General features: G+C 46.9%; 1 protein-coding gene and 1 pseudogene across 2 annotated transcripts; both read left to right on the top strand.

Annotated features, from left to right (window-relative positions):
• Window positions 1-47,712: 47,712 nt before the first annotated feature.
• On the top strand, window positions 47,713-70,264 carry MALL (mal, T cell differentiation protein like). 2 transcript variants are annotated; one of them, XR_008558654.1, is made up of 5 exons: window positions 47,713-48,082; window positions 65,417-65,584; window positions 66,747-66,869; window positions 67,449-67,954; window positions 68,849-68,912. XR_008558654.1 is itself a non-coding variant. In XM_008160564.3 (4 exons), exons 1-4 carry the CDS (start codon window positions 47,975-47,977, stop codon window positions 68,909-68,911), a joined length of 462 nt encoding a protein of 153 aa, XP_008158786.1. In that variant the 5' UTR covers window positions 47,727-47,974; the 3' UTR covers window positions 68,912-70,264. The 2 variants fall into 2 exon arrangements, 1 of the variants encoding a protein (XP_008158786.1); XM_008160564.3 differs by lacking the exon at window positions 67,449-67,954 and having other exon boundaries at window positions 47,727-48,082; window positions 68,849-70,264.
• On the top strand, window positions 58,429-62,884 carry LOC103303582 (myb/SANT-like DNA-binding domain-containing protein 3; annotated as a pseudogene).
• Window positions 70,265-71,317: the final 1,053 nt, after the last annotated feature.

Below are 71,317 nucleotides of genomic sequence, written 5' to 3'. Positions count from 1 at the left end.
CTGAAGGGAGGGATTCTGTTAGAAAGGAGGTGGCAGTTCAGTGGCAGACCCCCCGCAGCCTCTGTGAAGCTCTGTCTGTCAGGTGGGTTTGTAGACTCCCTGCTTGTTCCCTGGTGGAGCCCCAGGTGCTCAGTGCTGGTTCAGAGGGCTTGACCTTTACATTTGACTGAATTTGCTGTTTTGCCTTTCAGAAAGTTAGGCCTTCTTGTTCTCCACCCCAGGGTCAAGAGAACATGCTTCCCACACATTTGTGGTCATGGCCATCACCAGTCTTCCTGCCGGTGTGATGGCAAAAAGTCATTGGGATTCAAGTAAATCTAGCTGTGAGCTCCCCAGCATTCATTCTTTATTGAGAGTGTTCAAACCAGGTTGCTTATTCTTCTTCATTTTAGGTAATCTTTCCAGCATCCCCATTCCTCTTAACACATTCAGGGCTTTATCTTCTAGGTCTGGGGTGGGAAAATGCAGGCAGGTAACAGTAAGAGAGAGATCATCTTCATGTGATTGTCAAGCACCCAGGCCTGACCTGCAAACCCAACATCTTTTTTTTTCTTTTCTTTTTTTTTATTAATCCTCACCTGAGGATATTTTTTTCCATTGATTTTTAGAGAGAGTGGAAGGGAGCGGGAGAGATACAGAGAGAGAAACATCAATGAGAGAGACACATTGAATGATTGCCTCCCACATCCAGACCAGGACCAGGAATTAAGCCTGCAACTGAGCTATGTGCCCTTGATGGAATGGAACCTGGGACCTTTCAGTCCATAGGCCATTGCTCTGTTCACTGAGCCAAATTGGCTAGAACCAGAAACGTGGCTCTTAATTGTCAGCCCCTCCCTGTATCCTCAGCTGGGCACACCACTTCTTCCTTCCTCAGTAACACTGGCAAGCCTAGTGCCTCCCGCCTCTGAAAACCAGCCTGTCCAGTCTTGTCCCTTTCCAGGCCAAGCCTCCCTTTCTCTGCTTTTCTTCTCAGCAAGACTTTTCCAAAGCATTTCCTCCATTCGCCTTTTCTGCTGTCTTACTCATTCTTGGAGTTCCCTGTACTTGGCAACATTTGTCCATAAGCCCATTTTAAAGAGGAATGATGATGGGAGTGGCTGCGTTGAGTTGTGGTGTTACCTGTGGAAGGGCTACTTTGAGGTTCCTCTGCTGGGAAGGCTCCTCTGAGCCCCTGTGAACACCCTTCCCCGCTTCTCTTTCTTTGGGTCTTGGTAAATCCCACCTTCCCACAGAAGCCTTCCTTCAGTCATGTAGGTTCCCTCTACTCCTGTCCCCTGAGCAACCTTTATGGGTCCGGGTCAGCTTATATTATCTTACTAGAGGCCCAGTGCATGAAATTCGTCACTGGGGGGTGGGGATTGTCCCTCAGCCCAGCCTGCACTCTCTGTAATCTGGAACCCCTCAGGGGATGTCTGACTGCTGGTTTAGTCCCAATTCCACAATCGGCAATAGGACATCCCTCTCACAATCCAAGACCGCTGGCTCCTAACCAGTCGCCTGCCTGCCTGCCTGATTGCCCCTAATCGCTTCTGCCTGCCAGCCTGATAGCCCTTTAACCTCTCCCCTGCCAGCCTGATTGACACCTAACTGCCCCCTGCCAGCCTAATCCCCTGCAGGCCTGGTCCCCTCCAACTGCCCTCCCCTGCAGGCCTGGTCCCTTCCCAGCTACCCTCCCCTGCCAACCATCTTGTGACAATGTTGGGGTGGCCATCTTGTGATGACCTGGGGGTGGCCTACTTGTGACATGAGGATGTGAGGGTCAATTTGCATATTATCTCTTTATTATATAGGATTTATTCTCTAGTCTACTTAACTTTTAAATAGTTTTTTCCACTCAACTGTAAATGCATGAGGGCAGGGCCACATTTCTCTGTTCCCATTTGGATTTCCAGGTCTTAGAGTAGCACTTGGCACAGAGTAGAACCCAAAGATGATTTCTCAAATAAATGCATTATTTTGTAATAAGTGTTCTTGATGACTAAAGTTTGGGAGAATAGTATAAAAATGATATTTTGTTAAGAAGTAAAAGTAATGAGTATATATTTTTCTAAATGTCTAAAACATGCTTACAGATTTCCTGCACTTTACAAAAATATATGAATAGATCATCTTCATCTCAGACCATGTTAGTGGCCTAAAATCTTTCTTAAAGCTCACTGGTAACCAGCTCTCCTGTGTTTCCTCTGTTGTTTTTGTGTGTAAATCACTGTTGGTGCCTCGGTGTTAGGAAGCTTGTTCCCAGGAAGCAGCCTGGCCTTTTGGGTGTCTGCTTTTTGACATAATATCATGGATTTTTTGGTTTTGACTTTTATTTCTTTCTTTGTAAGAAAATAAAGGAAAAGTGTCCTTTTCTACTTGACTCTTCTTTGATTCACAGGAGAATATTTGTTACCCAATACCAAACAAAAGATTTTTTCATTCTTTTTTTTTAATTTAAATTCTTTATTGTTGAAAGTATTACATATGTCTCTTTTTTCCCCCATTGACTTCTCCCTGGCTGCTCCTGCTCCCCCAACCCCACCCTAGCACATACCCACACCTCCCTACTGTCTGTGTCCATTGGTTATGCTTACATGCATGCATACAAGTCTTTGGTTGATCTCTTACCTCCCCCCACTTTCCCCTGCCTTCCCTCTGAGGTTTGATAGTCTTTTCAGTGCTTTTATGTCTCTGGATCTATTTTTGTTCATCAGTTTATATTGTTCATTATATTCCACAAATGAGTGAGATCATGTGATATTTATCTTTCTCCCACTGGCTTATTTTGCTTAGCATAATGCTCTCCAGGCACATCTATGCTCCAAACAAAGAATTTGAGTGAATCCTTAAAAATTAATTAATTTGTTGGTGATACAATACCTTAAGCAGTGCTTAGATGGAAAAGTATAGCTGTAATTGACAAGAAGAAAGATTTAAAATCAGTGATGTAAATTACCAACTCAAGAGGCTAGAAAAGGAAGAATGAGTTAAACTGGAAGAAAACACAATGGGGGAAATAATAAAGGTAAGAGTAGAAGTTAATGAAATAGATGAACAAATGAGAAACTTTAAAAATGAGAAGAGTGGTGAAACTGAGAGATGCCTAGTAAGACTGATGAGTCTCTACTAATAAAAGCTTAGGTGGTCCTTGCACCCTCTCACATGACATCACCACAGGATGGCCACCACAAGATGGCCACCACAAGATGGCCACATGCACAGCATATGCGGGGCCCTGAGGCCGCTCCACTCGGTGAGACCTGGGCATTCTGCAGCTTCACGCAGCGCAAAGGAGGCAGGTCCCAGAGGAGGAAATGGGTCACAGCAGGGGAGGGCAGTTAGAGGCAATCGGGCCGGGAGGGGAGGGCAGTTGTGGGTGATCGGGCTGGCAGAGGAGGGTAGTTGGAGGTGATCATACTGGCAGGGGAACAGTTAGGCATCAATCAGGCCAGCAGGGAGCAGTTAGGGGGTGATCAGGTTGGAAGGCAGGCAAGCGGTTAGGAGCCAGCAGTCCCGGATTGTGAAAGGCATGTCCCCCAAGGGGTCCCAGATTACAGAGGTGTAGGCTGGGCTGAGGGACTCCCTCCCAATGCACGAAATTCACGCACCAGGCCTCTAGTATATTTTGAAAAGGGAAAGAGAAAGAAAATAAATGATCAATATCTGACATGAGAGTGGAGACCTCACCACAGAACCCACGGACATTGAATGGACAATAAGGGGATATTATAACTGTCTTTATGCCATAAACTGGACAACATAGATAAGTTCCTTGAAAGCCATAAGTTACTGAAGATGACAAGAAAATCTAGAACATATAAATAACCTCTGTTAAAGAAATTGAAACTATAATTTAAAATCTTTCAACAAAGAAAACTCTGGGCCCAGATGCTTCACTGGTGAATTACTCCAAACAAGGTCATTGAAATAGATATAGAAAAAGTATTTGACAAATTTCAAAATTCATCCATAATTTTTTAAAATATTTTTTTTATTGCTTTCAGAGAGGAAGGGAGAGAGAGACAGAGATAGAAACGTCAATGATGAGAGAAAATCATTGATCGGCTGTCTCCTGCACACCCCTGACTGGGGATCAAGCCTGCAACCCAGGCATGTGCCCTTGACTGAAATCAAACCCAGTACCCTTCAGTCCATAGGCCAATGTTCTATCCACTGAGCCAAACCAACTAGGGCTAAACCCTTGCATTATTTTTAAAAATTTTCAAAAACTAGCAACAGAAGGGAATGTCCTCAAATTGGTAAAGGGCAACGAAAGAAAACTAAAGCTTGCATCATAATCCTTAATGGTGGAATATTGAACACTTGTCCCTTAAGATCATGAATAAGTCAAGGATGTGCAAGAAATAAAAAGATAACTCAGTTTTCTAAATGGACAAAAGCATATAAAAAAAAGAAAATATATTAAAAACCAAGAGGCATATTATGAAAAGATACTCAATATATAACATGTCATCAGGAAAATGCAAATTAAAACCACAGTGAGCCCTGGCTGGCGTCACTTCTGTCAGTAATCGATGCAACAGGAAATCAGTCAGGATATGAAAGAACCAAATACTTCCCTCAATAAACTGGATCTAACGAACATTTGCACAAACCTCCACCTCCAAATAGTAAAATACACATTCTCTTAAGTGCACATGCAACATTAAGCACGGTAGAGGCTTCTGAAGAATTAATAAATTCAAATCATAGGATGTGTGGTCTTTGATTCCATGGAATTGAATTAGAAATTAGTATCAGAAAGATAACTGGAAAAATTCTTAAATACTTGGAAATGAAATGAGATTTCTAAGTAACCAAAGGGTTAAAAGGAAATTTTAAGGGAAATTAAAACATATTTTGAACCAAACAAAACATGGAAATGTAGTGAAGAATGTGTGGCATGCTGGCTAAAGCTGTGCTTAGAGGGTAATTGATAGCACTGCATGTTTACATTAGAGAATTCCCAAATGGGTGGTCTGAATCTCTCCTGAGGATGTGACGCTTGAGTTGAGATCTGAGGGGTGACTAGGCCTTAAGAAGGTGCAGAGAAAGAGAACTGTGTACATGGCCAAAGGGACAGTGCAGGCAAAGGTCATGGTGGGAAAGGACTTGGGAAGGGGAGGCCAGTGTTGCTGAGTGGGGAGAATAAGGAGAAGTACTGATTAGGTTGAAATGGGAGACGGCAGGAAGTAGAACCTAGGACATTGTAGGCCATGGTGTAGGAGTTTTGTCTTTATGCTAAAAACAAGAGAATTACTGGGGGAAGTGACACAATTTTGACACATGTTTTGGGAAGATGTCAGGCTCCTCTCTGGAGATGGGTTAGAGAGGACAGAAGGGACATGAGCAGGCCATTTGGAGGCTATGGCACCATGTGGTGGTGAACGGGCAGCAAGTGTCACTTTAAGGAATACAAAACTGGAGGCAGCCTGCCAGGATCAACCCTGGCTTCATCAGCTGCTGAGTGTGGAATGCTGACCAAAGTACTTGACCTTGCTCTCCCTCTTATCTGTTCACACCTATTAGGGTCAGTGTGAGGGTTATTTAATGAGTTACCATAAACACATGGGACATAATAGGCATGTGATAGACGATGGTGATGACATAGATGAGGGAGGTGGAGGTAGTAATGAGAGAGGTAAAACCAACAAGACTTGGTGATGGATTGGATGTGGCTGTTGAGGGAGAACGGGTTCTGTCTGTGGTGCTGATATACAGTTTGGTCTCTGAAGGGGTTGGTGGGTTTTACTTTGCTTATCCTGGTAGACATCCAAATCATGACTCAACAGAAGTGTCCTTTCATCTGAACTGGGAGTAAAATAGTTGTATCTTGGCATGGATTTCTTGGGTTTATCCAATTTGGGGTTTGTGCAGCTTATTAAATCTGTAGCTTATTTTTTTTAAAATTTCTTTGTTGATTAAGGTATCACATATTTGTCCTCTTCCCCCCATTCCCATCCCACACCTCTCCCCATGAATGCCTTCACCCCCCTGTTGTCCTTGACCACTGGTTAGGCTCATATGTATGCACACATGTCCTTTGGTTGATTTCTCCCCTTTATCCCCACCCTCCCCTACCCACCCTCTGAGGTCCAACAGTCTGATCCATGCCTCCTTGTCTCTGGGTCTGTTCTTATTCATCAGTCTATGTTGTTCATCATTTCCCCTAGATGAGTGAGATCATGTCCTACTAGAAATACACTTATAAGAACCGAAAATGAGACAAGCAATAATGATTATGCTGAAAGGCAAATGAATCAGTCTGTAGTGAGTTTCTTTCTGGGCCAACAGTTCTTTTGAGACCCAATTTCAATGTCAAACAGTTCCTTATGTGTACATGTCAGCAATGATATTTCAGTTCTGGATGGTGGACAAATGGTGATAATGCAGGTCTGACCATCTCTTGTTTGGTCCTAGGCAACTTGCAGTGATGCACAGCTGTTGCCTGCTAGTATGGCAAGGCGTTTTCAGCGTCTTCCATCTCTGTACTGCTTCTCTTCTGTCTTCATGGCTGGAGTAGTCCTGTCAATTCCTCTCTGTTGCCGGAATCCTCGGAGTTGTTTCCTGAAATTATACAAACATATTCTCGACCAAAAGTTAATAGAAGAATATTTTCTAAAAATTTGACTTGGGATCCTTTTTCATTTTTTGCCCAAATAATTTTCCTCTGGCTTGTTTTGACACCATGTGTGTTTTTCATGGGTGTCTTGCTGTTAGCATTACAATTAATTTTCTAAAGTACAAATTTTCTAGATGTAATTTACTTAAAGGATATTTTTCCTTACATGGTATTCTTCTACAATCCCCCCATTTTTTATTTAAATATTAGGAGGCTTTAGAAAATTCTATAATGTAGTCTTGATAGCTTTTAAATTTTAATTTTTTGTACTATAATATGACTACTTTAGGTTCATTACATGTTACAAAATTTTATCATAAGATGAACTACCAATAAAAATTTTAGTTAACACTTTAGGAACTGCTTTTTGTCCAGTACAATTAATTTTTTCTAGAATATTTGCTTATTTCAATTAGCCAATTTAAATTAACCTGAAAACTTGACTACTATTTTACTGTCAAATTTATTACTCTAACAACAATCTTATTTTACCCTGTAAATATTAGTGGAAAGGATTGTTTGCCTTCTTGAGTAGGCCCTGAGCATTCCTGGTGGTAGGCTGGATTTAGATATCAAAAACCTACTTCCCCACACCATGGGTACAAGACAACTCAAACAAGTCTTGTTGCAGTGAGAGGGCATCTGCTGTCGGCCAAGTCTCTGTCTGTTACCCGGGACCTATTTGAGCTGAGCATGGGAAGTTAAGCAGCCATGGGGGCAGGAGACTTCCCTCAGAAGGGGTGAGGGTCAGGCCCCTGCAAAGTTGGGGGGGGGTGAGGGTCTGTGCCCCACCTCTGTTGACCCACAAGTTCTCTCCTGATGGCCCCTCTGCAACTGTGCCTGTCTTAGGTTGTTTCTTTCCTGAGGAATCTTACCCATCTCTGGCTAACCAGCCATCCTCCGGGTCCAAGCAGGGTGATGTGAGGTTCAGTTCTGTCTCCTTGGTACCCTATGCCCCCATGGTCTCCATGCCCAGCACCTGCCTTGGGATCATCTCTGGCGGGGCCCCAGCACTGATCACATATCTTAGGGGACCTGGGTTTCTTTTCCAGGGAGGGCCCAGCTTGCCCCACTGGGTGAGAGACAGATCCATGGTACCAGTCATCATGAGGCTTCAACCTCGACATGAACAGAAAGCTCAGGCAACAGCTGTGGGCAATTGGATTGTGAGAAGAGGGTCCCTCTTGGCTAAAAGGGCATCAGGGACCAATATAAAATGCTCAGGTGCCTTCCCAGGAGGCCCTCTACACAATGGAAGGGGTTAAATCCTTTCATGTCCTTTTTAAATTACTGCCAGACATTCAAAGAATTAGTTTGTAAGTTTGCTTGGGATAATTGTATATTATGCTGTTGTAATTCTAAAATATCAAGAGATGTGTTACCTTTGTCTCCAAACACCAAACAGATGATTTTTTATTGATCCCCAAGGGTGCGAGGTACTATTATAAGTAATGGGGGTAACACAAATCTGGGGAAAATTTTAATGACATTGTAGAATAATATCATGTAAGGATATTCTTTGCTCTAGGCCATGGCAATTCCATTTCAAACTGTCTGCCAGTTTCTTTTTGTATAGACAAGGTCTTAGTTACATTTTCTGCACCTCTCCCAGGGGGAAGTAGTGATAGCAGTGACACCCTTTCTTTGGTGTCCACACAAGCCAGAAACCTCTCTAATTTTACACACAAAGGGGCAGTGTTTTGATTTGGTGTCATATAAAAGGGAAGCTGGGTGGAGACCCCTATGTAATTATACTTTCTTGCCCCACCCATGGTCCTCCTGGATAACCAAGGTGTTTGGTATTATTGGTGACTATATTAGGTGGGGGATCAGCCCACGTAAGGGGTCTTACCCATGAAGGGTCAGGAGCATGAGTCCAAAATACTTCTCCATTTGCCCCAGGTAATCTTACTGTACATCTGATGATTGCTAGCATGGCTAGAAAGGCGTTCCCAGGCATTCTTGGGTTTCTGGTTACCTCACAATTTCTTCCCTGAGGTTTGACATTCTGATTGATGTTTCTCTGTCTCTGGATCTATTTATTTTTCCCCCCATCAGTTTATGTTGTTCATTATATTCCACAAATGAGTGAGATCATGTGATATTTATCTTTTTCTACCTGGCTTATTTCACTAAGCATAATGTTCTCCATCTTCATCCATGTTATTGCAAATGGTAAGAGCTCCTTCTTTTTTACCATAGCGTAGTATTTCATTGTGTAGATTTAACACAGTTTTTTAATCCACTCATCTGCTGATGGGCACTTAGGCTGTTTCCAAATCTTAGCTATGGTGAATTGTGCTGCTATGAACATAGGAGTGCATATATCCTTTCTGATTGATGTTTCTAGTTTCTTGGGATATATTCCTAGAAGTGGGATCACTGGGTCAAATGGGAGTTCCATTTTTAGTTTTTTGAGGAAACTCCATACTGTTCTCCACAGTGGCTGCACCAGTCTGCATTCCCACCAGCAGTGCACGAGGGTTCCTTTTTCTCCACATCCTCTCCAGCACTTGTCATTTGTTGACTTGTTGATAATAGCCATTCTGACAGGTATGAGATGGTACCGCATTGTTGTTTTGATTTGCATCTCTCTGATGATTAGTGACTTTGAGCAGGTTCCCATATGTCTCTTGGCCTTCCTTCTGTTTTCTTTCGAAAAGTGTCTATTTAGATCAGTTGCCCATTTTTTTTATTGGGTTGTTTATCTTCTTTTTGTTAAGCTGCATGAGTTCCCTGTAAATGTTGGAGATTAAACCCTTATCATTGATATCATTGGCAAATATGTTCTCCCATGCAGTGGGCTTTCTTGTTGTTTTATTGATGGTTTTCTTTGCTGTACAAAAGCTTTTTATTTTGATGTAGTCCCATTTGTTTATTTTCTTTTTAGCTTCCAGTGCCCTACGAGCAGTATCAGTGAAGAAGTTCTTTCGGTATATGTCAGAGATTTTTCTGCCTATAGATTCCTCTAGTATTTTTATGGTTTCCCATCTTATGTTTAAGTCCTTGATCCATTTTGAGTTTATTTTTGTGTATGGTGTAAGTTGGTGGTCTAGTTTCATTTTTTTGGCATGTATCTGTCCAATTTTCCCAACACCATTTATTGAATAGACTATCTTGACTGCATTGTATGTTCATGCCTCCTTTGTCAAATATTAATTGAGCATAGCGATTTGGATCGATTTCTGGGTTCTCTATTCTATTCCATTGATATACATGTCTGTTCTTGTGCCATTACCAGGTTGTTTTGAGAACAGTGGCTTTATATAGTTTGATATCTGGTATTGAGATCCCTCCTACTTTGTTCTTCTTTCTCAGGATTGCTATAGCTATTTGGGGCCTTTTTTAATTCCAGATGAATTTTTGAAAAGTTTGTTCTAGGTCTGTGAAATATGCCGTTGGTATTTTAATGGGAAGTGCATTGAATTTATAGATTGCTTTGGGTAGTATGGACATTTTAATGATGTTGATTCTACCAATCCATGAACATGGTCTGTTCTTCCATCTGTTTATGTCTTCCTCTATCTCTCTTTTTCAGTGTTGTGTAGTTTTCCGTGTATAGGTCTTTTACCTCCTTAGTTAAGTTTATTCCTAGGTATCTTAATTTTTTTGGTGTGATGGTAAATGGAATTGCTTTTATAGTCTCTCTTTCTGTAAGTTCATTATTGGTGTATAGAAATGCCATAAATTTATTAGCATTAATTTTCTATCCTGCTACTCTGCCGAATTCATTTATTAAGTCAAATAATTTTTTGATGGAGTCTTTAGGGTTTTCTATGTACAGTATCATGTCATCTGCAAATAAGGACAGTTTTACTTCTTCTTTTCCAATTTGGATGCCTTTTATTTCTTCTTCTTGTCTGATTGCAATGGCTAGTATTTCCAGCACTATGTCAAACAGGAGTGGTGAGAGTGGGCATCCCTGTCTTGTTCCTGTTCTTAGGGGAAATAGTTTTAGTTTTTGCCCATTGAGTATGATGTTGGCTGTGGGTTTGTCATATATGGCTTTTATTATGTTGAGGTATGATCCTTCTATTTCCACCTTGCTGAGAGTTTTTATCAAGAAAGGGTATGAGATTTTGTCAAATGCTTTTTCTGCATCAATTGATATGACTATGTGATTTTTATCTCTCAATTTGTTTATGTGATGTATCATGTTTATTGATTTGCGAATATTGTACCATCCTTGCATCCCCAGGATAAATCCTACTTGGTCATGGTGTATGATCTTTCTGATGTACTGCTGGATCCGATTTGCTAGAATTTTGTTGAGGATTTTTGCATCTATGTTCATGAGGGATATTGGCCTGTAATTATCTTACATTGTGTTATCTTTATCTGGTTTTGGTATTAGGGTGATGCTGGCTTCACAGAAGGAGCTTGGAAGTGTTCCTTCCTCTTGAATTTTCTGGAATAGTCTGAGGAGGATAGGTTTTAATTCTTCCTTGAATGTTTGGTAAAACTCCCCTGTGAAGCCGTCTGGCCCTGGGCTTTTGTTTACTGGAAGCTTTTTGATGACTGCTTCAATTTATTCCATAGTTATTAGCCTATTGAGATTTTTAGTATCTTCCTGAGTAAGTTTTGGAAGGTTGTATTTTTTTAGGAATGTGTCCATTTCCTCCAGGTTGTCTAGTTTGTTAGAATAGAGTTGTTCATAGTATTTTTTAATAATCTTTTGTATTTCTGTGCGGTCTGTTGTTATTTCTCTTCTTACTTTTCTGATTTTGTTTATTTAGGTCCTCTCTCTTTGCTTTTTGGTGAGCCGCTTGGCTAGAGGTTCATCAATCTTGTTTATCCTTTCAAAGAACCAGCTCTTGGTTTTATTGATCTTTTGTATTGTTTTTTTTTTTTTTGGTCTCTGTGTCATTCATTTCTGCTCTGATCTTTATTATTTCCTTCCTTCTGCTCACTGTGGGCTTTTCTTATTGCTCTCTGTCTAATTCTTTGAGTTGTTGAATTAGATGATTTATTACCATTTTTTCTTGTTTTTTTGAGGTAGGCCTGTAGAGCTATAAATTTTCCTCTCAGGACTGCTTTCATTGTGTCCCATAGTATTTGCATTGTTGTATTTTTATTGTCATTAGTCTCCAGGATGTTTTTAATTTCTTCTTTGATCTCATTATTAACCCAATCATTGTTTAATAGCATGCTATTCAGCTTCCAAGTTTTTGAATTTTTGGAATGTTTTTATTGTAGTTTATTTCTAATAATATGCCATTGTGGTCTGAGAAAATGCTTGATATGATTTCAATCTTTTTGAATTTAGGGAGACTTTGTTTGTGACCCAATATGTGGATATTTTTGAAAATGTCCCATGTGCACTTGAGAAAAATGTATATTCCGTGGCTTTGGGGTGAAATGCTCTGAAGATGCCAATTAGGTCCATCTGATCTAGTGAGTCATTTAGAATTGCTGTTTCTTTGCTGATTTTTTGTCTAGATGATTTATCCAGTGCTGTCAGTGGTGTATTAAAGTCTCCTACTATGACTGTATTGTTGTCAATCTCTCCCTTCATTCCTTCTAGGAGTTTTTTTATGTATTTGGGTGCTCCTGCATTGGGTGCATATATGTTTATCAGGGTTATATCCTCTTGTTGTATCGATCCCTTTATTATTATGAAGTGGCCTTCCTTATCTTTTGTTATGGCCTTTACTTTGAGGTCTATTTTGTCAGAAATAAGTACTGCTACCCCAGCTTTTTTTTTCATTTCCATTTGCCCGAATGATGTTTTTCCATCCCTTCACTTTCAATCTGTATGAGTCCTTTTTTCTGAGGTGGCTCTCTTGTAGACAGCATATATATGGGTTGTGTTTTTTTACCCATTCAGCCACTCGATGTCTTTTGATTGGAGCATTTAGTCCATTTACGTTTAAAGTTATTATTGAAAGGTACTTGTTTGTAGCCCTTTTTATTTTTTGAGACTGTGTTCCTTCTTACCTTTTTATCTCTTCTTTTCACACCAGTCCCTTTAGCATTTCTTGCATTGCTGGCTTAGTAGTGATAAACTCCCTTAGCATTTTTTTTGTCTGTGAAGTTCCTTATTTTCCCTTCAATTTTGAATGATAACCTTGCTGGATAGAGTATTCTTGGATTCAGTCCCTTGGTTTGCATCACTTTGTAGACTTCCTTTCATTATTTTCTGGCCTGATGTGTTTCTGTTGAAAAATCATTTGATAATCTAATGGGAGTTCCCTTGTATGTAACTTTCTGATTATCTCTTGCAGCCTTTAAGATTCTCTCTTTGTCCTGAATATTTGCCATCGTAATTATGATGTGTCTTGGTGTGGGTCTTTTTGGGTTCATCCTGTTTGGGACTCTCTGACCTTGTGTGACTTTTTTCTTTGCCACATCAGGGAAGTTTTCTGACATTATTTCTTCAAATAGTTCTTCTAACCCTTGTTCTTCTTCCTGTTGTTCTGGCACCCCTATTATTCGTATGTTGTTTCGTTTCATGTTGTCCCATAGCTCCCTTAGGCTCTCCTCCTGTCTTTTAATTTTTTTCTCCAATTGCAATTCAGTTTGGCTGTGTTTTGCTTCCCTGTCTTCTAGTTCACTAATTCGGTCCTCCGCTTCTCCTAGTCTACTGTTGAAACTTTCCATGGTGTTTTTTATTGCAGCTATATCACTCTTCATTTCTTCTTGATTCTTACATAAGTTGTTGATTTTTTCATCCATCTCTTCTTGACTCTTGCATTAGGTGTTAATTTTTTCTTCCATCCAATTTATGAACTCTATGACACTTATTCTGAATTCTTTTTCTGACATATTGCATGCCTCTGTTTCACTTAGCTGTTTTTCTGGTGTTTCCTCCTTTTCTTTCCTTTGGGGGTATCTTTGTTTACCCATTTTTGGTCTCACCGACTGATCTAGATGTCTAGATGTGCAGGGGCTACTCCTTGGGCAGCAGTAGCTTCTCTGGCTGCAATTGCTCCTTGGGCAGTTACAGTAGCAGCTGCTTCTCAGTTGGCAGCGGTTCCTCTGGTGGGTGCTGTTCGCAGCAGTCGTGCCTCCTCTGGCTGGTGGGGGAGGCTGCTCGTATAGCTGATGTTCTGTGGATGGGGGTGGGCTGATTATGAGGTTGCTGTGGAGCTGGCTGCTCCCACAGCTGCTGCTCCTTGGACAGGGGCAGGCCACGTAAAGCTGCTGTTGTTAGGCCTGTGGTGGGTTGCTCGCGGGTCTGCTGCTCCTTGGACAGGAGCAGGCTGCTCACGTGTCTTCTGTTCACATGGTTGCAGTGCCCTGGGCTAAAGCGTTGGGCCGGTCAGAGAGGAACCTGCTTCCAAACTCACAGGAGCCTGCACCCTGGGCAGCTGGAGCCTCGTTGACCGTGGGATCACAGCCTAGGTAGTGTGTCCCTGGCAGGGGTGGCTGTAGAGTCCCAGGTGTTATCTGAGAGCACTCTGGTTGGAGTTGAGGTTGGGAACCCAGTTACAGCAGCTCTCCTTTTCAAAAAGCCTAGGCCCCTTAGTACAAGCTGGCCTTCCGGTACTGTTTGCAATGGTAGCAGAAGCTGCCTAGTTAGGCGAGCCTGATTAGCCTGCCCCCGAAGGTCCTGTGGGATCTAACTGTGCATCACTCACTCACTTACACATACATACCCCACCTGACCACATGCTCCTCTTTTACTCCCTCACTCATGCTGTTTCCCTCACTGCTGCATTCTTCCTGCCTCTTTAGTTGGGTCTGGGGTGTTGTTGACCCTTTCGTAGATGGAGTTTCCTCTCCAGGTGTCTGGTTATGTGGCTTGCTCTCAAGCCCCTTGGCCTGACTGGATAAAATTCACCTCAACAAGACACAACACCGAGGGAACTAAGCACAAATGTTCTCATGACACCAATAACCCCGATATAAGTGACCACCTGAGAAAAGAGAGATAGGGCAGAGAAAAGAGAGCACAAATGCTATGGAAGAGAGAGAAAAAGATAGTGGATAAAAGACAAAGGAATAAGAGGATTGGGGCAGAATCTGTAGAGGCTGAGCTTAAATAGTGAAAATAAGATTAAGAATTAGATGAATATGAGGAGGACCTCAATTTAGTATTGAGGAAGTAGAAAGGGAATAAGTGGATGAGACGAAAGAGAATGAGAAGAAATAATAATAAATTTACCAAAAAAATTGATTTCAAAAATGGTATAAAAATTAAAAATAGCAAATAAAAAATAGTGATGAAAAATAATGTGAACAGAAATAAAAAATAATAATAAGCAACAAACCAAAACAGGAAAATAAAAGGAAGAAATAAAGAAGAAAGAAAGGAAGAAAGAAAAAGAAAAGAAAGAAAAAAGGGATAATAACAATAAAAGTGAAAAAAAAGTGGAGTGTCTTCCTTTGGCTGGCTTATGATTCCATTTGTCTGTACTGTTCTGTTTGTCAGTTTCATGTTGCTGGGGCTAAAGATTACTCTTTAGGCCCATCCTATGTCCTCAGGGAGTATTCAGATTCCTTGTATTACTCAAGGTGTGGTCTGGGTGTGGCTATATTGTTTGCCTGGAGACTGGAGGGAGGGGCTATCTCTTAGGAGAAAATGGTGACTGGGGTTAGATGACTCAGCACTAGACCTGCCACCACCTCCCCTGGACTGCTGCCTACTCTCCCCAGATTCCACAAGCCCACACTTTCTCCTGCACCTCAACCACGGGTAAGTGTCTGTATTCGAAAGGTCCCACGAACCAGGTTCAGTGGGGAAAGGCACAGGCCCCAGTGCGAGGAGGGACCGCATCCTCAGGAGCTCCTCTCTTGCCAGCACTGCGTGGTCTGGGAAGCCTTTCAGAGCTGCCTCTTAGCTCAGATCCAAAATCCAGACTCCAAGGTCCAAAATCCCCTACCTCCTGCAGTCCCGTGGTCCCTCTTTTTTTTTTTTTTTCCTCACAGACTGATGCTTTGCCTGTCCTCAGGGACACGGCCCGGCACCCTGTAGATTCCCCCTGCACCTCTGGCCACAGAGTCTCTGCCGATTCTCCTGCCTAGAACCTTGATTTTACCTTTTTTCAGGGGCTTCTGCCCTTCCCGGATGCAAACTATCTCACCAGCTGCATCTCCTCGCCAAATTCGGGCTGAATTCCACTCGTTTCAGCTGCTCCCTCTACCCGCTCTGGGACAAGGCTAAGGACACATCCATCTATTCCACCACCATCTTTCCTCTCTAAACCTGTAGCTTATGTCTTTTGCCAGATTTTGGCATTTTTCAGCCATTGTTTTCTCTATTACGTTCTGGCTCTGAACTCTCCTCTCCTCTGGGACCTTGGAATAAATAAAATGCAGTCTCACCTTAAACACCAGGTAATATTCAGAAGGAGTTTGTACTCCAAGAGTCCAGATTGAGAATATATATTATTTTAGGGAGAGGTTAAATAAATTCATGTATATTAGGATTGAAGAAAAGGGAACTTTCGTATGTGAGAAACCACTGAGCTGCCTGTGAGATACTGCTAACTGCCTACCAGTAGGGGCTGGGAGGGCAGTGGGTTGAATTTGACCTAAGCCAACATGTTTGGGGTAATTTCTAATTACTTTTAGAGCTTATTTTTAGAAGTGCTATACTAAAATACATTTGTTGAAATTAAAAATTGATACCTGTTCCTTTGAAAGATGTCACTTTTATCATAACTTTACAGAATTTAAACTCATCTTTACAGTTTTGGCCCCTTTTGTGTTTCATTGTTTTATATATATTGTGGTGCTAAGTTCTGCAGTGGCATTTTAAAAGAGATAAGTTGCAGGAAGAATATAATGTACTAGAGGCCTGGTGCAAGAAATTTGTGCACTAGGGGAGGGTGTCCCCTCAGCCCAGCCTGCACCCTCTCGCAGTCCAGGAGCCCTTGGGTGATGTCTGACTGCTGTGGAGCTCCCGCCACCACCTCTGCACTCACCAGCTGTGAGGCTGGCTTCTGGCTGAGTGGTGCTCCCTCTGTGGGAGCACACTGACCACCAGGGGGCAGCTCCTGCATTGAGCTTCTGCCCCATGATGGTCAATGCACTTCATAGTAACCAGTCGTTCCACATTTTGGTCAATTTGCATATTAGCCTTTTATTATGTAGGATGGGCCTTGAGATCTTGAAGAAGATGGAAGGGTGTATCTGAGCTGTTGCCTTGTCTGTCTGAGGGGCAGGTGATGGACTACGCATGAAATGCTCTGACAGGTCATGTGTCTTAAAAGGTCATTTGTACCCAAAATTTCACTAACTTTTCTGATAAACCTAGCTCAGTTCAGATGTATCTCACTTAATGTAATTTATTACTAGTGCAAAGATCTGAGTCTGGGTTCATTTTATTAGTTCCTTTTCTGTTTTATAAATAAGTCCTGTAAAATTTGCTTTTGTTAATCATTTTCAAAGTGTTGTATGTACTTGATATTAAATGAAAAGGAATCACAGGATTGCACAAAGAAAGAAGTGAAAGGCCCTTCTCTCCCTGCCCCAGACAGCATAGTCCCTGTTAACTGTTTGGGGCATGATAGTTTACTGGTGTTTCAGAGAGTTTCCTACGTGTCTCAAATGGGAAAATCTCATTGCTGGTTCTGAGCATCACTCATGCAGTCAGAGCCACATAGCAGCCTGGAAAGCCCAAAACATGGACCTTTCTCCCCAAGTGAGTCATCTGCTGAGTGAATGCAATGAAAGGTGAACTTCTCTTACCTGTCAAGTGATAGGCAATTAATTTCTAAGGAGAGAACGTAAAGTGTATTTCTGAAGTGACATGGTTATGTTTAGAAAATATGGGGTCAGATTTGAATCTTTAGATTATTTAATGTGCTTTGAAGATGTAGATTAAAATTATTCATGTTACTGACTCAGCAAAGTTATAATTCCTATGAATCATCTCATTCAACACATTTCGGGGCTCAAGTGTAAGAAATCCTCTTTGATGAAAACAGAAAAATGACATTTAGGAGGTGGTTTTCAAAAGTGAAAGCTGTGCTTTCTTCAGATAAAATCAAGGTTGACGCCTAGGAGCCTGGGATATCACACCCAGGGTCTGCTAATACAGGAATGCAGGGACTGGAGTGAGACCGGGTGGTTTCAAACCCGAGTCATTACCACATGGCAGCAATGAAGACGAAGATGTCAGTGCTCTTTTGATAAGATTCGTTGTCTGTGGGTTATTTCACTTTATTTTTTCTTCCTTCACATTTTCTTTGCTTTAGTACTTACTTCCCTGCCACACTAGTTCCCATGTGTCCCTGCACCCTAAGAACCTTCATTAACTTCCTCTTCTGGCATCAGAAGACCTTAAAGAGAGGTTCAGTGAGAGGGCACTGGTGTGGCAGAGGCGCCCACATGCTGTGTGCTATGTGTGCACACGTGTCTGGAGTACAACTCCTGAAAGGCCTTGTGATGCTCTAAGCTCCCTCCTGCTGGTATTTTGGCACAACACTTCATAGTCCTGTTGGGGCGTGTCTGTGTATGTGAAGTGTTTGGAGTAGAGTTTTCTAATGTTTTCTCAGATATAGAAGTGAACTGGAAGGATAAGTATGTTGAATGAAATTAAGCATCTGTTAGGTACAAGGCAGTTTTCCTAGGGATTGTGGGAACTTACATGATGCTAGGGAAGAAAGCTATGCACTTATAATAACAATATCTCTATTTGTGGAGCTCCAACCATGGGCATTATCTCGTGGAATCCTAGAGCACCCTACGGGGTGGGTACTGTTAGAACTGTCTCAATGGCAGATGTAGCAGTTATGGGCCTCCTTTGCTGTGGAAGCACAGAGGAGGGAGAAATTAACTGCAGGCTCAGGAAGGTTTTGTGAAAGGGGAAGGGGAACTAGACCTTGAAGGATGGGTGGATTTTATTGGTAGGAAAGAGGGATGTGGTTGTCCCAGGAGAGGGAGTAGAATGAGCAAAGGGAAATTCACAAGGCTCACATACCAATGTGTGTATGAAGTCTTTAATTTTAGCTCTGTTCACAAGGAGCTATGGCTAGTATAAAGAACTTATAAATGCAAATGACGTCCATCACACCTCTGGGCGCGTAGGTGTAGTACTTGTTCTACTTAGCCTCTCTAAGGAAAGGGTAAGTGAACATAAAGTTATTTCCCCTTAACACAAAGTTTACATTTCAAATCATTGGTTCAGATGAGTCCAGTTCATCTGCTCTTTGTTTCCTTTAAGAGACCTTACTCTGATGCAAGGTCATGAAGTGTTTACAGGTGAGTGGAGCTGAAAACTCCCCTCAGTTTTAACTTTTATTGGTGACTTTAGATTCCTTATTGCTTCAGGTTACTGGCACCTTGCTGTGCTTGCTTGATGGTGATTGTTTCACTAGGTCCAATCCTTCATCTCCCGATCTTGGAATACTATTTGACCTTAGAATGTCTTATATTCCCAATGTATGCCAGTTGAAAGATAAAGCTTTCTAATGTATCAGTTAAAAGAGAAGGTTTCAAAAAAAAAAAAGGCTTGTATTTACAAGTAAAATAATTGATATTTTTAGTATAATAGAATTTTAATCCTTGAGGAATAGGAATGGCAGTGGTTTCACTTTTACATATAGTGTGGCTTACTCAGTAGCATTTAAAATCAAATTATAGAAGATACTCAAGGTCACTAATCAAAGGGGAAATGCAAATAAGAACCACACAATATCACCTCCCATTGCCAGAATGGCTGTTATCAAAAAGACTAGAAGGGACAAGTGTTGTGAGGCAGTGGAGAAAAGGGAACCCTTGTGCACTGTTGGTAGGATTGTAAATTGGTGCAGCCACTATGGAAAACAGTATGGAAGATCCTCAAAAATTAAAAATAGAAATATGATATGACTGAGCAATTTCACTGATGGTTATATGAAGAAATCCAAAACACTAATTCAAAAGGATACACGTACCTCTGTTTATTGCAAGATCAGTTTCAATAGCACAGATGTGGAAGCAACCTAAGTGTCCACTGATAGAAAATTGGATGAAGAAGATGTGGTGCATATATTCAGTAGAGTATTATTCAGTCATAAGGAAGAATGAAGTCTTGACATTTGCAACAACATAGATGGTCTTCAGGGCATGATGCTAAGTGAGCTAAGTTGGACAGAGAAAGACAAATACCATATTATCTCACTTATATGTGGAATTAAAAACAAAACAACCTCATAGATACAGAGGACAGATTAGTGGCTGCCACAGGTGATGGATGGCAAAAATGTATAAAAGTGTTGAAAATATAAAAAGGAAAAACAACATGGTCATTACTGAGCAACACCAGAAAACCTTCCTATTGGCTAGTGATTGATGACAACAAGCAAGCAAAACAACAACAAAAACACCTTTTTTAAAAAAAAAGAAAAACAAGCTCAAATCAGGATCAGCTACATGTATTCTGAAACTAAACAAAGACAGACCTTAGGTTCTAAAGGTTTTGGGCCAGATAATGGACAATTTATACCCAGGGGTTTCCCTTTGTCCTAGAGGCAGAGGGCACTTACCCTTATGAATGTGGGTTCTAATTAAAGAGACCTGGCCAAGCGGTGATTTTTTAAAGGGAACACCAGAAACTTGGATTAGCTTGACATCATGTGAAGTATTGAGCCAGTGGGTGTGGGTCTGTGATAGTAGTTATATGTATCCATAGTCTAATAGCTGGAAAAGTGTGGTACATATTGTGGGCCTCATGGCAACCCAGAGAGCCCACAGTTCTTACATGGATGGTTGTACACCGTCCTTTCATTTCTCTAAGGCAAATTCATCCGTCTGTGTAGTGTGGGCAAGACAGGAGGAGAGCAGGTCCCCTGAGTGGGTCCCAGTGGCCTCTGTCAGTTGACAGTTGGACAAAGTTCTGAGCAGGAAAGACCCTTGAAAAGTTGAACTTGCTCCTTTCTCTGTTTCTCTGTCAGGGACACAGGCTTCCTGAGCTCAGGTGCTGTGGGTGGGATTTGAGCTCATCCCATCACCTGTGTCACTCAGGAGACTCAAGCACCAGCTGCCACCTCATCAGTCAGGTGCAGGGATTTTCAGGAGCAATTTAACTGGGTGGAGTTTGTGCATCATTGTGAGCTCTGCAAGTACACAGGGACTCTGTTTATGTCTTGTGAGGAGTGCTTTAGTCTACAGTGAGCACAAACACTGTTCCTTTAAGAGGACCTGGTCTGTGCTTATAAATTGGGCTGCTTCAGACTGTCTCATCTAGGTTTTTATTTCCTACTCAGCCCGTGAAAGAGGAGAATTAAGCTGTGGCTGTTTCTGAAACATTTTGATTCCGATGGGATTCCTAATCCCGCAAAGTAAGTTGGTGATATATTCCTTCCAAGTGGGTAACTTTATAGAAATTCAGTCTTTAGGATCTAGATACCTCAGGTTTTCAAAATGTATGTTCTGTTGGCATTTCAATAACTTGTGGGGAGAGGGCTTTGGTTGTTGATTTTCTGTTCCTTTAAGGAGTATATGAAAGCAGCATGTACAGTCTCATGCTAGGGAGGGAAGTGACACATAGAAAAGGGATTTTGAGAGATGTTTGCACCACTGTCTACTGAGAATGTTCTTCAGTGATGTCCTGTGGGATTAGCATTTGTCACGGTGCTGAACCAGCCCAGTTCCCTCCAATGAGAGGGAAAGGTGAGTCCTGGTCCCGGGTCCTCTGTGACCCTGCCCTTCCTCTATAGGTGGGACAGGGACATAGGCGTGGCAGCCACTGTAAGCACATTTAAAACCTAAGACTGAAAGGCACACTAGTACCAAGTATTTACAATATGTACCTAACAGAAAGTTACTATCTTTGATATAAAAAGAGCCCTTAAAATTGAAAAGACAATCTAAATTCTAAAATGGGCACACACAGAGAAATCATACTTTAAAATGGGAACACACACAGACATCTAAGTCTAGGATATAAACTTGAAATTCACAGAGAGATACAGTTGGGCTGTCAGGAAGAGGGTGATGAAGATCCCTGGCTTACAAAAAATTCAGGACTGTAGTCCCCCTGTGTCTGTGTAACTCAATCTCCAAGTCGCAGAATCCCCCAATTTTAAAATGGGGGATTATCATATGTTCTAACCCCAAAGGTTTAACTCAGGTCATGCCCCCCTCCCTCCAACATCTGTGCTGACACCAACAGTTGACAGGACCTCCAACTACATAAACCAACCCACGCATGCGCACAATCACAGCTCTGGGTGGACCAAATTGGAATCACAGTATACATACTACCCTGCTACCAGCTCTTTTCTTACAATAATGCACATTGGAAAAGTTCTGACTGCACTAGTCCTCTAATGTCATGGGCAGAAGGGTGGGGCACTTGGTATGTCCATCTCCCCTGCCCCCAATACATATCCAGGCCAAGGCTTCTTAGGATTTGGTGGTTTTAATAATAATGTTCAGGGGTTTTGTTGTTCTTAGTAGGAGGGAAAGATGTATATTGAATCTTTCGTAAAGCGAAGTCACAGCTTCTTTTTAAAAAATGAGTCTTAGAGAGAGGAAGGGAGAGAAAAACATTGATGTGAGAGAGAAACAATAATGGTTTCCTCCCGCACGCATCTGACCAGGAATAAACCTGCAACCTAGATATGTGCCCTGATCAGGAAAAAAAACACACAGGCTAGCTGTATGCCGAGACTGGGAAGGGAACCCACAGCCCAGCTGTATGCCCTGGCTGGAAATGGAACCCACAGCCCAGCTGTATGCCCTGACTGGGAAGGGAACCCACAGCCCAGCTGTATGCCCTGACTGGGAAGGGAACCCACAGCCCAGCTGTATGCCCTGAGTGGGAAGGGAACCCACAGCCCAGCTGTATGCCCTGAGTGGGAAGGGAACCCACAGCCCAGCTGTATGCCCTGTGCTGAAAAGGGATTGACTCAGGACGCCCACCACAGGTCTTGGTCACAGCATACCCTTCTTTTGTAGGACTTACAAGCTCCTCCTGAGCGGTGGCACCCCTTAGGAAAAAGGTGTGGAAGTGGGCCCTTCGGCATCCAGAAGAGGTACAGCTCTCACGGGGCACCTTCCTTTCCTGCCTTAGAGATCAAGCAAATGGGAGGCATCTGAGAAGATAGCTACGCTCTAACACAAATAGGAAATTCACGTTTTAAAAATGTATTGTCCCATGCTAACATCTTGGTCACTTCATCTGAGTGCTTCTTTCCTTGCTAGCACACCTGAGACTCTACTGTGGGAAATGAGGAAGTGTGAGGAGCCTGCAATTGCTCCTTCTCATTGAACACTCGGCTAAACTCATAAACAGGCTAAGCCAGAGAGTGTCTATCCCTCGTCCAAGGGTGTAGACATGTGCAGTTGTGTTGTATATGCCAGATTGCCCTCCAGCAATATCGAGCACCTTCTACCATGTTCCCTGGCCAGGCACTGTGCTAGGCAATGAGCACGGAGAGTCAGACACGGCTGGTCCTTGCCTCGTGCAGCTCAGAGCCTGACAGCATTGGAACTCCCCCTTCGCTCCTTAGGCCTCCCCCACTGCTGCCGCCGTGGCTGTGCCAGTCCCTCTTCTTGGGACAGAGAGGAGTTTGGGGTCTGGCATGCAGGTGGTTGGACCTAAGGTCAGAAATGCTTTTTTGAAAATTCTTTAGGGTACTTATTTATTTTTAAATATGTTTTTTAATGTGTTTTTATTGATTTGAGAGAGAGAGGAAGGGAGAGAGAAACATTGATGAGAGAGAAACACCAATGGACTGCTGCCTGCACGCCTCCTGCTGGGGATGTAGCCTGAAACTCCATCATGAGCCCTCTTGGTGCAAGGGTGCATGCTCTATCCACTAAGCCAAAAAAAAAAAAAAACAAAAAAAAAAAAACAACCACACAATATTTTTTTCATTGATTTCAGAGAAAGGAGGGAAGAGGAGGGAGAGAGAGAGAGAGATCAGTGATGAGAGAGAAACATCACCCTGCACACCCCCTACTGGGGATCAAACCCACAACCCAGCCATGTGCCCTGACTGGGAATGGAACCGTGACCTCCTGGTTCATGGGTTGGCCCTCAAACCCTGAGCCACACTGGCCAGGCTAGATATGCTTTTTAAACTCTCCCCACCTCTCTCTCTCTCTCTTTTTTTTTTTTTTTGTAATCTGGCAACAATGATGCAGCTGCCAGGGACAGCATTGGTGCTGAAAAGACTTTGTTGTGCTATAGCAAAATACCTTGTTTCTTAATTAAAATGAAAATACTTGGTTGTGTAAGCTCACTGTCTGAGCACTTAAAGTTGTGACATTTATTAACTTTTTTAAGCACATGGCAGTGTTTTCCCTCAGATGATGATGAGGAGGAGGCAGCCGCAGCTTCTAGTAACACTGAGGTTAGCATTACAAATGAAAGTTAATTTTCTAAAGTAAAAATTTTCTAGATGTAATTTATTTACAGGATATTTTTCCTTACATGATATTCTTCTACCATCCCCCCTTTTTTGGTTTAAATATTAGGAGGCTTTTGGAACTTTTATGCTGTAATCTTGATAGCTTTTAAATTTTACTTTTTTGCACTAAAATGTGACTGCTTTAGGTTCATTATATGTTATGCAATTTTACCATGAGATGAACTACCAATAAAAATTTTAGTTAACACTTTAGGAATAGCTTTTTTGTTCAGTACAATTGATTTTTCTAGAATATTCGCTTATTTTGATTGGCCAATTTAAATTAGTCTGAAAACTTGACTACTATTTTACTGTCAAATTTAATACTCTAACAACCATCTTATTTTACCCTATAAATATTAGTGGAGAGGATTGTTTGCCTTTTTGAGTAGGCCCCGAGCATTCCTGGTGCTAGGCTGGATTTAGATATCAAAGACCCCAGTTCCCCACATCATGGGTGCAAGACATCTCCATCAAGTCTTGTTGCAGTGACAGGGCATCTGCTGTCGGCCAAGTCTCTGTTACCTGGGTCCCGATTTGAGCTGGGCATGGGAAGCTAAGCAGCCATGGGGGCAGGAGACCTCCCTCAGCAGGGGTGAGGGTTCAGGCCTCTGCAAACTTCGGGGGGGGGGGGTGAAGGTCTGTGCCCCACCTCTGTTGATCCCCAAGTTCTCTCCTGATGGCCCCTCTGCCACTGTGCCTGTCTTAGGTTGTTACTTCCCTGAGGAATCTTACTCGTCTCTGGCTAACCAGCCATCCTCCAGGGCCAAGCAGGGTGATGTGAGGTTCAGTTCTGTCTCCTTGGTCGCGTATGCCCCCATGGCCTCCACGCCCAGCACCTGCCTTGGGATCCCCTCGCCTGCTGGCAGGGTCCCAGCACTGATCACATATCTTATGGAACCCAGGTTTCTTCTCCAAGGAGGCCCAGCTCACCCCACTGGGTGAGAGACAGATCCATGGTACCAGCCATCATGAGGCTTCAACCTTGGCATGAACAGAAGCTCAGGCAGCAGCTGTGGACAATTGGATTGTGAGGAGAGGATCCCTCTTGGCCAAAGGGGCAAGCTTTACGCTAAGATTACCTGGGGCAAATGGGGAAGTATTTTGGACTTATGTACCTGACTCTTCATGGGTAAGAGCCCTTACGAGGGCTGATCCCCCTCCTAATGTAGTCACCAATAATACCAAATACCTGGGTCATCCAGGAGGACCATGGGTGGAGCAAGGAAGTACAATTACACAGGGGACTCCACCCAGCTACCCTTTTGTATGACACCAAATCAAACCATTGCTCCTTTGTATGTAAAATAAAAGAGAGGTTTTTGGCTTGTGTGGATACCAAAGAAAAGGACTACCACTACTTGCTCCTGGGAGAGGTGTAGAAAATGTAGCTAAGACCTTGTCTATACAAAAAGAAACTGGCAGACAGTTTGAAATGGAATTGCCATGGCCTAGAGCAAAGAATATCCTTACATGATATTGCTCTACAATGCCATTATACTTTTTCCCAGATTTGTGTTACCCCCATTACCTATAATAGTACCTCGCACCCTTGGGGATCAATAAAAAATCATCTTCTTGGTGCTTGGAGACAAAGGTAACACATCTCTAGATATTTTAGAATTACAACAGCATAATATACAATTATCCCAAACAAACTTACAAACTAATTCTTTGAATGTCTGGCAGCAATTTAAAAAGGACATGAAAGGGTTTAATCCCTTCCACTGTGTAGAGGGCCCCCTGGGAAGGCACCTGAGAATTCTAAACACTGAGGTTTTTGAACAGAGGGTTAAGAGACACATGACACTGGTGCGTGCGGCTCCTGCCTATCTGGGAGCTCCGGTCACTCTGCTCCCTGCTTCCCCTGCTTGGTCACCTTTTGTCGGTTATTTTTTCTCATTAACTCATCTACCAAAGATCGGTAGGGAAATGAATAGTAATAAAGTTCAGATTAGCTTACTCTTCTACTTACTAGTTCGCACAAAGGATAGATTTGGTCAGAAATAGTGTAGAGAACATCTAAGTGGGCTTACCGATCCATGAGCCTATCTTCAGAGAACTTTTTTTTCTTTTTTAATTCTTATTGAGGATAGTTTTCTCATTGATTTTTAGAAAGCGTGGAATGGAGGGAAGGAAGGAGGGGGAGAGAGAGACAAAGAGAAACATTGATTTGAGAGAGACACATTGATTGGTTGCCTCCCATACATGCCCCAACCAGGGCCTGGATTGAACCTGCAATCCAGGTATGTGCCCATGACCTTGGGTGAGTAGGCCGACACTGAGCACACGGGCCAGGGCAGATAACTTTTATATACAGTATATTCATATGTATAGTCCATTTCAGACAGAAAGGGAGATGGAAAGAGAGATGGAAACATAAATGATGAGAGAGAATCGCTGATCAGCTGCCTTCTGCATGCCCCCTACTGGGGATCAAACCTGCTATCCAGGCATGTGCCCTTGACCAGAATCGAATCCGGGACCCTTCATTCTATGGCCGATGCTCTTCCCACTAAGCCAAACTGGCTAGGGCCAGATAACTTTTTAATGTTAAGTTTGTTGAGGTATAATTTAGTCTACTCATTTTAATGTACAATTCTTTGAGTTTTGACAAATGTTTACAGTCATGTAACTATCAGCACAGTCAAGATAGAGAATGTGTCCATCACCCTGAACAGCACCTCTGCCTCTTTGTCTTTGTCATCAATGCCCCAGCCCAGCCTCAGCCCCAGGCTATCACTCCTGTTTTCTTTCCCAACTGTTTTGCCTTTTCCATAATGTCTTCTAATCAGATCATGCAGTGTGTGGCCTTGTGAGTCAAGCCTTCACTCAGCCTAATGCTTCCAAGATTCATCCATGCCCATACACGCATTAGAAGTTTGTTCTTTTTCATTCTGAACAGTACAGGCACACCCTGGGGATACTGTGGGCTCGGTTTTTCTGTGTAGAAAATAATGTGTATACCTTAATTTAAAGTAGGCACCTGGCTGGTGTGGCTCAGTTGGTTGGGTGTCATCCCAGGCACCAAAAGGTTGCTGGTTCAATTCCCATTCAGAGCACTTGCCTGGGCTTCAGGCTTGATCCTCGGCAGGAGGCGTGGAGGAGGCAGCCAATCAATGTTCTGTTCTCACACCAATGTTTCTCTCTCCCTTTCCCTTCCTTGCTCTCTAAAATTCAATAAAAATATTAATTTAAAAATGCTTACCATTATATGAGCCTATTGGAAAAGTGGCCAATATACTTTCTCAGTGCAGGGTTTCCACAAATCTTCAATTTGCTAAAAATTCAGTATCTGCGATGCGCAATGAAGTGAGGTGGGCCTGTATTCCATGGGCTGGATGTACCATAGAGTGTTTACCCATACATTAGTTGATGGACATCTGGGTTATTTCTAAGTTTGGGCAATTATGGATAAAACTGTGCTGAATATTTGCGGATGAGTTTTTTTAATGTGGACATATATTTGTATTTCTCATGGGTATAGGCAACTGGGAGTGGGATTGTTGGGGCATTGGGGCATCTGGTGTTTGTTTTTACGAAGTTACCAAACTGTTTTCCAAAATGACTGCATCATTTTACACTCTCACCAGTAGTATATGAGTGTTCCAGTTATTCTTGACAACACTTGGTATTCTCCGGGGTTTTGGTTTTTGATTTGCATTTTCTGCAGGGAGCCTTTACCCTAGGAGAATCCAGGTCTATCCATTTCTAACTCAGGAACCTCTTGGACAAGTGATAGAACTGTCTCTCTTGGGGTCTCAATGTCTATATCTTTAAAACGGGCACAGCAGAAATATAACCCCATCAGCTGTAATGAAATTTACTGAGAAAAAACACTTAAGACACTTAGCTACTATTTATAGTGCATGGCACACATTAACGCACCGAAAGTGTAAGCTCTAAGAATTGACTGCTGTTATAATTATATCCTATATAATAAAGAGATACTATGCTAATTAGACCGAACAGCAGAACAACCATCCAGACGACCTTCCGGACAAAGCTGAGGCTGCAAGGGCCGGCCGAGGCTGTGAGGAGCTGTGAGGGCCGGCAGGGGCTGTGAGGGCCAAGCCCCTTGCACAAATGTAATGCCAGCTAGCTGGTGCAGCGTGTCATAGCATTCATCTAAGTGAAGATGTGTGAGGTAGCTGGTAAGACCAGGGGGCATTTGAAATGGGGTTTGAAGGATTGGAGATGTGCCCTGTGAAGACGTCAGGAAAGGGCCTTTCCACAGAGGTGCACGGTGGACAGGTGGAGGGGGCACACAGCACGGGGACATGACTGGGACACCCCCTGACTGTCCCAGCAGGACCTGCTCGCTGTTGCAGATTGTCCAGAGTAGAGTGCCCTGGCTGGCGTGGCTCAGTTGGTTGAGCATGATCCTGTGTTCCAAAATGGCACCAGTTCAAATTCGGTCAGGGCACATGCCCGGGTTGCAGACTCCATCCCCAGTAAGGGGAGGGCTTGCAGATCCATTGATGTTTCTCTCTCTCTCTTCCTCTCCCTTCCTCTCTTTCTAAAATCAATAAAAACATATTTTTTTAAAAAAATTACAATTAGAAAAAGAAGAAGCAGGGTAATAATGAATGAGAACTTGGCCTACCTGTCTGAGTGGTTGCTTTTCTCATTCAGGACCATGCTCTGAGTTGAACTTGACCTTGTTCTTAATCTCCAATACTGAAATGTGTCTTATAATTATAGTATTAACAGTTAAATCTTTCAATTGTCCTTAATAATGTGTTCATGGGTATTATTCATTCTCTTGGCTTTTTCCACGTTGGATATTTATAGAGCCTGTACATTCCCTTTTTTGGCCAATCTTTCCTTGAAAAAATTGTTCTTTTTCAAAATTAGAAAAAAAAAAAAAGCACAGTATCAGTCTTTGTACCAGAAAAGCCAAGGTCCTGTTTGGCTTCATTCCTCCTTCTCCTTCCTCTCACTATCCTCTGATGCGCCTCCCGGAGCCCAGAGCTCTCCTGAGCGTCTTTCAGCACAGCTCTCAATAGCGTTTCTTTGGCCCGGGGACTGGTTTGCAGATACTTCTAACTAGAGATCCAAGTGGCTGGGTGTGCAGAGGTCAGGTAGGCAGGCCTTCTTCCAAAGCAGGGACGTTTCTGTGTGCTGGGCTGGTAAAGCAGGCTCCTGAGTCCTTGCCCGCAGACCTCAGGAATCCAAGCACCTGCTTGAATACTGCACACAGTAGGCACCTAAAAATGGTTGTTAAAGAATTTCGAGGTAGAGATCTCGTGCTGGTGTAGAAGTGTCATCCAGGAGCTGTGCTCTGCCTCCTGCTGTCCTTCACGCTGCCCCTCCCCCCCACACACACACCTCCCACCTTGTCTTGTCCTGGTGTCCACACTTCTCTCCTCCTAGACCCCACACAGAGACTTGAAATTGCCACTCCACTTTGCATGGTCCAGAAACACACACTCCTGATAGTATTGAATGTGGGTCAGGGCACGCAGCTGGTGCAGGCTGGCTCTCACAGAAACCAGGCCTGGGGCACAGTGGACCCAGAGGACCTGGGGTGGCTGCCCGGCTGCGGGCTGTGCTGTGAGGGCTGTGCTGTGGCTCCGGGTGGAAGGCTGGGCAGCAGCATGAGTGCTTTTGGACATCAGTGCTCTGAGCCCATGTGACTTGGAGGTGGAGACTAAGGCAGGACTGATCAACTGTCTCAATCCCCTCTCCCCTGACCCACCACCTCCAGTGACTAGAGAAGAAAGCAAATAAGGATCATGTAAATCAGGCCTCCTTCTCCTGTCCTTCTTAGGTGCCTCCACCTCTGTCCCCACCTCCCTTGCTTATAAATTTCATCTTGCTTTAGCCAGACTTCACTCTTAATGGAGAAAGGACAGGCAACAGTGGTGTCAGGTCCATGGGTGGGCAGCTCAGTTGAGTCTGCATTAGTGCCCATTTTCACCTGGCATTCCTGCTAATTGTCTTCCCACTGCCCTCTCTCCAATCTGCAGGAATACTCTGAGTACCTTGAATGTGTGAGTAACTTGGATGTGTGAGTACCCTGAGTGTGTGAGTACCATGGGTGTGTGAGTACCTTTTATATGTGAATATGCTTGGATGTGTGAATACGCTTGGATGTGTGAATACCTTGGATGTGAGTACCTTGGATGTGTGAGTACCATGGGTGTGTGAGTACCTTTTATATGTGAATATGCTTGGATGTGTGAATACGCTTGGATGTGTGAATACCTTGGATGTGAGTACCTTGGATGTGTGAATACCTTGGGTGTCAGGAGACTTGTGAAGATGCAGTGAATCAGTGTAGACTCGCCTCCTTTACCAAATATACAGAAGCAGAATTCTGCCCATGGGTCTTGATTTGTGGAGGCAGTGTGGTCCTTGTGACCCTGTCAGCATGAGATGAAGGAGGGAGCAAATGGAATCTTCAGTTTCATCAAGACTTGCCTCTAATTTTGGAGCTGTTCCAAAAGGATTAAAGTTGATAGAATTTGTCCAGCAGCCCCCGATGAGGGAAAGCCCAGAATTTAGACTCACTCTGCCAGTGCCTGAGTTCAGAAGCAGAAACTCTGATCTGTACAAGGAGGCACATGGGTGTGTCTATATTTGCTGTAAATTTATTTTCCTTTACCTTTTTATGCATGTCACCTTTTTCTTTTTTGCTTCCATTGTATTGTTGCTAAAAATAAGTGAGGCAGTAGTGTTGCTTCCCTGGGCCTATTATCGTGCTCGTGTACTTCTGCCACCAGGTTTGTGAGCCTATTTGTACTTCTTCAGCTCAGCCATCCTTTCTGACACACTCAGAGATTCCTAGTCATCTTGGGTTTGGGAAAAGCAGACTTCCCTAAAGAAAACAAGAGCAAGCAGCATTGCTTCATGTGGTGGGGAGGTAGCAGAGGAAAGGAGTGCCCGCACTGTGGGAGGAGTGAAGGCCTCTAATGCAGGCTGGAGGGTGGGTCTGTGAGAGAAGGAAGGGGTACAATGGAAGGAAGGAAGGTTCCACCCCTTTCCCTAGCAACAGCAATGGCTGTTCTTTAGCCCAAGACATGAGTTCGGGCTTGCAGCTAAAACACCGCCCACATGGTCCTGGACCAGAGGTCAGGATGCAGAACAGCTCCTGGGAATCAGCATGGACACTGAGAATGTTTGTGGAGGCATCAGGGCCACTTAAACAGCCCCCTGCAGCCAGTTGTTGAAATCTGGGTCAGATACACACACGATCAGAATTTTAGCAGGGTTGGAAAAGAGATGATGTCTAACTTTGTTTGCCAAATGCTATATATGAATGAAGTTTGGTGAGAGAACCTGTCTTGCATTTTTGGATGTTTCTAGAAATGCAGGGGTTATACAGTGGTCAAGAATAATTATTAGCATGCCATTAAACTGATTACTAATGAGATCCGTTGCTTCTGCACCATCATACGGGTTGTTTTCTATCTGTTCTCTGTCAACAGGCTAGAAGCCTATTATCTGTCATTCATTTTTTCTTCTAAAATTCTCATTCTAGAAATTAAAGTGCAGGATTAATTTACAAAAGTTAGAGTGCCTTCCCGCATGGATCTGTAGAAGGCCCACCTCCAAGTCACCCAATGCTGCAGGCTAATAGCATCACCTGAGCTATGCTCCTGTGTTACCAGCTGCCCCTCAAGAAGAGAGACTGGGAACTGGCCCTTGGGCTTCCCTCTGCTGTGCCCCGTGGTGAGCAGAACCAGTCAGTGAACTTGAATGGGAGGTGGTCTCCTGTTTGCTCCGGGGGAGGGGGAAGCTATCTTGGTGCCCAGCCTGGACCGCCCCTCCCACATGTTTTCTCTGTTCCCTGCTAAGTTACAGAGGGTGAAACACCCAACTGCTTGCTGGTAGGTAACTTGGTGAAAATTGAGGCGGGACCTTGACACTTAACTAATGAACAAAAGGAAATGTCACCAGCCTGAGTCTAGAGTTGCTGAGTGCTGTTGAGGTTAAGTCAGATTCCTTACAGAATTTGTGACGTGTGAGCCTCTTACTGTTAACTTAGCAAAGTTCAGCTTGTTGTTGGCACGTTGATGATGATAATGGCTCCTGGTCTGGTTAGTGAAGGGCTCTGGCCTCTAAGAGTCCTTTTCAAACTCTCAGGCCCCAGGCGCAGCCGCCAGGGGGAAGGAGCACAGCCCCTAAGGCGGTTCTTCCCAGGGGAACTGTGAGCATCTGGGGCGAGGCTCCTGCCAGGCGGCTCCTGCAGGGGGGAGGGAAGAGGGACTCTCTGTGTCTCGGTGGGGAACTTCTTTGTTTCGTGGAGACTCTTCGTCTTGGTGCCACATGTCATGTTCACCCCAGGGCCTCCCCACTGAGGAAGGTCGATGCACCCACGGAAACCATGAACTCGGGTGCCAGAGGAAGGATACCAGCCAACAGGCACTACGTGAGGCCCAGGAGCGAGCAGCTAGAGCCTGGGCACCCCCTCGGGTACAGTGTGCAGAGCTGGCACCGGAGGCTTCAATCCCGACTTCTGTGGGGCTACCTGAACTCGGGGTTCTTATTTCTGTAAAAGAGCATTGGTGAAGCCTCGTGGGCAGCTAGAATATTTACTTGCAAAGCTGAACAGCATTTATGTCCCGTGACCATTGTCATCATCCAGCAGACAGAACTGGAGACAGGTGTGGTACTCGGCAGTTTTCCACGTCTCCACTGGCTCGCCTGAAAAGCTCGCTAGTGTTTCATTGTTCGGGTGTGTGTTTGTGCAGTTTGAATGTGTGTGTTCGCGCTCACTGATTCTGATCTTAAATTGGTTTAATGTGTAAGAAGCACGGGCTTCTGGGGCGTCCCTCCCCGCCTGGCCGGTCTGGCTCCGTGGTTAGAAGCAGGCGCCCTCAGACCGTTCTTACGGTGGCGGTTCTGACAGGGTTCTAAACCCCGGGCACCAGCTTAATGACAGTAAACTTGCAGGCGTGTGGCAAAGACTTGTGAACCCTCAGATTAATATAGCATTTGTTTCCTTTTCAGACTTCGTGGGCTGGGAAAGAAAGTACATTAAAAAGATCGGAGAAGGTAACCTGCTTTTCCACATGCACTTAACACATTGCGGACCAGTAGTTTTATTGCTAGCTTGACCCAGTGGCCAGATAAGTTTCTACTGAATGAGTACAAAACGTTTTACATAAATGTTAAAGGCACGCCTTAAAATTAAATACCCATTGCATTTTGAAGTTATTTATTACATGCTCTTACAAGCTAATATCTAAAGTATGATACTGTTGCAGAAGACCAAGAAGACCAAGGACGCTTCTGAGGAAGTTGGAGGGACACTGTTTAATAACGCCAGCGGACTCAGGGAACAGCCTTCCAAATCTGAGTGAAGTAACATGCATGGGGCCCTCCCTTATATCTCCCTCCCTGTGATCTTTGTCCCACAAGCATGGATTATGCTTCTGGTCCTTTTCTCGGGCCTTGCAAGAAGGCCCCCAGGTGTTGGGGGTCTCCAGGCCATATCTGGTGGTCTGGCCTGGCGTCAGAGTTAGGAGCCCTCCCTCTGGGCAGTGTACTGTCCACAGTCCAATGGCCTCTGTAAGACCAGTGTCTGGGAAAGAGGTAGTGACTTAATTATAGGTTATCAGGAATGTACACTGAGCTTACTGGCCTGGATTCAGATCACTATCCCCAAATATCAGGGCTACATTGGAATTAGCCCTTTTTGCCTCCTCAATACTTTGTAAAACACTGTGTAATATGAAAACATGAGAATTCTCGTGATCCGTCCACATTAACATCCGCAGCGTCACTGCTCACACATTCTAACACAGGCTCCTTTTAGGCTAAAGTGGCCATAGTCATATTCCCCCTAGTCCTTTAAACGGTGTCATTACGGTTATAAAGACACGCCCCAGGAGTGTCTGGGTGCCAATTCCTAAAGTGAACCAACACTGGATCAGGAGTCATTTCAGGTCACTAAGTGTCATTTAGTTGAGGGGAGATTCTAAACCAAAGCTCTCAGTTAACTATCAAATTTCTCCAATTTTTTAAAAAGTCCTCTAGCTCTTGTCCTGGCTGGTGGTTCAGTTGGTAAAGCATTGTCCCATGCACCAAAAGGTTTCAGGTCCCATCCCTGGTCAGGGTGGATATGGAAGGGCAACTGATCAACGTTTCTCTCTCACATCGATGTTTCTCTCTCTCCCTTCCTCTCTCTCTAAAATCAATAAACATAGCCTCGGGTGAGGATTTTTAAAAATTCCTCTAGGTCTCAAAGTGTGTACAGTAGAACCTTAAATCTCAAACTTAATTCGTTCTGGAAGGCTATTTGAAAAGCAATTTGTACAGAAACCAAATCATTTTCCCCCCATTAGAAATAATGTAAATTGAATTAATCCATCCAGACCCCAAATTATTCAGTTTTAACCTTTGTTTAATGTACTATTTATCCTATAAATAAACACTTTAAAAACCAAAAGGACATGAAAATTTGACAAAAAGGAAATGAAATGTAAAGTCAGAAATGAAAATTTACATATACGCTAGAACTTACCTTTAAGTAAGTTGAGCTCTATTGCTGACTCATGTGGAAAAGAGTGATGAAGGGATGTCATTGTTTGCAAGGGGAGTCCTTTCCATAGAAACATCAGGTAGCTGTTGTTCTGGGGTCTTCTCTTTCGTCTCTTTGCTCCACTAGAACTTGCTTCAGACTCCCTGGGCTCCTGAATCACCAAAAACCTATCCAATGATGCTTGTTTTTTACTGTGTTTTACACTTGCCTGAAGTGAAACACTGCACTGTCATTGAACAAGATAATCACTCAATTTGCTGCTTCTTTGTCAGAGCAATATCCTATATAATGAAGAGATAATATGCAAACTGACCATCACTCCAACACAGAAGATGGCCACCCTCATGTGGACACAAGATGGTCGCCACAAGATGACCAGCAGGGGAGGGCAGTTGGGAGGGACCAGGCCTGAAAGGAGGGCAGTTGGGGGGACCAGGACTGCAGGGGAGGGCAGTTAGGGGTGATGAGGCTGGCAAGGAAGAGAAGTTAGGAGTGACCAGGCCTGCAGGGGAGGACAGTTAGGGGTTACAAGGCCTGCAGGGGAAGACAGTTAGGGGTGACCAGGCCAGCAAATGAGGGCAGTTAGGGGTGACCAGGCCTGTAGGGGAGGGCAGTTAGGGGTGACCAGGCCGGCAGGGGAGGGCAATTAGGGGCAATAGGGCTGGCAGGGGAGCAGTTAAACATCGATCAGACTGGCAAGGGAATGTTAGGGGGTGATCAGGCTGGCAGGCAGAAGGAGTTAGGGGCAATTAGGCAGGCAGGCAGGCAAGCGGTTGGAAACCAGCAGTCCTGGATTGTGAGAGGGATGTCCAACTGCCCATTTAGGCCCAATCCCACTGGGTTTGGGCCTAAACAGGCAGTCAGACATCCCTCAAGGGGTTCCAGATTGGAGAGGGTGCAGGCTCGGCTGAGGGACATACATCCCTGTGCACAATTTCATGCACCAGGCCTCTAGTTTCACAATAAACCTTTGCATTTCTCCCTATTTCCTAGCATTTGCAAGATTAGTGAAGTGGGAATATGCTCCCTGCCCTCCGTCTCTGAAGAGAGCTCCTCAGTGGCTGTCTCTTGCTGCTCCCTCTGAAGGTCCTGGAGTTCCTCAGTGGTCAGCTCAGTGGTAAGGTCCTCCAACAACTCCTTCCCATCATCATCATCCACCTCCAAGCCCATGGACTTGCTCAGAGACACAATGGCCTCCACAACAGACACCAGCTCATCCTCAAAGCCCTCAAAGTCTCTTAAAGCAACAAACTCCTGCCACAGTTTCTTCCAGGCTGATTGCATGCTCCTGGAAGACACTTCCCCCATGCTTTGTCTATGAGCCTCAAGCCAGTGAGTATATTAAAATGTTCCTTCCAACCCTAGCCAGTTTTACTCAGTGGATAGAGCATCAGCCTGGGGAATGTAGGGTCCTGGGTTCAATTCCTGGTCAGGGCACATGCACAGGTTTCAGGCTCAATCCCCAGTAGGGGGTATGCAGGAGGTGGCCGATCAATGATTCTCTCTCATCATTGATGGTTTTATCTCTCTCTCCCTCTCCTTTCCTCTCTGAAATCAAAATATATTTAAAATAAGTAAATAAAATGTTCCTTCCAGAACTCTCTGAGGGTTAAATTGTGTTCAGAGGTCACCTCAAAACACCTGTGAAATAGTATCTCTGTGTCAAGTTTCTTAAAGTTAGAAATGACCTGCTGGCCCACAGGAGTGCTGTTAGGTGGCCAGAACCTGACAGTGATAAAGCTGTACTCCTCCACCAACTCACTCTCCAAGCCCAGGCTGGGGGCAGGATCCTTGTCCATCCCAAGGGTTCTGAGTGGCAACTGTTCTTCCCAGAGGTATTTCTTCACACTTGGGCAAACACTTCATGAATCCACTCAATAAAAAATTGCCTGATCACCCAGGCTTTGCTATAATGAGCCTTCCACATCACATGTACCTTGTTTCTCATGACATTATCTTTCTTGAAAACCCCTGGGTTTCCAGAATGGTAGATGAGTAGAGGCTTCATTCTGAAGTCCCCACTCGCATTCCATGCAACAATAGCATCAGCCTGTCCTTCACTGGCTTGTGTCCTAGCAATGACTCCTCCTGGGTGACGTAGGTCCTCATTGGCATTTTCTTCCAGAAGAGGCCTGTCTCGTCACAAGTGAACACTTGTTGGGGAACAAATCCTTCAAACTCTATATGTTCTTGAAATTCTGTCATGAAATTACCAGCAGCTACTTTGTTAGGACTGGCAGCCTCCCCATGCCTCGCTACACTATGAATGCCACCTCTTTTCTTACATTTATCGAACCACCTCCTACTAGGCTTAAATGAATCTCTTTCAGCATTCATCCCAGGGTGTCTTTCAGGAGGTCAGTATGCAGCAACTTCGACTTTTCACATATCATTGCACCCAAAATGCTATCACCTGCTAACTGCTTTTTGTTTATCCAAATCAACAACAATTTTTCTACCTCTTTACTTGCCGGTGATGAGCATTTTCACACCCTTAGCAACATCAGCACTCTTGATGGCCTCTTCATGTTTTAAAATTGTGTTAATGGTAGATTTCTGCCATACTGGGTAGCCAGATCAGACATGCAAACACTTCTATTATACTTTGCAATCACTTGGTTTTTAAGCTTTATTGTTCTCACAACTTTCCTTTTCACTTTGCTGCTGTCACTAACTTACTGTATATGTTTAATAATAATAAGCAGCAATAAAAGCAAAAAACATGAAAATATTCACAGCACAATTTCCTGTGATGTTAGCTCTAGGTTTAGTAGTTAACTGACTCATAATCACACACTCTCTCCTTTGTCGCCTGACAGACTGATCATACAGGTGTCAGCATGAAAGGGTTGTTGGGTCCAGAGGCAAAGTTTTGTTTGGCAACCAAGACATTTTTCCAGGAACAGTTGGTTGAAAACTGAATTGTTCAAGATAGGAGATATTTGAGAACCGAGGTTTGATGTATCCTTCATATCAGGTAAGGAGAAGGAAAAAGAAAACTGGCCTGAGCCCTGTCATACATTGAAAATGGCACATCACTTACTCCCATTGCCATGGAAACATAGTCATCACAAACCAGCAGCACCGTCCCCCTCAGTGAAGCACCTTGACTCCCCTCTAGGGTTCAACAGACTGTTCAGGAAAGGGCCACATAGTTGGTATTTTTGGCTTTGCGGGCCCTATGGTCTCTGTCACAGTGACTCAACTTTGCCATTGAGTATGTAAATATCTGAGCGTGGCTGTTTCTATAAAACTTGGTTTATAAAAAGAGGCAGTGGCCACATGAACCCATGGGCTGTGGTTTCTTGGCTTCTAAAGTATTAATTATCCACAAACTAAAAAACCTAAATTTTTTTTAAGTGTCCATATTGTAACCTTATTTGACTTCCCTTTGACCTTTGCTAGAATTGGCAGGCTTCATGCTATTCTGGTGCAGCCATGGACAGTCCGTGTGGGGGCTGAGTGACAGTCTGCACTGCAGTCCTTTCTCTGGATTTCACGCAGAGCACGTGCGGCCCTTTCCGTGAACACTTCATCGTCTGATGTGCTGTGATGGAAGTAAGGGGCACAGCTGGCTTCACGTTGTGCTTTCGTTGCATTTACTTGGACCCACACCCTTGTCACCAGAATTAGACTTCAGCGCCCATTCTCCTTGGGGGGATGTGTGAGACACCCCCGGTGCCTTACCAGAGCCCTGGTCTCGAGGAGTCACCCACAGCCCGCCCCATCCCACCCCACCCCACCCCACCCCGGGGAGAACAGCTCCTCTCTGCTCCACAATGACTCCGTGGTTGACCAGTTGACTGGTTTCCACTGAGAGGGGCTGCTTCCTGCTTTGTCCTCACCATGCACTGTGGCACCTCCACCCCACCCTTAATGGCCTTTAGCTAACAGAGTTCATGGACTTTCACACTTGAATAATGATGCAGGTCCATTCACAGTTACTTGTGGTGTTTCCCAGAGATGGTTCCTGGAGGCTGTGTTTCCCCAGGTTTACCAGGACAACTGGTCCCCCTTTCCTTGGGCCCATGCCCTCCCCAGCTCTGCTCCTGCTGGGCGGGAGGGGCTGGATGGTGCAGGAGACATTAACCCTCTCTTAGGCCCCTGCAGTCTTGTCTGAAGGAACATGAAACCATGTCATTCCCCACTGTGAAGTCATTTTTCTGTAGAATCTTTAATTCCTAAGCTCCATCTTTTATAAAAAATATATATATTTTTTCACTTATTCTTAGCATTAAGCCAGAGTTGAGCATTTTGAATGAAAGAAACTATTGCTGGTGAATTCCCTTCAGAGACTTAAAGCAAAGAAGATTCTTGGGCTGTCTTTCTGGTTCATTTGAAGGCTTCATGATTGACAAGTGTGGGCAACTTCTAGTTTCTGACACATGAGAAAACCGTGGGACACGGGGAGCCAGTTTCAGGAATGCTTAGTCTACATAAAGGGGCAGTTCACAGAGTGCCTCTGCCAGCAAGACTCCGGTCCTCTCCCCAGTCAGTGGAATCTTTCTTTTTAAAAATGAAATCTCTCTGCAGTTTAAATGCCATGTTTTAGCTTCCAAAACAGGAAGAGGTTGTCAAAGAGCCAAAAACATCCTGGAAGTGAGTCCTGGGGGCCGCATCAGGGAGGATGACTCAGCAACACTGCATGCCTGGTGTGCAGGGAAGAGGGGGGTCAGCAGCAGGGCACCCACAAACACAGGGCCTACCTGTGAGGCCTGGGACCCCCACATCAGATCATGTGGGTCAGGGCAGGGATTCTGAACTGTAAATGAGGAACCCACTCCCCACAGACTCCCGGTGTCTTCTAACTGCTAGAGTGTCCTGTCCATCGGGTCTGGGTGCTGGGACGGCGAGGGGCGCATGTACCAAAGAGCAGGAACAGCCTCTGCCCTCATGGTTTCATGGTGTGAGGCGGGCAGAGCTCACAGGAGCCAGCTGAGGTACAGAACGCACCACGTGCGGGCGGGCGGAGCAGGTTTGAGACCGAACCCGAGGCCCCTGGGGCCTTCGTGAAAGGGACGGAGCTGGGAGTCCCGGCTGAGGCTGTCTGTCTGTCTGTCTGTCTGTCTCTGTCTGTCTGTCTGTCTGTCTGTCTGTCGGCAGCCGCACTGGGGGTCCTGTGCGTGGCCGGCTCAGCTTCCTCCGCGTGAACGTCCTCCGAGGGGGGCCGGAGGGGGTCAGAGCCGGCTGTCCCCTTGTCCCCTGGCGGCTTTGGGTTGCTCCTCAAAACGGAGTCCGCGACAGCACCCTCTTCCTGCGCACGGGCTTCTGAGCGCAGAGCCGCCCCTCGCGCCCCTGTTGGGGGGTGTCCGGGAGCACCCGCTGCCCTGGCACAGCGCCAGGCCGGGGGAGGGGGGCAGCCCCGACAGGCTCTCTGTCCTATCAGCGCCCCAGGGGACGGATCCCACAGAGGAACCGCGAAGGAAGGAACCAGAGGGAAGGTGCCCGCTGCAGGGCCCGTCACGGCTGCGGTTACATTAAACCCAGCAGCGCTGTGGCCTGCGATGTCCCAGCTCTGGGCCTGCGCAGAGCAGGCGGCCATGGACCACAGTGGGCATTCCTCCCCGCACCTCGCTACCTGACTTGGGGCACCTCATAATATGCACTGGGTTTTGGATGGCCCCTCACGGTCTGAGCTCCCCGTATTCGCTCTCTAGCGGGTGGGTTAGATAGCCTGGTCCCCTCAGCACCCAGGCTTGCTGTCCGAGTCTGGGTGTTTGATGGCTGATCATCCACTGGGCAGGGAGGCGGGCTGGGTGCAGCCTGGAGTGAGGGCCAGGAAGGGCTGTGCCTCCAGGTGGGAAGGGGCTCAGGGCTGCGACTCCCGCCGAACCAGGTCTGCGGCCGCAATGCCAGGCGGAGTCACTGTGGGACTCAGCTCAACCTCAGGGTCCGGTCCTGTGTCTTGCAGCCGTTTTTCCGGCTCTGGAGGCAGGCTGGACCTTAACCTGTTCGTGTGTGTCTGAATTTGCCAGCAGATTACTTGGCAGAACTTTGTCCTTTCGAAGAGGCCACTTCGGGGAAGCAGGAAGGCTCCCAGCTTTGCGAGCCCTTCCCAGGTAGGCGCCTCTGCGCGGCCTTCCCTGAGTCCTCCCTCTAGAGGCAGCCCTGTGTGTGGGCAGCACTGAGCGAGGTTAGAATGAAGCCAATGCAGGGACAGTGAGGAGCAGAGCTGACAACACAGGATCGAGGTCCTTGGCCCCTGTGTGATCTCTGGGTCCAGTTCATCTGAAGCCCACATTCCTCGGACCCGCTCGCCTCCGGAGGTAGCAAGTTCCCTCCACGGTTAACCAGAATGCCTCCTTCTAACCTTTCAATGGAGGCCGCCCAATGGCTACACCTGTCCCTTCCCTCCCCAGGCCCCTCGGGATTTCCCCTGGCCTCCTGCCCCTTGTCAGGTGACCAAGAAATCTTCTCTGAAAGGTGTGTAAAGCAATTTATGGTGGGAAGAGAGCTTGAGGAGCAGTACTAAAAGATAAAAGCAGTTGTCCCAAAGTCTCTATGCCTGAGAGTAGATTCAATCATTTGAAGCATGAATTAAGTGCCTACTGTGTGCTGGGGTATTAGCTGTGAACCAAGTGACTGCTCTCCCGAAAGCAGCATCCTGGGGAGAGGCAGGGATGGGGACACAGATGCGGATGAACCAATAGGCAGGGGTACTGGGTGGTGACAGTGCTGTGCAGAGAATCACAACAGGCCTGTGCAGCTCGGTTCTGGTCAGACAGGGTGGCTCTGCCTCCTCCTCCTCCCACTGAGGGCAGCCAGAGGCCTGGGCAGCATCTGAGGACTCGAAGCAATAAATGGGAGCAAGGAGTCTTGGAAAGGAAACCAGAACTCAAACACCACCAAACTGGGGGCGGCCCCATTCTCCTCCCTCTGGGCTCAGAGACAGCATGGGCCTGGGAACTGCACAGGAGACGGACAAACTGCTCCCGGCAAAGCCTCGCTTGCTGGAGTGAGGAATGGGGACGAGCCCGACAGCCAGAGCGTAGAAAGCCCCTGCTACTTGTGTGTTTTCCATCTTTGCCGCCCGGCCCAGCCGTCTAGTGACAGTAATCATAGCAACGGCAGTGGCAGCCGGACAGGTGACCAGAACACTGAGGGAGGGGGACCCTTCACTCTGACCAACGAAACTGCAGAACTAAGAACACAAGGGAATCCCTGTTGCTTCTCTCTCTCTCTCTCTTCCTCTCATTCTGTATATATCATGTTGCTTTTTGGAGCAGGGGAACTAAACCCTGACTTTTTAGCCAGAAGACTAAGGTGAGGGGAGAGGAGAGCTTATAGGAAGGGGTAGGGGACAAAGAAAGTGACCACGAAAAGAAGTATATGAATGTCTAAACTCACCCCAAAGGATTTTAGAAGTGAGCTTCCAGGCCCAAGACTAGCACACAAACCAAAGAGATTGGAATAGCCCTGTGAAGCCTTAAAATCTAAACTGATGCCCTGACCAGGTGGCTCAGTTAGTTGGAGTACCCTCCCATACACCAAAAGAGGTTGTAGGTTCAATCCCTGGTTGGCATGCATCCAGGTGGCAACCGATTGATGTTTCTCGTGTCAATATTTCTCTCTCCTTTTCTCTCAAAAAAAAAAAAAAATCAATGAAAACATATCCTCGAGTGAGGATTAAAAACAAAATTGTTTAGTGGTTATAGCCCAGAAAAGGCAGATGGGAACTGGCAGCCTGAACCGAACCAAGATGATTTTTAAGAAAATCAACATTTCCATAGGATTTAAACAAGATCCATAGTCTCATAACAATATTGAAAATGCTCAGGATACAATCCAAAATTACTTGGTATTTGACACAGGAGAATCTCAATGCCTGTCAAGGAAAAGGACAAAAAGACAATCAAGAGGCTCAGATGACACAGCTGGAACTGAGACATTGAAGCAGCTATTGTAATCGTGACCCAGGAAATAAGGCGAGAATCCTTGGAAGAAATAGAAGGATCGTCTCAACAGACAAATAGATGATACAGGAAGAACCAAATTAAAGTTTTAGAAATAAAAAGTAAGCCCGAGCCTGTTTGGCTCAGTGGATAGAGCATCAACCTGTGGACTGAAGGGTCCCAGGTTCAATTCTGGTCAAGGGCATGTACCTTGGTTGTAGGCTCCATCCCCAGCCCTGGTTGGGCCTTGTGTGGGAGGCAACCAATCAATGTGTCACTCCCACATCTATGTTTCTCTCTCTGTGTGTGTCCCTTCCACTCTCTCTAAAAATCAATGGAAAAATGTCCTCAGGTGAGGATTGACAAAAATAAATAAATAAATAAATAGAAATAAAAAATACAATAACCAAAATGAAAACAGTCCTTGGATGGACTCAGTAACAGAAAGCAGAAGACAGAGTCAGTGAACTCTCAGATAATTAATAGATCCATATACTGTAGGTAGGTCAATGTAAAGCAGCCTATGGATCAATATAAATGGTCCAGCTGAACAACAGAAAGGAAATAGGTTGAAAAATGAAGCCCCAGGAACCTGTGGGACCATACCCAAAGGCCTAACTTTCTTGTCATCAGAATCTCAGTAGGGGAGAGAAAGAGCGTAGTACAGGAAAAAAAACTTTTTTAAAGAAATAATGTTTAAAAACTTCTTAAATTTGATGAAAGATATAAAGTTACTGAAAAATATAAAGTTACTTGTTTGGTGCCCACTAATCAAGAAGATTAGTGGCACCAAACAAGATAAAATCACGGAAATCCATGCCCATCCATATCATAAACTTGTAAATGTAAAGACAAAGAAAATATCTTGAAAGTCTGAGAAAAACAATGCATCAAATATAGGCAACAATAATAGGATAACTGTGAGTTTCACTTCAGAAACCAGAAATCAGAAGGCAGTAGAACATCTTTATTTTTTGCATTTAAATATACTTTTATTGATTTTAGAGAAAGAGGAAAGGAGAGGGAGAGAGGGTGGGAGAGAGAAACATAGATGTGAGAGTGTAACATTAATTGGCTGCCTCCAAACACACCCTGACTGGGGATCAAACCTGAAACCTGGGCATGTGCCCTGACTGGGAACTGAACCAGCAATCTTTCAGGCACGGATGAGCCTCAACCAACTGAGCCACACTGGCCAGGGCCAGTAGAGCATTTTTAAAGTTCTGAGTAAAAGGGGCAGAGGAGGACCAAAACAAAACAAAACAAAAACCTGTCAACCCAGAACTCTATATTCTGTAAAAAATATTCTTGAGGAATACAGGTGAAATAAAGACAGTATCAGATTGTGCTCACTTAGGCAGCACACAAGCTAAAATTGGAACAATGCTGGGAAGGGTAGTTTAGCTCTACACAAAGGTAACACACAAATTTGGGAAGCATTACATATTTTATCACGTAGAGCATGGTGACTATAGTTAATAATACTATTATTGCATATTTAAAAGTTGCCAAGCGAGTGAACCTAAAAGTCCTCATCACACACAAAAACATCCTCTAATTGTGTGGTGACCATTTCACAGTATATACAAATTTTGAATAATAATGTTGTATGCATGAAACTAACATTGAAGTCAATTATACCTCAATAAAAATACTGCAAAAGACATTCTCTGATGGAAAACTAAGAATTTGTTGTCAACAGACTTGCTCTAAAAGAAGCATTTACGGAAGCTCTTCAGACAGAAGGGAAATGATACCAGAGGGAAGGCTGGAACATTAGGAATGAAGGAACAGCAACGGAAATGGTAAATATCTGAGTAAATGAATAGATGATTTTTCTCTTAAGTTATTTAAAATAGTTATGATGGTTGAAAGCAAAAATTATTATATTGTTTGATGGGGTTTTCAATACATATATTTATATATATTCACATATATATTATACACATGACAACTATACCTGAAAAGCAAGAGGTATATAGAGGGACCCATATGGTTATAAGGTTTCTACATTCTATTTGAAGTGGCAAAATATTAATTCTGAGTAGACTTAAAGTTAACTATGTATATTGTAACTCCTAGAGTAGGTTCTAAAGTCTAAACAATGTTGAGACATAGTCAAAAACTCATATATGAATTAAAATGGAACACTAAAAATATTCAAAAAATTCAAAAGCCTGCAGGAAAGAAGAAATGAACAGCAAACAAATGAAAACAAAAATAAATAAACAAAATGATAGACCTAAATCTAAACATATCAATAATTATGTTAAATGTAAAAAGTCTAAACACACCAATTAAAGGCAGCAAATTTCAGGAGGATTGGCGTTGGGAGGTGATGGGAAAACCCAAGTATATTTATAACCACACACATAAAAAACACCAAAAAACCTTATAGTTACATGGATAAGTTAAAAGTAAAAGGGTGGAAAAATACATACCATGCAAACACCAAGTGTGATAAATATACATGCAAACATCAATTATAAGCAATGGGACTTGCCTACTTGTCAAAGCTTTACCACTTTGTAAAATTGCTTGACATTATCTGTGAAAGACACATACCATGTCACTCACAGTTACATATCTCAGATATTACCAATAGAATTAGCCCTAGACAGTTTGGCTCAGTGGATAGAGCATGGGCCCGTGGACTGAAAGGTCCTGGGTTTGATTCCAGTCAAGGGCACGTTCCTTGGTTGCAGGTTCCCTGGCCCTGGTCTGGGTGTGTGCAGGAGGCAACCAATCGATGTGTTTCACTCACATCAATGTTTCTCTCTGTCTCTCCCTCTCCCTCCCACTTTCTCTAAAAATCAATGGAAAAAATATCCTCGGATGAGGATTACCAAAAAAAAGAAAAAAAGAAAAGAAATGTACACACAGGTGCACCAAAGGACTTGTTCTAGAATGTTCCTGGCCATGTTATAACACAAAGTTGTAAAAACTTGAGTCTATAAACAATAACATGGATAAAGTGTAAAATATCCATACAATGGAGTACCATGCAGCAGGGAGCAGCCCACAAGGGCATGAATGAGTTTTGCAGCATCATGTTGAGTGAGACAAGCCAGACACAAAGGAATCCACTCAGAAACAGACAAAACCAGCCTATTTGGTTAGACATCAGGAGAGCAGGTGTTTTGAGGAGGGTGAGAGAAATGATTGAGAGGAGCCTGGCAATATTCTATCTTTTTTCTTTTTTTAATCATCACACAAGGACATGTTTTTATTGATTTGTAGAAAGAGAGAGAGAAACACCAATATGAGAGAGATACATCAATCAGTTGCCTCCCATATACTCCCCACTGGGGATCAAACATGCACCTAGGTATGTGCATTGATTGGGAATTGAACCCCCAACCTTTTGGTGTTTGGGACGACACTCCAACCAACTGAGCCACCCGCCAGGGCAGCGTTCCGTTTCTTGCTCTAGGTGGTAGTTTCATGGCCTGTATGTTTTGTGTACTTTTCTGTAAGTGTATTACAAATCAGTACAAGTTTTGAAAAATTGTTTGAAATTTAAAATTAGCACGGAAGTATTAACAGGGAGGTGCTGATCTTGCTGTGGGAAGAAAGAGAGCCAGAAGAGAAGTGGTTTAAGGATTCGAATCAGGTAAACAAGTACTTATGAAGCATTTGCCATATACCAGAAATGTCTTACAGGTTTTCATATGTATCATCTCATTTAATCTGCCCCAATTAACAAACGAGAAAATGGAGACAATGATTGTGATCAAGTAATGTTGGAGTAATGCTCAGGATTAACTCCAATTCTCAGTGCCATGAGGTGGAAACCAGGGACCTCTGTGTAGAGACCCTGCCTCTTCTCTTAGCAGACTCTGACTTTGTATCCAAGGGCATTCATGCCCCAGCCCCTGAGATACCTGGATTTATCCTGGAAGGTGAAGATGCTCTTACAGCTCTAACTTCCATCTCTTCTAGAACCTTACTGCCTGAAGTGCCTTGTGAATTATATAGTTTTCTTATAAATAGCTTAAGGAGAGTGTGCTATACTTTGTTGAATATAATAAAACTAGAGGCCCAGTGTATGAAAATTCATGCACTGGAGGGGGGGTCCCTCAACCCAGCCTGCCTCCTCTCACAGTCCGGGAGCCCTCAGGGGCGGGAGGCAACCCAGTGATCAGGGGAAGGCGATGCTCCATCATACCTCTGCTGCTGCCACTGCCAGCAGCACAAGCCTCAGCCGCCCCTGGTTACCTGAGCCTCGGGCAGCCCTGGGCGGCTGGGCAGCCACCATCTGAGGCTTGTTTGTGCCTCGTGCCGGCCCTGGGCAGCTGGGGGTCTGAGGGTACTGGGGAACTCCAGAGGCAGGCACGTGGAGCGGCCGGGCCCACCCACCATCTGCTTTGAGGTTCACTCAGTGGCCTATTGCCACTCCTTGCAAGGCCTTTGAACCCCCAACCTGGGCTTTGTTTTTTCTAACCCCTGCTCCCCACCCCACCCCCCACCCTGGCTCTCCCCAGACCAATCAAAGGCCCACCCACCATCTGTGCCAGGTTGGGCGGGCCTGAAAGGCACTGCTTTTGCTGAGGAGCAGGCGCTGGTCTCTTGAGGAGGACATCTCATTGCTGGAGCACATAAGGCAGTTCTTCCCTCACCCCTCCACACCAGGGCTGAGGCTGAGGCCACGAGGCCAAGGAGAAGGAACCCAACCCAAGCAGCCGGCAAACTCTGGGTGCCAGGCCTTTCAGCAGGTGGTTGGTTCTAAGGTAGAGAGGAAAGGGCTCATCTCCACAGGTAGTGAAAGGAGTTGCCTGGCCGCCAAGTCACAGTCCCTGTGCTGGCCAGCAGGCAGGAGGAGGCAGGAAGGAACTGCTTGGCCCAAAGCCTGGCTCCTGGCCACACTGGCTGGGAAGCCAGGATGGGAAGCCAGGATGGGGCAGGAGGAGAGCTGGGGCTTAGGGCAGCACCCCTCAAGCTGGGCCATTCTGGGGTGCCTGCTAGGGCAGATTTCTCCCAGAGACGGTGGTCTCCTCCATCCACTGTGCTGGGGAGAGAGGAGGGTCAGGAAGAGGGTGCAGAGAAAGAAGGAAGCACCAAGTCCCTGGGGAGGGAGCTGGAAGTGAGGGCTGCTTCTCTCCCTCTGGTTTGAGGCTGAGGGTGGCCTGGGGGGCAGGGAGGGGGAGAGGGAAAGGGAGGGGGGAACCGGGGCATAGATGTGAGACCCAGCATGTCAGAGTCTGACCTGACCTAGCAAATTCTTGGTCTCCACACTGGAAAGGGAGCTAACCAGCCTGGGGCAGGGCTGTGGGGAGTATGGAGTGCTTTGTAGATCGCTTGGTTCACAGCAAGTCCTACATTCACGGTCTTTGTCATGGTAAACAGCCTTAGCTTGTACTCTGGGCACAGAGTTGGGGGGGGGGGGGGAGGCTATAGGGAGGAGGGCGGGCGGTGACTGGCATCCCTGGAATAATATGCTCCGGGATTCAAAAATTCCGAGGAAGGAAGAGACTAGGGAGGCAGGCCCGTCCGATGCGCCAGCCGACTTTCGCTGAGGGTTTCTGGCCGCAGCAAGTGGAAGGACCTGCTCGGCGGGAACGTTTTTGTCCCTCCCAGGCGACGTCCGATGGGTGTGTCGGGCAGGGGTTGATATTGGACGGGCTGCGGCCCCGACAGCGGCTTAGGAGCCGGGAGCCAGGAGCCAGGCAGGGAACCGGGAGCCGAGCAGCGTGCGAGCATGGCCGCCCCAGGCCCACCGCCCCCCACCAGCCACGCGCCACCCGACGTGCCCTCGGGGCTCGCGCTGTTCCTCACCACCCCCTTCGCCTTCTTCCTGCCCGAGCTGGTGAGTACGGCCCCGCGGGCGGACGGACGGCGAGGACCCGCGGGGGCTGGGGCCCTCCCCTCTCGGGGGTAAGAAGGGGGACCCGCCGGAGCTGTTTCTCCCGATCACCCCACGGGCGCCAGGATACTCTCCATGGCCTCCTGCGCCCCGCAGCGCGGGTGGGTTCCCTCCTTCCCCCTCCGCGGGTGGTGATGGGGAGGAGGGGCTGCTAGAATCTTGTGGATCTTCAGGAGAGGTTTGGAAACGGACTTTTATTTTATGGGTTCTTTTCCCGAGCCACCTTTCCAAAGTTCCAAACGGGGACTGGGCCTCGCCTCCTGAGAGGTCTGCCGGTGCCTTCTTGTCAAGTCAGCTGACGGTGACCCTGGACTTGGGTGGACTCCCCAGAGGAGGCGGCTTATGTCAACCCTGGCCGTAATCTAGGGGTGAGCCACCCTGGCTGCCCACGAGAACCCGTCACCCCAGTGGTGACTCTGGGGTGCCCATGGCTGGACTGGGTCCAATTGCTGCCAGACCCTGGCGTGTTCTGCACAGTGTCCGCTGAGCTGGTCCCCTCCCAGCCGCTGTCATCAGCCCTTCCGCTGATGGGGGCACTCCATCTGGTGAACAAACCCGGGCAAAGGAGCTGGTTCTCCGACTCCCGAAATGCCTGGCTTGTGGGGGTACTTCCTCAGCAGCTCTGAACCCGGCCGTCCTGCCAGGCAGGGAGGGAGAGCCAGAAAGCGGTTCCAACTTCCAGCTGGACCTGGCCAGCCCTCTCACGCTTGTCCTCGGCTCGGAAAGCTGGCCCAACTGAGTGGCCTTTTGGCAAACTGGTTAAAGGGCACCCAGAAAGGGACCGAGGCAGGGCAGGCCCAGCATTTGGGTGGCTCCAGCTGAAACCTCACCCAACAGGCAGGTTTCTGCCCAGCCTGCCCCCCCACCCACCCTCCCAGAGGACACAAGCATGGGCGTCCTGCCAGGCTGGTGACATCTTAGTGCTCTTGCAAGTTCTCTGTGCCAGGACCCGGGTGTGTCCTCACCTCAGAACAACCACGTGAATTGCCAGGATTGTGGTTGACTCAATCACATGGTTTGTGTCCACCAGGCAGGCCATGGGGGACACTGCCTTCCCAGGTCCCTGACTGCGGGAGGGACACTGAGCACTTCTCCAGCGGTCACACTGTGCTCAAGGAGGTGACCAGACAGGGAGAGGCATCTGACCTGGTCAAGTCCAGGAGTCCAGGCCTGTGGGCTGTGAATTTGCACCTCAAATGATAGTCTAGATTTTTAGTGGGGGGAGGAGGAGACAAAGAAGGAAAGGCCCGGAGACCAGGAGAGACCAACAGGCAGGAGACTGGAGGGAAGGGGCTTCTAGAATCAAGAAAGCACCCGCATGAGCCCCGACTGGGTGGCTCAGTTGGTTGGAGTGCCCTCCCATAAGCCAAAAAGGGTTTCCAGTTTTGATTCCTGGACCCTGGTCGGACACGTGCAGGCCCGAGGGTGGGGAGGGGGGGAGCCAGTCTCTCTCTCTCTCTCTCTCCTCTCTCTCTCTCTTTCCCCTCCCCTCCCCTCCCCTTTTTTCTCTTTCTAAAACCAATAAACATATTGGGGTGGGTGGGTGGGTGGGGACATCTCTTGTACCCGCTCCCAGGATGCCAGCTCCTGCAAGTGGAATTCCTGGAGGAGTAAAGTGGGTGGCTCTGCTGGGCTCTGGGTCATCAATACCTTAAGTGGGAAGATATTGTCGGTGGTTCAATGTTATTCATTTATATTTCTTTTGAAGTTTCAGATTTATAGCAAAACTGCTGTTAATAGTACAGAGATTCCCATCTACTCTTTTCTCAGCCTCTCCTGAGGCCCAACTCACGTAGTACAACTATCAAAATTAGTAAGTTAACGGCCCTATCTGGTTTGGCTCAGTGGAGAGAACATCGGCCTGTGGACTGGAGGGTCCCAGGTTTGATTCTGGTCAAGGCCACATGCCCCGGTAGTGGGCTTGATCCCCAGTGGGGGGCATGCAAGAGGCAGCCAATCAATGATCCTCTCATTGATGATTCTCTCTCTCTCTCTCTCTCTCTCTCTCTCTCTCTCTCTCTCCCTCCCTCTCCCTTCATCTTTGAAATCAATAAAAACATATTTTTTAAAAATTAGTAAGTTCACATTGCGACTATGTATCAACTGCCCTATAAACCTATTGGAATTGTGCTGATTTCCCCCTGATGGCATTTTTCTGGTCTGGGATCCAGTCCAGGATTCCACACTGCATTTAGTTGTCATGTCTCCTTTTCTTATTTAATCTGGAGTAATTCCTCAGTCTCTGTGTTAACACTTTTGAAGAGTATGGATCAGTTGTTTTGTACAATGTCCCGCCATTTGACCTGTCTAGTGTTTCCTCATTACCACTTTATTTTTCCTTCACAGTAATCCTTATTCACTGTTGAAAAGTTAGAAAACACAGAAAGAAATATAACTCATACACATGCATATATTCATATACATACCATAGCCCTCCTTTACCCATAGTTTTGCTTTCTGTGGTTTAAGTTACCCATGATCAACAGTCACCTGAAAATATTAAATAGAAAATTTAAATAGAAAATTCCAGAAATAAATTGTGTACCAATCTGCATAGTGTAATGAAATCTCTCGCTGTCCGCTCCATCCAGCCCAGGATGCGAATCATCCCTCTGTCCAGTGTCTCCGCACGGTAGACACTTCCCGCCTGTTGCGGCCACCTTGGTTATAAGATCAGTGGTTACAGTATCACAGTGTGTTCTGGTCACCCTTGTTTTACATAAGAATGGCCCCAAACCGCAAGGGTAACGACGCTGGCAATTCGGATATGCCAAAGAGAAGCCATAAAGTGCTTCCTTAAAGTGAAAAGGTCAAAGTTCTAAATTTAATAAGGAAAGAAAAAAAAATCATGCTGAGGTTGCTAAATCTTCGGTATGAATGAGTCTTTTATCTGTGAGGTTGTGAAGAAGGAAAAATAACTTCATGCTAGTTGCTGAGAGAGAGACCTCGTTTATTACAGTACATTGTTATAATTGTTCTGTTTTATTACTATTGTTGGTAATCTATTACTGCATCTATTTATAAATTAAACTTTATCATAGGTGTGTGTGTGTGTGTGGTTGGTGCTGTCCTGTCCGAGGTCTCAGGCATTCACTGAGGGTCTGGGACTGTGGCCCCCGGCAGATAAGAGGGGGCCACTGTACACATGGACTTACCTAGTTGGGTTATGCTGTACATGCTGCTTTGCACTGGCTTTCTCCTTAAATAAGCCTTCCTAGCACGCAATATAGAATCATGTGTGCCTCACATCTGGGGAGAGAGAGAGGAGGTAACTAGGAGAGCAGGGGAGAATGTCAAGGTGAGTGGCTGATTCCTGACCCTGTGGAGCAGAAGACTTGCTGGGCTGGAGAAGAAAGTGCAGAGTCAGCCAGTAGAAGCCCTTCTCTGACCCTGGTCTGCTGGCTGTGCTGCCCACTGCCGCCCACTGGGCTGACCACAGAGCACTAGGCCTTGGGGTCCCAGTAGATTCTCTGTCTTAGGGCCCAAGGCATCACAGACGGTATGTTTTTCTAAGGATATGAGTCTAGAGAAGAGGGTCTAAAACTGGGAGCTCAGGCCAGCAAAAGGAGGCAGAGGAAGCGAAATCCGTAACCTGGCTTCAGATGCAGACATGGGTGGCCGATAGCAGACATGGGTGGCATCTGCAGGCCCATGTCCCACCAGCCACTGTCTCCTAACTGCCCACTGTGAAGTCTGGAGAGCAGGGCCGGTGTCCAGAGTGTTCCCAGGGGAGTGAGGATAGCAGAATTATAAACAAGGGGCACCCTGAGGCCCCAAATCCGCTCCTCAGACCCCTCCTCCCTGTGCCACCCCTGCTGCCTAGACAGTGGCAGCTCTTGTATTTCTGGACGATGACAGACTAGGATGGCAGAGGGTCCAGGGGGCCTTAGTGTTCTCTAGCTGCTCTGCTCCCAGCAGCCCGCTCTCACAAGGTCTTTGTCTAAGTGGCCTTATTTTAGAGTCTTTAACGTTAAAATTCACATTTTGAACTTTGGACTTTACAGTAATTATAGATCCATAGGCAGTTGCAAAGTTAGTTCAGGAAGGGCTCCCACCCTTCATCCCATGTCCCGCATCGTTACACCTGTCATCAGGCTAGTGACGATTTCAAACCGGGAGACCGAGGTGGTAAGATGTGTCTGCATAGGTTTATGTACCTATATTTTCACTTGGCGAAAGATCTACCTCGGTATCTGTTTTCACTAACCGGGAGAAATCTGAAGAGGATTTTTGCTTCTATGAAAAAGGCAAAAATAGCGCTCGGTGCTCGTTTGCAGCAGCCAGTAGAGGCAGTGGCACCCCAGCAGCAAGAGTGGCCCTGCTGCGGAGCTCCTGCCCAGGAACCACCCTCAGCATCGCAGCATCTCAGCACCCAGCCCAGAGCTCTGAGCTGAGTCTGGGAGCATCTGGGCTTTATCACCATTGATTTTGTGTCTGTTAGCAAGATGGGTCCTAAGTTAACAGAAATAAGAGAGCTCGTAAAGGTGTTCTAGTTAGCGTGAAACTGGACGTTGTTGTGTTTCGTATGATTGGTAGGTTATTTTGGGGGTGAGAACATGCAAAACGTTTTCTATGTAAATTAATGGTAATTGCTTCTTAACTTTATGCCATTTCGGCTTCATAGGAACCTCCACTTTCAGATAGCGGGGAGCCTGTACCGCTGAGAATTTTCTCACATGTGTAGATTCATGTAGCCGCCACCACAATCAAGATACAGAACTGTTTCGTCCCACAAAGGCCTCCGTCCCAGTTCCCTTTTATGGTCTCCTTCACCGCATTCCAACCCTGTCCCCCACCCACCTCTTGAACCCTGGGAACCACTAATTCTGTCTGGATAATTTTGTGTTTTTTTTGAGAAAGTAAGATAAATAAATGGAATCACACAGCATGTGGCTTTTTGAGACTGGCTCCCTCGCCTCAGCCAGTTCCCTGAGGTCCACCCAAGTTATTGTGCATCAATAGCTCCTTCCTTTTCACTGCTTCGCAGTGGTCCCTGGTGCGGATTTACTGCAGTTTGTTTAACCTTCGACCCATGGGGAAGCGCTAGGTTGCTGACAGTTGCTATTCTGAATAAAGCTGCTGTGGAGCCGCCCCCTCTTTCCCACAGCCTGACTTTCTATGTGTTGCCCTCTAGTCCCAGGCAGCCCTAGTCTGGACCAAGAAATGTCTCACCCCTCAAGCCAAGCCCTTCAGGAATGCCAGGCCCTGGGGTAAGCCCATCCTGATGAGGTCCCGGGGCTTTTGTGTGGCTGTAGTCATCCTTTCTCTGGGACAACGCCGAGTGTGACTGCTGGATTGTGTATTAGTGTGTGCTTGGTTTTTATTAAGAAACTGACAAACCCTTTTCCAGAGGTGCTGTACTATTTTACATTCCCACCAGCAACAGGAAAAGACTTTTGATATTTTAACATTCACATTTGTATGTTATTTGGTTTATAGTGGAATTCAGATTTCTCATTTGAAAACCATATTAATTTCAAAATATAGTCTCCTTCGTTCAGTGAGTGGGGGTGCCTGCTGGTGCCAGCCCTAGGGAGAGCCTGGGGACCAGGCAACACACACCCCCTCTCTCTTCAGAGCAGACAGTGCTGGGTGGGGTGAGGTGACCCTATGATTGCCTGATTCCCTGCAAGGTTGACGCGTCTGCTCTTTGCTCCTTTAGGAGCTGAGGTGACTCAGATGACGAGGACTGAGGGAGTATTTTATGAATAAGAGTCCAGGGAAGTCTTGTAACCTCCAACCTTTTCACTACTTAACTTACAAATTAGATTTTTGACTAAATTAAAAAGAAGTATCTAAGAAGATCTCCAGAGAGTCAGCAAATTAGAAGGCGAGATGACTCCCTGGTGTTGATGTTGCCTTTGAGCTGCTGGCCTGGCCTGTGCAGCAGCGGAGAAGTGCCGACTCTCTCTCTGTCCCTCTCTCCTCCCTCGTCCTCAAGTGAGGATTTTTAAAAAAGGTCTGTCAGAAGGTGCTGTGAGACCCCGGGCAGGTCACTGAACCACTCTGAGCCTCAGCAATGAGACAGGAACAGTCAAGACCTCCTGAGACAGCTCTGTGGTTTCCACAAGGGTTTTCCCAGGCAGCCCGAGAAGTGTCAGCCTTACTGTTTCATTGCTGCTGGTCATCGGACCTCTTCCTAGAAAGCTGGTGGCTTGTGAGCAGATTCCAAATGCAAATCCACAAGCATTTATCAAGATGCCAGGGCTGCTCTCGCCCCAGGCTTCGCTCTTCCGGGAAACAAGAACAAGTGGTGGTGATGAGGGGTAATGTCCAAGGATGAGGTCACCGGAGCAGGAAGTTCCCTTCAGACCACAGAACGAAGCAGCAAGGGTCATATCTGCCTTCTTACCTTTACATTCCCTTGCTTGGCACAGAGTAGGTCTCACTAAATATCGGCTCACTGAACGCATGAGATTCACATGGAGCCGCCCCCTCTTTCCCACAGCCTGACTTTCTATGTGTTGCCCTCTAGTCCCAGGCAGTCCTAGTCTGGACCAGGAAATGTCTCACCCCTCAAGCCAAGCCCTTCAGGAATGCCAGGCCCTGGAGTAAGCCCATCCTGATGAGGTCCCAGGGCCGTGGGCAGTTGTGGCTGAGCACCCTCCATCCCACCTGGGGTGCTCCCCACATGTTCCCGCATCCCTCCTGCAAGCCAGGGGTTACGCCTTACCTTACCTTACCTTACCTTACCTGTATAGAATTGACATGAACAAAACTAACTTTGCCCTGGGTCCCTGATTTCCTACTGCACATCAAAGCCTCCTAGTTGATCATTATCTGTGCTCCTTAAGATGCAGCCATAACCATTTTTGTTAGCAATGGCTGAATGGTGTGACAATTAAAATAGATATCAAACTGGCCCCTGGCACTACTGCATTCCTTGTCCCTTTGTCTTGTCAGTCATTAGACCTGAGTTACAGTATAAGAAGCACTGTAACAGGTCTGACAGCGGAGAACAATCTGTGCCAGGGCTGGGTCTTCTCTCTGCTCCCACCCTACCTCCCTGCAAACAAAAGACCCCGTAATAAATCCTGTTATTCCCTTGGAGGTGCCTGCTTCATTCTGTGGTCTGAAGGTTCCTTCTCCTTACGGTGGCCTTTATGCCCCCGCTCCCCTGTCAGATACAAGATACTTCCATCACCACAAGGGTGCCTCCTTGCCCCTTTTATAATCACAATAACTCCCCTTCTTAGACCCCGGCTCACTAACTGTTCTCCATTTCCTGCCTTTGAGAAGGGGGAAACTGTGGGACAGGGTCGCCCTGGAGAAGGAGTGCAGGGACCCTGGGGTTCGAGCCACTGCCATTGCTGCTGGCGGGACAGTGACAGGGCCTGGGAGCCAGGAACTGTGGTTGCAGAATTCTGGCCCACAACACAGAAGGATGGCCTTGAGCTGAGAGACCCAGGGAACTAGCAGGCAATCATCCACACCCACCCCGCTGGTCTGGACTTACAGTCCTCTCCTTCCCCTGACTGGCCAAACCATGAGCAATGTCCCCTGAATCAGTGGCTTCCATCAGGGCAGACGGACGGGCAGCCTGCTGCAGGTCAGCCAGCGGGGTCACTGCAGGAGCGGAGGGAGGGGCCCCACACATTCTGACCCGCTGGACCCGGGGCCCCAGATAAGAAGCCTCACCCACCGATAAGAAGTGCCCCACCTGCTGCCAGCGCCCTTCCAGGAGCTTTTCCCCCCGGCGTAGGGGGCATGGCGGGGCCGCGGGGCCTCGGGAGGCAGGAGAGCTTTCTAGAGTGTCATCCAGATTGACAAGCAGAAGGAAGGGGCCGAGGAGGGAGGAATGGAGGACCCCTAGCCAGGTTCCCTGGCCTTTATCCCTCTTATCTCAAACCTCTCCTCTTCTGCATCCTCTCCTACCTGCCGGCCAGCCTTGCCCTTCAGCTGCCTCCTCCTGGTCTGCCCCATCCGGCCAGGTGGACTGCTGCCAGTGGCCCACGCAGGCCTGACCTGTAGCAACAGACACTGTACCTACATTACAGAGCAGTTTGAGCCCAGCTCCCCACCCTCCTGCTTCAAGCTGCACCCAGAAGGCACCTGGTGGGCCCAGGGGCAGGGCTACAGTAGGCTCCCCATCCAGGGGCCAGGTACCGTGGGCGTGGGGCACAGAATCTTCCCACCTATTTCAGAGAAGTCCATCCATCTCAGCCCTTCACCCCAACTGGAGTCTCAGAGCTTTGCGCTTCTGCCTCTGCTCTGTTCGCAGCCCCCACCCGCCCATCCAGACTCTCTCTTTGCCCAAGTGATGCTGGCTGAGGGAGAGGGCTGTTTATTTGAGCGTCACCATCTCTGAGGGCACATTTTTGTGTAGTTCTTCCTGTGTGCCAGGCCACGTGGTGTCGCAGGACACGAAGGTGCCGCTGGGGTGGGGAGGAGGCGGGAGATGGGAAAGCCTCTCAGGAAATCCTGTCTGTTCTCCCAGGAAAGCTGCTCCCAGGGGGCCTGGGAGGTGGAGGCACAGGAGATACATAGGGACAAAACCAATGGGTGCCCGTCCTCCTGGAGGAAATGCCCGTCTGTGGCTGGGCCTCAGTGGCAGGCCCGCAGGTGTCAGGTGGTGCCACCTGCACGGGAATCAGGGCCAAGAAGATGAGAGTGAGCAGCTAGCGAGTGAGTAGAGGCTAGCAACCACCTCCTACCGCCTTTCTCCAGTTGCTCAGCAGCTCATACCAAGAACCTGCTGTGTGCCGGGCTCTGTGCCCTGCACTGGGGACACAAAGGCCACAGGGCAGGGTTCTGCATTCAGGAGCTCAGGGTCTGGGGAGGAGGCCACGAAGAGAGACAATGCCATGAGGGAGGTCACTGAGGGGGGCCCTGGGGACTTGGTAGTTAGGGGGCTTCCTGGAGGAGGTGGCCTTGGTCTGGTCCCTGCCCTGGAGGGGCTGCTCATAGACAAGGTGGGGGAGGGAGGTGCTGAGCAGGCCGTTCGTGTGGACTGGAGTGAATGTGATGTCCTGGGCCCTCGGTGCCTGACAAAGGACAGGACATAGTCGCTGGTCACAAAATGTCTGTGGTTTCCTGGGGGAAGGAGGAGGTGGGGGGACCTGCCTGAACCCAATGCTAAGACTCATCCAGTGACTTCCTGAAACATGTGAAGGGACATACGTGTAATAAACATGGGCGCCAGAGGAGAGGCCAGGGTGTGGATGGATGCACTTGTCCTGCTTCTTTAGGTGGTTTCAGTACTTTCCAACTTGCTAAGGTGCATAAGTAAAAAAATTAAAAAGTTTTTTCCTCCCCCTCGCCCCCCCCCTCACCACCTCCACCACCAATGCTTAGTTTGGGTGTTGTTGTTTTTCAGGGACAAGAAGGAAAAGTCCTTTAGACTTTGGCAGGACAGGAATGTTTTTATTATTCCACCTTCTATTACCCTGTGAGCCCAGGCTGTTAGTCAGTCAGAAGTTGGGTTGGTGGAGGCCAGGGTCTGAATGGGTGGGTGTGGTCCTGGGGAGGAAGCCGGTGGCAGGGAGGGCAAGAGGAAGGCAGAGGAGGCCTGGCGCTGACTCACCTCCCCTCCTGCGGAGACATCCTGCCCCTCCTGGCTGGAGTTCACCCCAGGGTGGGCCCTGATTTCCCTGGCGGGCAGCCAGCCTGGTCCTGAGAGCTCTTGTGGGCACCAAGGTCTCCTTATATGACCTGGTCTGCCAGGAGCAGCCTGGACGGAGCTCTGGCCGGCACTGTTGTTCCTGGAGTGGACCGGATGACACAGGGGCCCTCCCTGGGGACCAGGGCACCAGGCTGGCAATTTCCTACGAGCTTTAAAGCCACAGAGAGAAATTCTCACTCTATGAGTCAGGATGAGAGAGTGAGTGTTCGGAGGTGTCCTAGGTTGAATTATGGAGCTTAGAACTTCCATATAAATGCTAGTTGTTTGGGAGCCTGCGTTCAGGCCCAGGCCTGCCCCGTCCCGGTGGGTAACAGGAGGAAGTCAGCTGGCCTCTCAGAACTGGTTTAGGGGGTGATGATACCCAGAAAGAGTCCCGAGGCTGCCAGTCCCCAGACACCGGGAGGAGCTGCCTGTGGGTTGTGAGCAGCACCCACGGGATCGGCCTCGGAGCTGCCACAGGGAGGCCTGCAGCAGGCAGGACAGCCCAGGCACCTGGCTCCCGGGGGCTTGATCTGGGCCTTTTCCTCCCAGCGGGAGGCTTCGTGGTGGTGGTGCAGTCTGTGTCCACCCAAGGATGAGGGGGAAAAGGAGAGGCCAAGCTGTCATGTCATAAAAATGAGGACAAGCTGTCAAAAAAGGAATGCAGTGGTGGTGGGTGAGACCCGCGATGCGAAATGCGGCCAGCTATGCAGAAAGACCTGCCACTGGGTATCGCCTGTGGGGCGCCTCCCTGCTTCTCAGCTCCTGGCCGCCCCACCCGAGCCCACACCCCCAGCCTCGGCCAGGAGACTGGGCTCTGCAGACCTGAGATTGCACGTCTCTGGGGCTCCTCCTTTGTGCTTCATACGGGGTCATGGCTCGGGCAGCATCTGTCTTCAGAAACAGGTGGTGCGTGAAGTTCACTCTGCTGCAGCAGCTTAGCCCTTGCCCCAGCTCCTCACCTGCCCCAGCCCCTCACCTGCCCCAGCCCCTCAGAGGCCTCTCAGCCCCTCACCTGCCCCAGGTGCACACAAGCCCATACACATACCTTTTCTTTCCCTACACAAATCATAGCACACTGGGCTCACTGGGCTGTGCCTTCTACAATTCTTCGACTTTGTTTCATTTTCGTATAAAAAGAGTCTTTCATTCTTTGGAAGGCTGCTAGTGTTCCACTGTGCAGACCTCACTGGTCCCCACTGGGTGGGCATTGAGGAAGATCCTATCTTTTCTGTAACCAGCAAGGCTGCAGCAAACAATCCTGTGCGTTTGTCATTTTGCTCATGTACATTATTTGCAGGACAACTTTCCAAAAGTGAAATTACTGGGTGGAACAGTATGTGCATTGATATTGTCGAAATGGTAAAGCAGTTGGTGGCACCATTATTTAACCTGGAGATAGCAATGGACCTCAACCTGGCCTCTACATGGGCTTGAGTATCTGGGGGTCCCCAGATTTGTAGACAAAAATTGTGCATATACATAGGTACATTTTTCTAGGTGACCAAAGCTTTCATCAAGTCTGTAGAAGGGTGTGTCCTACTCATCCCACTGATTGGTCTCCAAGCTCCTCCAGTGTGAACTTCCCATCCTCCAGGAAGACCAACCTTGCACATTCCCCGCCTCTGAGTCTTTCTCGGGGAACACTCCCTCCCACCTTCTCTGCCATTCCAAATGACTATGGCTAGAAGGGCCAACCATGCTTAACCAGCGCTCACCACTTGCACGAGAACCACATGAGAAGGGTCTGTGCGCTCCCCACCGCCTCGATTAGATGAACATGGACATGGAGGCACAGATGAGTTAAGTAGCCTGCACAACAGTCAGCACTGGGATTGGAACCCAGGAGGAACAATGCTGCCCTGCTCTGGAGTGACTATGAGTGGGAGTCAGGAGCTGGGCTCCTGGGGCCCTCGTCCTGGCTGCATCAGTGGGGCACCCTCTCTCACCCATTAAATCAGGGTCTCTGGGAAGGACCCAGATCTGTGGGCTTTCTCAAAGTTCCCGAGGATCCCAGGACTTTAGAAAGGGAAGCAAGACTCAGCGCAGATCTGGAATCAGCTGTTTGTTTCCAGACTCTGACTAGGGGCTATTAGGCCAGTGCTGATACGTGTGAGGGCTCTTCCACCAGCAACCTAAATGCGAGGGATCTGCTTTAGGCTCTAGAGGGAAACAAGGGACCAGACTTATTTTACGCTCCATCCTCCCTGAAGAGATTCCATCAAGTGTCAGCTCAGCCTTTGGAAAAGGCATAGATGAGCATTCTGTGTATGTTCACAGGAAACAGACTCTGCCTAAATTGGACTTGAAATATACTTGATCACCACACCCAGCATTCTCCCACATGGAGCCCCAGCCCCAAATTTCTATGTATGTCTCCTGCTCTTGGAAAATACAAAATGAGGATTAGAATGAGAGAACGGTTGAGGCTGCCAAGAAAATCTGGAAAACTAAATATGAGATTTTTAAAAAGCTGGGAAGACAAACACTCGACATTACCTTACCGGTAAAGAACCAGCGCAGCCTGCTTGACACGGAAACGAGATACCACTTCCCTGGGCTTCGCTCCCTGGGGCTTGTCCTTGGCCCGGGTCCCTTCTACTATTCAGAAGGTGGAGGGTGTGGAAATCAAATAAATAGCATTCCTGAGCGACTCATTGATTGTGCAACCCTGAAGCCCTTTCCGAAAATTCCCAGGCAATCTGAGTAGATGCCCAAATGCTCAGAGGCCAGGTGTGAAATCTGATCATGTACAGGGCCCCGGTGTCCTGCCTCGAGTCCTGTGTGACCTCAGGCCTCCGTCCCCCCTAGCACCCTCCACCGCACAGACTGTGCTGAGAATTAAGTGCAGACCTGTAAGTGATGTGTGCGTGGCAGTGTTGGGTCAGGGCACCTCTGCTGGCAGGAGGAGACAGGCACTGACAGGCAAGGTGGAGTCGAGGCATCCTTGCCCGCCTCAGCCTGGCACAGGTGAGCTGGCAGTAAGTGGTGGAAGATATCAAGGGGCAGCTCTCGGGTCTTAGAAAGTTTCCAAGGGCATACAGACCTAATGAGGCCGTCTGAGTGGATGCATGTCACAAACTGTAAAGCCTGGTGAATGTGAAGTGGTGGTGGCATTATGCAATTCATTCAGCACACAATGTTCTCTGACCCCCTCCCCACCTACTTTGTTCCAGAACCTGTGCAGGGCACACGGAGTTCAACAGTGAATGGCACAAACCATTCTCTGCCCTCAGGTCTAATGTAAGTCTAAAATATTGCAGGCTCCAGTGTAGTCACTAAATCCTGACTGTCATCCCCATAAAGAGCCAGCGCTGTTTGGGTGTCGGCATGTGAGGCATTCATATGCACTTCCCATGGTGTGGGGGCAGGACACTTGCCAGGTGCCGTAAAGCAGAGCCCTGCACCTCCCAGCAGCATCAGCAGCGCCTGTCACTGGATTGACAGGCAAGGGCCCAGTTCAGGGCCCTTCACACATCCCTCCACACGTCCTCCTCAGGACCAGGCAGCCCTGACTCGCAGGTATGTGCTGGAATGTAAGAAAATTGACACGCAGAGTATTGTGCTCAAGCAACGTACCTGGCAGGTGCTTACTCAGGAATACAACTCTCAGCCACCATGCCACTGAGGGGGTTCAAGCAGCTGAACAAGTGCTGGGAGAGCATCAAGACTCCAACCAAAAAATGTATGGCCCATGAAAGGAGAGAGAAAATGAAACAGAGCATCAGCCCACTTCTGAGTCCTCCGGCCCTGGGGAAGGAGAGGATCACCAGCACGCTGCCCGGGCAGCTCTGCTTCCTGCAGAGCCCTCCGGAAGAAGAGCCCAAATACCAGACAGATGCTGCAGCCCAAGATTTGCTGTCTAAAATAGAGAAGTGTGCAATGAGAAAGTTCATACATTTTCCAGTATGTGAGGGGACCTCTCAACCTGAACCCTCATGTTCAGCTGTCAGACTAACGGCCAGTAAAAATGACAGGAGCAAAACTTCTTAAAATGATGCTTTTATAAAGAGCATGAGGCCCCTGATGGGATAGAGTGTTGTCCCCATATGCCAAGAATACACAAATGTTGAGGGTTTGATCCCTGTTCAGGACACATACAAGAATTAACCAACGAATGCATAAGTAAGTCTAACAATAAATGGATGTTTCTCTCTCTCTCTCAAATCAATCAATCAATAAAAATAAAAAGATGCATGATGAAGAGCACCATTAACCAATGTCCATATTACAACTGCAGCTAATATAAATGAATGAGGTGCATGTGACCAAAATCCAGCAGATAGAGTTAGATTGTGAGATGGCTGAGGAGGAACACCGGAAAAAAATGGAAATTCTCAATAAAAGGATGTAGTGGGAAAGAAAACTACAAACTTTTACCAAGGAATGGCCTGCTTCTTCAATTAACTGCCCCTTTCCCAATCCACCCTAAGACTGTGTTGGCAAAGAGATATGGAACATGAACTTGTGGTCAGTAACTTGTAACAGAGCTACAACTAGGAAAGTTAGAATGGTAGTAGCCACCTAATTAAGAATGCATTCAGGGCCCTGGCTTGATGGCTTAGTTGGTTGAAGCATCCATCATCTGGTGCACTGAAAGGTTGCAGGTTCAATTCCTGATCAGGGCACATACCTAAGTTGCAGGTTTGATCTCCAGGCGGGGTGCATATGGGAGACAACCAATTGATATTTTTCTCTCACACCAATGTTTCTCTCTCCCTTCATTTGTCTAAAAAATCAATTAAAAACACACACACATATCCTTGGGTGAGGAATTAAAAGAAAAAATAATACATTCAGGTACATCCAGGTACCCTCTGTACCCCTTAACTGGCAAAGAAGTTGTTATAGTCTTCTGAAAATTATCACTCTGAGTACTATAATTCTGGATGTAATGTCTCCTAATTAGAATTCATACAACAACTAGAAAGAGAGGAAGGAAGGAAGGAAAAAGGAAGGAAGGAAGGAAGGAAGGAAGGAAGGAAGGAAAAAGGAAGGAAGGAAGGAAGGAAGGAAGAAAGAAATGACTAATAGTTGTATCTTAGAGAGAAAGAAAATATTCCTAAAGGAATATCTGAGATGTAAGAATAAGGTAGTGAAGGAATTCTTAAACTTGACCCAAAATGCACAGTGTATATTAAAAATATATATATATTCAATACATTAAAATTAAAAACTGAGTTCATCAAAAGATATGATAACGTGTGAGATGTGCTGGCAAAATACATTTGTGATATTTATAATAGTCAGTGAGATACACACTACTAGAAAGAATTCCTGTGAATCAATAAGAAAAGGCAAAGTTATAAGAAATTTGGAAAAAATTAAAAATTCGCAGAAAAGGAAATATATGAAAATAAGTTCAAGCTCATTAGTAATCATAAAAAGTAAAATCTAATGAGATACATAGAAAATTCTAAGGAATATACCAAACCATCACCAAAAAAGAAGAACTCAGAAACCCTCCTTGAACTAATAAGTGAGTTCAGCAAGTTGCAGGATACACTATCAATACACAAAATCAAACCTGTCTCTAACCACTAGCAATGAACAATTGGAAAAATATTTTCTTAATTTTAAGCAATACAATTTACAGTAGCTCCCCCAAAATCAAATATTAAGGCATAAGTATAAGAAAATGTGCACAGCATCTATAACGCCACAACCTACAAAACATTGATTTAAAAAAAAAAAATTCAAAGAGCATTTTAATAATTGAAGAGGTATACCATGTTCATGGATTGGAAGACTCAACATAGAAAAGATGTCATTCTCTCCAAATGGATCTCTAGATTTAACACAATCAAAATCCCAGCAGATAGATATTCAGATATTGACATGCTGATTCTAAACTTTATGTGGAAAGGCAATGGAAATAGGGAAGGGGTGAGCTATCTCCTGAAATGGGCAGAAATGTGAGTCACCTGTACTGTCAACTCTTTACAGTGACTCTATAGAAAGTTTAAAATTTGGTAGTATGATTTCTCCAAACTACAAACCCAGGAGACATCCTTGGCTCCCTCCACCACCAATCACCCAAAATTTCCAGTGGCCATAATCCAACAGGTTCTTCTTTTTCAAAACTATTTTATTACTTTGAAAAAATAAACTCCTTTGTGCTCACTGTGCAGTGCGAGCAATGGAACATTATCATTATCTTTGAAGACCTCTATACACCCATTCCCAACCCCATAGCTCTTTCTTCCTCAGGAAAGTCATTCTCAGGAGGTGCTTAAGAGGTGCTGAAGGAATTGAGGAGTGGCAATGAGTCAGATTTTGTACCTGTTGGATTTGAGGAGCTTGAGAAATAGGGCCAGGACTGGGGTGAGGCAAGTGAGATGTCTGGGTGAAAAATGTCATGAGGAACTCACTTTCAGCATCATACAAGTGCAGGTTTGGTCCCTGCAGAGAGCAGAGACATCCATAGGCAAGTGGATGGACATGTGGGGTTGAAGGCCACAGAGAGAAATGGGCTGGCAGTGGGTTCCTGGGATCCAGCCTATGAGGTCCTTCTAAGCACAGATTTATCTTGAGTGAAGAGAAGGAGAATGAGGAGGCTCACAAGGACATCCTAAGGAGGCCCCATGAAGAAGATTTACTCAGAGAGTCAGATACAAACCAACAATAAAACCACTTGGACACCTTGGACAGGTAGCTCAATTGGATAGAGCATTGTCCAATACAGCAAGATTGAAGGTTCGGTCCCTGGTGAGAGCACATATAAGAGGCATAAATAAGTGGAACAACAAATCAATGTTTCTCTCTCTCTCTTCTCTCTCTCTCTCTCTCTCTCTCTCTCTCTCTCTCTCATCAGTTTTTAAAAAGCCACTTGGAGCTCATGTCTACCCTCTCCTCCAGGCCTCTAACTGGATATGCATCTAGTGGACATATAGTTCCTCCCCTGGGCTCACCAACGAGTGCAAGCCCAGCCCCAAAGCAAACAAAAACAGAGCCCAGAGAAGGCAGGAAAAAGGTTTGGTTTCTCCACCAAGAGGGGTAATAAATGACTAGACACAGTTGAGAGATGATTAAACTGGAACCGTATTGCCTCGCAGGGCATCAGATACTATAACTTGGTGGGGGCGTGCACCAAACCAAGTTCCCATAGGGCCAGGCAGGCACTATCAGTGGGTGAAAGGAGCCAGGAGAAGGGGAGGACTATTCCACAGTGAAAGTGAATGACAGAACGTGCTACACAATGGCATGGGGTTACAGGGGAGAGGGATGTGGTCCACTGAGGACTCTGGGTCCTTTTTAAAGAGATAGTCACAGCTCTTTTCAGCCTACTCTAGTCTGGGAAATGTGTTCACTGTAGCCAGAACTATAGATTTCTCAAATGTCTGAAATCTGTATTTCTCATGTGAAATGTCTTATTTTAAATGTTACTCAGACACATTTGAAAAACTGTATATGCCAACACTGTTTGGACCAAGTAGACACACCCACAGGCCAAATTTGGCCAAGTCCTTCTGTGGGCAGACTCTGTGTTAACCCCTTGGATTTTCTAACAAAATTTACTGTGACTCAGGGCGCCAGTCTTCCTCCCCATTCCCTCAATTCCCACCTAACTTCACCCGAAGAGCTTTTAACCAGAGGCAGAGGAGCAGAGAGACCCCACAAAGGAAGACGACCCCACACATGCAAATGACCTTTCCTTCACTGGTTTTCTCTTACAGGTGTTTGGATTCTGGGTCTGGGTCCTGGTGGCCGCCACCCACGTGGCAAACCCGCTGCTGCAAGGATGGGTGTTGTATGTCTCGCTGACCTCGTTCCTCATCTCCCTCATGTTCCTGTTGTCTTACTTGCTTGGATTTTACAAGAGATATGAGTCCTGGAGAGTCCTGGTAAGAACCAGTGAGGGGACTAGGCCCTCGGACTCCCCCAGACTGATGTCCTGGGTGTTGTGGGGACAGCGGGCCTTCTGGGTGCGGAGGGAGAACCAGAGACCTTTCCTGGGCTGGGCCCCCATGACCAAGACTTTTTATGTGAATGTGTTTGCTCTAAAACCGAACGAGAGCGCTACCCTGCCAGAGTCAATCTCATTGCATTTCCTGCTGTGCCTTCCTTGTGAGGAACATACACATTCTGTATGCAGTTGACCCTTAAACAGGGTGAGGGTCTGACCTCCTACACAGTTGAAAATCTACTTACAACTTTTGACTCCCCCAAAATGTAGTTACTAAAAGCCTATTGTTGACTAAAGGCCCTACCAATAACACAAGTAGTCGATTAACACATATGTTATATGCTAATGTATCATATACTGTATTCTTACAATAAAGAAAGCTAGAGAAAATAAGATGTTATTAAGAAAATCATGAGGAAGAGAAAATACATTTACAGTATTTATTGAAAAAATCCACATTTAAATGGACCAGCACAGTTCAAATCTGTGTTGGTCAAGGGTTGACTGTACTCCTGTGTCAAGCACATCCTGACACATTTCCCTCTAAATCTCATTTGGGAAAAATCAGTGGAGCAATATCGAAGGAAATGCCAACAGGAAAAAAGTCACCCCAATCTCAAGGTCTTGTCACAATCACTCGGTTCATTCTTTTCATTCCCCACAAATTTTGTGTAAAATGCATATATATGTTAATCACACTGAACTAATAATTTTGGATGTCGAAACTTTCATTTAATATTACATCATTGATTCATGTTTTCACATCATCTTGATAACCATTAAATGTTTTCTATATTGAACAACTTACCTCATCACTGACCAGATTAAATGAGATAAATGAGAAAAGCGGTTGGCCTAGAACTTGGCACAGAATAAGCTTTCAATTAGTATTTATATTATTACTGCTGTTTATTAATCCACTATTGCTCACTACATAGATATTTCATTAGAAACACTGCAAACAAAACTAAAAAAAAAAAAAAAAAGGCAGGAGTTAGGGAGCAGGCCTGCCTCTTTCTCACTCCTCCCAGCTGTGTTGTGGGAGGAAAGCGCTCACTGGCTAAGTGCCCGGGTGATGTGGCCTCCCTCTTCCCTTCCAGGACAGCCTGTACCACGGGACCACCGGCATCCTGTACATGAGCGCTGCTGTCCTGCAGGCCCATGCCACCATCGTCTCTGAGACCCAGGACCTGGGCAACTATATGACAAACACCGCCGCCACGGTGAGTGCTGGGCCTGATGCCATGGGAGGGGTCCCAGGGGCTTGGCTCTTTGTCTCTGCCTCTGGCAGGACAGCCCACCTGAGCCCTCGGGCTGATGGAGCCCTGGGGATGGGAGGAGGGGTGTGTGTGTGTGTGTGTGTGTGTGTGTACGGGTGTGCCCAAGCACGCAGTGCCCCAGGCCCAAGTTCAGGTGTCACCTCTCGCCTTCTGCTTTTCCCACCTCAGCCCTCTTACGTCCTCTTCACTGCAGTCCAAATATTTTTTCTTTCCCAAAGCACAATTGGAGCAGCCGTCTCCTATTGCAGGTCCTTCAGGGCTCTCATTACTATGGAGCGGAGCCCAGGTCCCTCAGCACGGTTGCACTGTCCAGGTGCCCTTTTATGTCAGTGATGGGACCCAAGGCAAGGTAGCCCAGCCAGATGGTGGGACAAGCGGGACCCCAGACCTTAGGCCCCAGGGACCAGACTGCAGGCCCCTGTGCCTCCCCTCCTGGTCTCTGCACTGCGCCTCCTTCTTTCTGTGTGGGAATGGCGCCCTCACGTGGCAGTAAGCTCACAGCTAACATTCCTCCTCTGACAGGCCTCGCCTTTATCACCTCACCTGGGAAACTTCCAAGGCAGGACTCCGGTGCCCAGCTGAGTCTCAGTCACCGTGGCATCACTGTGGCCAGAAAGGTGGAGTCCGTGTCCCTAGGGGCTCCCACAGAGATCAGGTGGCCAAGGGGTGCAGCGTGGGGGGCTGCCTCAGCATAAGAATGGGGTGCCAGGCAAGCACCATGACCCACTAGGGTGGCCACAGGTATTCAGCTGCCTTTCCAGCCTGTCTTTGCCCTTCTCATTGAACTATTTCCCCTCCTTCAACTGCCACGCACCCCACCTACTGCCCCGGCCCTTCACGGCCTGGCCCTGCACACTGCCACCCGCTCTCAGCTGCTACAGCCACACGGGCCTCCTGGCTGCCCCTGAACACAACACATCTCTGCCTCGGGGCCTTGGCAAGGACCCCCTCACCCACGAGGATGGGAGTTTTTGAATGTTCACTGTTATAGCCACTGTTGTTTTTGAAGTATAGCAGGTGCCCAAAAGGTATTTATTGAATGAATGAATGAATGAATGAATGAATGAATGAGAACAGAGTGTGAGTGAACAGCAGGGCAAAGGCTGGAGCAGTCGGCCAGGCCTGCAAAGTGTGTTAAGGGCAAGGACTCTACCCTGAGAAGTGGGGGGTTATCACGCGGTTTTCATCTCATGCTGGTGATAAGGTGAGGCTTCCCTCTCGGGCACAGCAGAGAGCAGCGTGGGCAGAGAAGGACAAGTGAGGCGGAGAGAAGCCCTGGCGAGGGGTGATGGCATGAGACAAGGGAGAAGTGGGCCGGGGGCAGTGCAGTCAGATGACTTGGGACTTTGGTGGGGAGGGGAGGGAAGCGTTAGGGCAGCCACAGTTTTCTGGCTTGTGGAGCTGGGCAGGAGGAGGGTCCTGGCGCTCACAGCTTGTCCAGCTTGTGGGGAGATCTCAGGGTCTCTGTCTGGACCATGGAGAGCTGAAGGGGCCTCTGAGACTTCTATGAGGAGTGACCCGCAGGCTCTTGGGCGGGAGTCTGGGCTGGTGAGGGAAACTGGGAGTTGTCAGAGCACAAATGGTGACAGAGGATGGGAGAGGGAGACACTGTGACTGGAAGACAGTGGGAGAGAGAGGGCCCAGGGCAGGGAGGGTGATGAGCTGCTTTATGGCAGGAAGGGACACGCAAGTCTGCAAATGAGGCAAGAGCAGAACGCCGGGAGTGTGGCCTCGGGATACCCGTGGTGGACAGTTCCAGGGGCACGGAGCAGTCGGCCAGTGGCTGCTGTCCTCCGGCGGACAGCGGGCACAGCAGGGTCAGGGCATGTGGCCAGCTGGGCCTCAGGGCCTGAGGGCCCCTTGGAGGGATGGGCAGCAACCGGCACTGTCCGTCTGTAACAGTCACTCTCACCCCCTTCCAGTTTTTCGCCTTCATCACTACCCTGCTCTACGTCCTCCACGCCTTCAGCATCTATTACCACTGAGGGCAGGCGAAATGCTCTTGTAAAGCGTGGACCATTGGCTCCCGAAGGTCGCCTCAGCATTCGCCATCTGGATGACAAACAGAACAACAAAACATCAGTGGGACTAACAGACCGTCTTTTCGGACAGAGGGATGAAATCCCACTCCAAATAGCCTCCTGGACATGGTAATCCATCGTGATGACTATGAAAGGCTGTATTGCCTTTGCCTGGGAAAGTAACTGGCTCCAGAAAACTCGTTTCCAAAGTCCTCAGCACTGAGAATCCCGATCCACCAGCGTCACATCTGGCTGGGGTCCCCGTCTCAGCAATTAGGGTCCCCAGGCAGGTGTATGGGAACGTGCAGTCTTAGTTTCTTAAAGCCTACATGGTGCTATCAACGCCTCCACATCACATCTCTGCTTAGATGCAGACCCTCTCCCGCCCTGTGCTTCTGCTCTGATTGGAGCAAAGACCAGCGGCACTGCCACCCCCATTGCATTCCCCCTCCCTTCCCTGCCCGGCTTTGGGATCCAATTTAGAGGCTAGATTTGCAGGAAAAGAAGTGAGTGACTCCACAAAATTGTTATGCAGTAAGAGCTGGGGTGTGGGGATGGGCTGCAGGACCCCGCCCGCCAAGGACTAGAAGCCACCTTGCCCCCCCCCCCCCCCCCCCCCCAGAAAACCTTCAAGGAAGGAAGCAGGATGTCACGTACAAGGATTCTCCTCTGGGCTCCTCTCACACTGTGCGGGACATGTAAGGAGGCCGGGAAAGGACCCCCGTCCAGGGACGTGCTCTTCCGTGGGTGCCCACTCCCCTCAAGTCCCTGCTGTGGTGCCAGCAGAGAGGAGCCTGGGCCACTCCGCTGCCTCCCACAGTGCGGGGCTCAACGACTGGACACATGGCGTTCGACTTTTGGACCATTCTCAACGAGAAGGCTGGCGTTGTGCACGCAGAAACACAAAAAGAGGTGCTTGGTTTCAAAGTAAATGTCTTCCCTGAGAAAGCTGTGCATCTGGGCTTTCTCCACACTGTCCTCAGCTCCACGGTGGCCTCCTGGCCTCTCGCCTCGGGCATCGCCCATAACTGCACGCACCTGCTGTCACTTTGAAACAAAGTAAGCTAGACGTGGAGGGACTCATCTTCGCTGATTTAAGGGCTCACAGTTACTGTCTTCTGCTCCTGGGAGGAGGGGGGACAGGGAGTCACCAAAGAGAAACTGGCTTTGCTGTCGCTGACTGCTGGCTTCCTTCTTGCCCCGCTATCCTGAAAAAAACCCTTTATCTCTCTTTCTTGCCTGGCAGCTGCCTGGGATGAGCACTGTTCAATATGTACTGAGTAGCCACATCCAAATAAAAGGTGTTTTACAGTAAAACATACCGAGTGGGTCACTTCGGTGACGTTAGAAGCTGGAAACGCGCTGTTTCACAGCCTCACAGCAGTTTCCCTGTGGAGGTTTCTCAGGCCCAGCCCACCGGCCAGCCACGTGCGAGGCCACATTTGTCTCCAGGGCTTGGGCAACATGTCCACCTCAGTAAGGACAGTTTGGGTACAAGTCCCAGAACCAAACTTGCGCAGCTGAGGCAAAGCTGGGGGTGCACCGGCTGTTCCTGGGTGGGGAGCAGGCCCCTTGCCAGCACTCTGTTCCTGCTCTTCTTCCTGGGGTGCTGTCCTCTCTCCCACCACCCCGCAGGCCCCCCACTCACCGTGCAGACACTGTGGGCCCAGCCCTGAGCCATGCCCCACCCCTTCACCTGCAGCTGACGCAGTTCCAGGCTCGCCACCACCTTCCTACCTTGGGGTGGGGGGAGGGTCCTCCTTTACTTCTAGGGCCCTCCTCAGGCTCTCGACTTTACAGGGAAGACCCCAAGGCATCCCAGCAGGAAAGCACCCCAGGGGCCAGGGCCCAAGCTCATCTAAACTTCACTTTCCCATCTGCACCCCAACTTCCCAGCATCCTGCACCCAAGTTCTTGCTTGGCTCAGGGTGTTGGGCGACCGCAGACCAAGCATCCCACACCATGTCCTGAGCACCAAGCATGTGGTTGCCGGGCTCACCAGCCACACCCCTGCACCAGCTAAGCAAGCCAGCGGCAGGTTGAATTTGCGGTTTTGACCCAGCCAGCCAGCAATTCTGCTTTGGCCAATAACTGGGCTACAACCTTTCAAAGAGATGAAACAATAATAAAACATTAATATTTCAAAAACAAGCAACAATCCTGGCCCGGTGGCTCAAGTGGTTGGTGCATCATCCAGTGCACCAAAAAAGTTTCAGGTTCGATTCCCTATCAGGGCACACATGGAAGGCAACCGATTGATGTTTCTCACATGGATGTTTCTCTCGCTCCCTCCTCTCTCTAAAATCAATAAACATATCCTCAGGTGATGATTTAAAAAAATAAGAAAACAACATACCTCTGGAGTCATCC

The sequence above is a fragment of the Eptesicus fuscus genome, chromosome 16 (assembly GCF_027574615.1).
Source record: "Eptesicus fuscus isolate TK198812 chromosome 16, DD_ASM_mEF_20220401, whole genome shotgun sequence".
Taxonomy (NCBI): domain Eukaryota; kingdom Metazoa; phylum Chordata; class Mammalia; order Chiroptera; family Vespertilionidae; genus Eptesicus; species Eptesicus fuscus.
Note: the sequence above shows the minus strand (reverse complement) of the source record. Positions and strands in the feature narration are given on the sequence as shown.

Bases quoted from the DNA above. Each gene is read 5' to 3' on its own strand.
- MALL (XM_008160564.3), top strand. From the start codon at position 47,975: ATGGCCGCCCCAGGCCCACCGCCCCCCACCAGCCACGCGCCACCCGAC. The intron at 65,585-66,746 runs GTAAGAACCAGT...CTTCCCTTCCAG, and splicing joins ATGAGTCCTGGAGAGTCCTG to GACAGCCTGTACCACGGGAC. The intron at 66,870-68,848 runs GTGAGTGCTGGG...ACCCCCTTCCAG, and splicing joins TGACAAACACCGCCGCCACG to TTTTTCGCCTTCATCACTAC.